This window comes from Nicotiana tabacum, chromosome 21, assembly GCF_000715075.1.
Source record: "Nicotiana tabacum cultivar K326 chromosome 21, ASM71507v2, whole genome shotgun sequence".
NCBI lineage: Eukaryota > Viridiplantae > Streptophyta > Magnoliopsida > Solanales > Solanaceae > Nicotiana > Nicotiana tabacum.
The window spans coordinates 51399554-51471642 of NC_134100.1; the positions used below are offsets into that span (position 1 = coordinate 51399554).

Genomic DNA, 72089 nt, shown 5'->3' on the forward strand with positions numbered 1-72089 from the left:
TTGTGAAGGCCATTCTATTGTGTTGTTGTGTTGTTGGCACGTGATGTTGTTGGGGTATTTTTTTCGGGTGTTTGCACGACGTTTCTGCCGTGCTATCATTACTGTTGATTATGCACATGCGGCATGACAAGGCGGGCTATATCTGTGTGTTTGCGCATGTGGAGAGACAAGGTGAGAATGTTATTATACACGTGTGGCGAGACAAGGCGGGCATTTATGTAAGGCCCCGTGAATGTTTTCCTAAAAACTGGGGTTCCATGATGCCGGGGCAGGCGTAAAGGTTAATAATAGTAGAAATTCTTCGCGGAAGCTTGCGAGCCGCGGTTCGAACTTTTTGGATTGAACAGTGCGCTGGGGAGTTAAGGAAAATATTGGGCAGAAGTAGGCATTTCTGCGGCACGTTCTGCGGCCGCAGAACCACTCTGCGGACCGCAGACTGGTCGCAGAGTGGGGTAGTTTTCTGAGTCATCTTGATGTCAATTTCGAGGCCATTATGTGACCGCATAACTATTTTGCGGGTCGCACTATAGTCGCATATCCAGCCTTGTGATTTTTTGGAGGGAGTTTCTGCGGTGCACTATGTGACCGCAGAACCGTCCTACGGTGCATTATGCGACAGCAGAACAGGTCTGCGGGCCGCATAGTGACCGCAGACCAGGTCAGTTTCCTTCCAGTTCTAGCACCCCAATTTCGCGGTCGGTTCGCGGACCGCATAACCATTATGCGGTCACATATGCGACCGCAGAACCTGTTCCGGAGCTTCATTTTTGGGATTTTTAAACCCGACCCAATTTCGTTAAAACATATCCCATAGACCATTTCTGAGCAAAATCTGATACTTTAGAGTGAGAGAGAGAGAGTCCTAGAGGGAGAAAGTAATCTTCATCAAGTTACTCTTCAATTCTTGCATAAACCCTTGAAGATTATCAAGAGAAGCACCCTAGGTCTTCATCCTAAGAGGTAAGATTCTATCACCAAACTCTTAATTTCGAAAGGTAACTAGAATGGGCAATTAGTAAGGTAGTTCATGGGGATAGGGGTGCTTACCTTGCATGCATGTATTCTTGAAGTATGTGGGAAGGTTGTGAGCTAAAAATGGTAGAGAATGGGTTGGGAAATGATGAAAGCTTCCACAAAAGGGCCCTAGAACCTTAATGCACACCTAATATTTGATAAAATGCTCAAATGAGCTAGAACCATGATCATCTTCCTAAATTTGATTCAATTTGTTATATTTTCAAAATAGATTGAAGTTGCTAAGATTTTTGGAATATTTTACAGTGTAAGGAAGCTCAATTGAGGTATGTTGGCTAAACTTTCTCTCTCAGAATCGAGTTCCATATTATTTCTGTAAGATCAAGTATGATTGGCTTAAGATTCCTAACTTCTATATTCCGGGTTATTCCCTATAAATTTGTTCATTCTGAATGAGCCTTATGTCAAAAGATAGATGTTCAAAGTATGGTTTGCGTATTAAAATGTTGTGGCTTTGAGCCGTGTGTTAAATGAAAACTAGTATACCAATTGGGTGAGAAAAACTCGATATGGCTAAGACTCATAATTGCTTATATGTGTACCTAAAGTCTTGATTGGAAGTGCCATGTTGTTGCTACTCTTTAATGATGCTTGAAAATGAAATAAATGAATTGAAGAAATAGAGTATGGCCAACGTGCCAAGAATTTAAGTTATGACTGTGGCTAGTAGTGCAAATGATTTGAGAGAATGCGATAAAAAATATGAAATAAGTCTCGACTCGATTGTTTAAAAACGATTTCGAAAATAGAATTGTCTAAAGGCTTTTATACTCAATTCATGCTTATAGAATTGCAGAAATATTTCATATGTTGATATTTAATGGTGACCTTTGAAATTGAAAGAGGTGAAAGTGTGAAATATGAAATACGGCCACTGTGCCAGGAATAAAGAATCTTGTGAATGGCCAAATGAGCCAAGAAAATATTGTTGTTGTGAGTGACTGAAAATACTAATAAGAATTTATACAATGTGAAAGATGTTGAGGTGACTACAATTGTAGTTATGTTAGCTTTGTGTGCAAATCAAATCAAAAAAAAATATTTTTTGGAGCATCATTAGCAAAACCGAGGAAGGGTGGGTCATAAGGCCCACACCTGAAACTACACGTGCCGGTGTAGGGGTGGATTGTGATTATTCCCCTTATTTGGAATGAAATTAAAATATTGGAGAAATTATGATATTATTCCCCTTAATTGGGATGAAATTGGTAACAATTGCGGATTGGAAAAGTCAACCCACACGGCATATGTGGGAAGGCGGCCTAGCTGATCGGGTGGAGATCGGACGCCATGTTGCGCACATGGTGGTACTACTCTTGGTAACAACTCTCTTTCGCATCACTCGTCAAACCACATTGTTCGTGGGGAGATGGCCTAGCCAATCGGGCGTGATCAGACTCCGTGCTAATAAAAACGATGGTATATCGGTGCTAATGATCTCCCAACCAAAATATTGTATATGAAGTTCGTATTTTGAAATTTTTATATGTTTTAACTAGACATTTGGATATTGTGGATTGTGACTTGTTGTTTCTATGTGTTGCCTTTTCTTATATGGGCATTCTATTTTGAAAGAGGATTTTTAGATATATATATACTAGTGGTATTTGACAGTACTAACGTCCCTTTTGCTGGGGGCGCTGCATTTTTAATGGATGCAGGTGGTTCTATAACAGGCGATATTGATCAGCGATAGCAGTACACTCTTTTCAGCTGATTTGGTGAGCCCCACTTCATTTCGGGGTCATTTATCTTTTGTTTCTCATGTACTGTGTTTTGAGGTATAGCCGGGGCCTTGTTGCCGGCATTTCCATATTACTCTTCTATTGTACTTAGAGGCTCCGTAGACAGGTTGTGGGTTGTGGTTGATGTTGGAAATTGAATTAGAAATGTTGGTATTTGGAAATTATGTTTTATATTAATTCTATAAACTCATAATATTTTGGAAATTATGAATGAAGCTGCTAATGTGAATAAAAAGGTAGTTGTTAATAGAATCTTTTCAGTGTTAGAGTAAGTGAGTATATCTCCTCTTTATTCATAGATGAGTTTGGGTAGAAGGTAATCTAACATGCTTGCTCGGCCGGGTTCTCTCGGTTGAGCGCCGGTCGTGCTTCCCGAGTTTGGGGCGTGACAATTTACTTTATTATTGTGCACGTGGCGAGACAATGTGGGCTATGTCATGGATTGATCTGTGATGACTTGTGATGGCCTGGGGGCATCCATGTTGTTGTTATTTGTGTAGTGGCGTACCTACCTGTGTGAGTTTATCTTGTGAAAAATTGTGGGGAACATTCTTACGTGCTGTTCATTTTCTCTACACTTGCTAGTTGACCTGAACTGTGTTAGAACACTTGCACAAGCATGCACGTAGTTAATCACTCCTATCGCTTTAAGAAGATGGATCCTGATATTATTGAGTATTTATACACACCCCCGTCTACTTGCCTTCTAGGTGAGAATGGTTCTATTGGCACGTGCGTCGTCCGTGCGGTTACTAGTTAAAATGAGGGCACAAGATGCCAAGTGTTTAGGGTTCACAAAGTGGGATCCATGACTTGTGGATATTCTGAGGTTTGGTACCTCGTGGTGATTATTGGATAAAACCTGATGTGAAAGTGGTTATGCTCATCTAGTTGTTACCTGTCTTTCTTTTAATTGTGTTCACCAGATTTAGACTGTGTTCAACTTACTCTACTGTGCTATAACTTGTTGTGTTCCGCTACTAATTGTTGTTTCTATTTCTTATTGCGAGTTGGTATATTATCGTGTCATTACGCGTAGTATTATAGAGATATCGTATTATATTACTTCTATACTTATACTTTCTCAGGTTATTTAGTCCAGTAGGTGTCTTGACTGTTCCTCGTCACTACTCCACTGAGGTTAGTCTTAATCCTTACTGGGTACCGCTGTGGTGTACTCATACTACGCTTCTGCACAATTTTTGTGTAGATCCAGGTATTTCAGAGTCAGTCGATCGTTAGCCAGTTGTATGGATTTTGCTGTGGAAACTCAAGGTAAATCTGCTGCTGCCTTCGCAAGCTTTGGAGTCACCTTCTGAAGTTGTATTTACACTGTTTATCCTTATTTCGAAACAGATGTATTTAGAGGTTGTCTAGCAAACTCAGTAGAGCTTATGACTTGTACTACTCGTTTTGGGATTATAACATGTATAGAGATTTCTATTTCGAAATTTGTCAGATGTTAGTTCAATATTGTTGTTATTTCAGTTAATGTTAGGCTTACTTAATTCCTAAAACTAGGTTCCATCACGACACCCAATAGAGGGAAATTTGGGTTGTGACATAACAACTTCAGTTAATGCATATAAGAGTTTAATCGGCAATAAGGGTAGAACATGAAGCGATTAATTCCAAATAAGACACGTAAGGGTGAATTTAGTAAATGGGGGATTAAACATGACAAAACAACTTCATATCTAATGAACATAAGAACCTAAGAGCCCTAAACGGTCACATTTCCACATATAAGCCCGAGCACATACTCGTCACCTCGCGTACACGGCCGTCACATGACACAATTAGCACAAATGACTCAAATCCTAAGGGGTAATTCCCCCACATAAAGTTAGGCAAGATACTTGCCTCAAAGAAGCTAGACCGTTACTCTAAAATGACTTTCTTAAGTGAAACAACCTCCGGACGGCTCAAATCTAGCCAAAATAACTTCAAATCATAAATAAAACCCATAGGAAACAATTGCGGATAATAAAGCTTCAATCTTTAACAAAAACTAAAAACTAAACCCAAAGGTCAACCCCCAGGCCTGTACCTCGGAACCAGATAAAATTCACAAAACCCGTACACCCATTCTGATACGAGTTCAACCATACCAAAAGTATCAAATTCCGATATCGAATCGCCCTTCAAATCCTCATTTTACATTTTGAAGGTTTTTTTACAAATTTCCCCCAAATTTCCAACTTAGTTCACTAATTAAATGATGCAGATAACAATGGATTCATGAAATTTAATAAGATTAGGGTAAAGAACACTTACCCCAATGAATTGCTTGAAAACCCACGAACAATCTCCCAAAGTCGAGGTCTTCAACTCCAAAAATGAATAAATCCTCAAAAACCCTCGACAATATAGAGTCTGCCCAGCCATGATCGCTCTTGCGACATAATTAGCCACTTCTGCGGCGTTGCTTTTCCGACAAAAGAACTGCACCTGCGAAGCCCATTGACCAGCTGCCCTCTTGCACCTACGGACTCTGTCCTCTTCTGTGGCATTCGCAGGTGCGAGGCCAAAATCCGCCTCTGCGAAAGGCTTCTCTTCTGCGCTCCAAGTCTCCGCACCTGCAATGCCGCAGGTGAGCAAAATCCCCTGCTTCTGTGACCTCACACCAGTCTTCCAAATTCCACTTCTGTGGTATCACACCTGCGCCCCAAAGTCCCGCAAGTGCGACCAAACCAAAACTTTCCCAAAACCAGCCTTAACCAACATGCCCCAAACGATCCGAAACCCATCCGAGCCACTCGAGACCCCGTCCGAATATACGAATAAGTATTATAACATAATGCGGACCTACTCGAGGCCTCAAATAAAATCAAATAACGTTGAAATTATAAATCGCACCACGAATCGAACTTATGAATTTCCAAATCCTCCAACTTCCAAAACTCCTACCGAAACATATCAAATCAACCGGGAATGATGTCAAATTTTGCATGCAAGTCTCAAATGACATCACGGAGCTAATCCAACTCTCGGAATAGGAATTCGAGCCCTATATCAACAAAGTCAACTCCCGATAAAATCACCCAACCTTCCAAAACTTCAACTTCCCAATTTTTGCCAAAATGCTTTAATCAACCTACAGACCTCCAAATCCAAATCCGGATGCACAGCTAAGTCCAAAATCACCATACGAAACTATTGGAATTATCAAAATACCATTTGTAATAATCTGACCGATCGTTTTGAGATCTAGCGCGTCGTTCGGTAATTTGAGGCTATGAGTAGCTTCACTTCAGGTATTATGACTTATACGTGTGGTCGAAATTAAATTTCGGGAAGTCCGGAATTGATTTTGAAAGGAAATTTTCATTTTAGAAGCTTTAAGTTGGATGAATATACTAAGGTGTGATTTCGAGTAAACAACCTCAGAATCTGGATTTGAAGGTCCCAACAGGTTCGTATGATTATTCTGGACTTAGAGGCGCATCCGAAAGTGGATTTGGAGGTCCGTAGGTCATTTCGGGTCACTTGGTAAAAAATGGAAATTTGAAGTTTTTGGAAAGTTTGACCAAGGGTGAACTTTTTGATATCGGGGTCGGATTAGATTTATGGAAGTTGGAGTAGGTTCGTGGTGCCATTTATGACTTGTGTGCAAAATTTGAGGTCAATCGGACGTGATTTGATAGGTTTCGGCATCGTTTGTAGAATTTGGAAATTTCGAAGTTCATTAGGCTTGAATCCGTGTGTAATTTGCATTTTTGATGTTGTTTGAGGTGGTTTGAGGATTCAACTAAGTTCGTATGATTTTATAAGACTGATCAAGGTTAACGGATCAAGGTTCGAAGTTAACGGATCAAGATTCGAAGTTGAAGAATTGCTGAAGGTTTGAAACTGCTGGTGTAATCGCATCTGCGGATTGGGAACTGCAGATGCGAGAAAGGGACCGTAGAAGTGGCTAGGAAGGCTTTGAGTAGGGGCCGCAGATGCGGACTTTAGGGTGCAGAAGCGCTTGCGAAGAAGCGGGCGGACGTGCGCAGGTGCGATGGAAGTTTCCGCACCTGCGATCGCGCAGATGTGGTCCAAGACTCGCAGAATTAGTGGCAGCTGGGCTAAGCGACTTTCGTAGATGCGGAGTCTTCACCGCAGAAGCAGAACCGCGGATGCGGAAAAATAGTCGCAAGTGCGAAAAGGGTCTGGGCAGAATGTTTAAAAATGAGAGTTTCGTGATTTTGGCTTCATTTCATCATTTTGAGCTTGAATTTTGGAGATTTTGAGAGGGCTTTTCTAGTGAAATTCTTGAGGTAAGATCCTTGTATCCATTTATCTTCAATAATGATGTTTCTCCACTGATTTTACACCTAGTTGGTGAGTTTTTGAGGTGAAATTTGGGGGTTTAGCGCTAGAGAATTGGAAAGTGAATTTTGGGGGTTCGGATGACCAAATAGTGTCGGATTTTGATAAATTTGGTATGGTTAGACTCGTGAGTGAATGGGCTTTCGGGTTTTGGAACTTTTGTCAGATTTTGAGACGTAGGCACAGGGCCGGTTTGAGCCAATTTCGGATTGTGGCTTATAATTTCGTGTTTTTCTTATGGAATTGATTCTTTTAGCCTATATTAATTTTATTGTACTGCTTGTGGCTAGATTCGGGGCATTTGGAGACTGATTCGAGAGGCAAAGGCACTTTGGAGTTGAGTTTTGCGCGGTTTGAGATAAGTAACAGTTTTAAATCTGGTCCTGAGGGTATGAAACCCCTGATTATTATATTATGTGAGTATTTTGGAGGTGACGCACATGCTAGGTGACGGGCGTGTGGGCGTGCACCGTGGGAATTGGGACTTGATCTATTCCGTGAAACTGGAAAGTTGAATAAGCTTGTTGTTAGCTATGTGCCTTTTCTGTGCTATAGAAATTTGACAGTGAATCATGTTAGAAATCATGCTTAGGCTATGTGTTGGCACTGTAAAGACCCCCAACGGTCGTGATACCTATTGAACCTTCATGCTTATTATTACTTGTACCCAGTCACAGTTTACTTGTTTATTTTATCTCAATCTCTATTGTTCATTATTGATGCATCATATCATTGTTGTTTGGGCTGATTTCATGATTAGTGAGAGCCCGAGAGACTGGAGATATTTATGACTGAGTGAGGCCGAGGGCCTGATTGTGAGATATTATATTATAGCATGTTAGTTGTCCGTGCAACACGTGAGTTATCCGTGCAGCACGTGAGTTGTCCGTATGGATCCATATATTATCCTATAGCACGTGAGTTGTCCGTGCAGCACGTGAATTGTCTGTGCGGATCCAGATATTAATACTATAGCACGTGAGTCGTCTGTGCAGCACGTGAGTTGTCCGTGCGGATTATAGCGCTTGGGCTATAGGAGCCCCTCCAGAGTCTGTACACCCCCAGTGAGCACAGGTACTTATTGAGTGTGAGTATTGAGGGCTGAGAGCCGAGTGTTGAGCTATTGAGAGAGCTTGAGGGACTGTTGCCCTGAGAGGTTGCACTTGTTTCATTTGTTGTTACACTTAGATGATTTATGTCATTGTTTTGAAACTTCTGGAAAATATTGTATCCGATTTTACCTGAACTTGGTAATGTGTAACTGACAAGACTTAAATTGCCGGAATTGAAACATGTCCACTTTCATTGCTGAAATTACTAAAATAAATTGTATTTGTATAGTTCGTCACTACTTTCAGTTACTTAATTACTATTGTTACTTACTGAGTTGGTTTTATTCACGCTACACCCTGCACTTTATGTGCAGATCCAGGTGTTTTCGGTCATGGAGGGCATTGATCTCGTGCGTGGTTGAGTTTCGGAGATTCACGAGGTAGTTGCCGGTGTTTGCGGCCAATTGTGCGACCGTATAACCGTTTAGCGGGCCACACTTCGGTCGCATAGTCATCCTTGGACTTTTGCGGAGGGAGGTTCTGCGGCGCATTATGCGATCGCAAAACAGGTTTGCGGGCCGCATAACGGCTGCAGAGTGAAGCAGGCCAGCCCAGTTCCCAGGGCCACCTTTCACGGTCATTTCGTGGACCACATAATCATTATGCGGTCACATATGCGGCCGCAGAACCTGTTCCGGAGCTTCATTTTTGGGATTTTTAAACCCGACCCTATTCCGTTAAAACACATCCCATAGACCATTTTGAGCTTATTTCTGATATCTTTAGAGTGAGAGAGAGAGTCCTAGAGGGAGAAAGTGATCTTCATAAAAATATTTCTCTTCAATTCTTGCTTAAACCTTTGAATATTATCAAGAGAAGCACCCTAGGTCTTTATCCTAAGAGGTAAGATTCTATCACTAAGCTCTTAATTTCGAAATATAACTAGAATGGGCAATTACTAAGGTAGTTCATGGGGATGGGACTTGTTATCTTGCATGCATGTGTTATCAAAGAATGTGGGAAGGTTGTGAGCTAAAAATGGTAGAGAATGGGTTGGGGAATGATGGAATCTTTCGCAAAAGGGCCTTAAGAACTTTAATGCACACCTAGTATTTTATAAAATGATAAAATGAGCTAGAACCATGATCATACTCCTAATATTGATTCAATTTGTTACATTTTCAAAATAGATAGAAGTTGCTAAGATTTCCGGAATACTTTAGAGTGTAAGGAAGCTCAATTGAGGTATGTTGGCTAAACTTTCTCTATTTGAATCGAATTCCATAATGTTCCCATGAGTTTCAAGGTATGGGTTGCGCATTAAAATATTATGGCTTTGAATCGTATTTTACATGAAAGCTAGTATGCCAAATTGTATGAGAAAATCTCAATATTCTTAAGACTCTTAATTGCTCATATGTATACCTAAAGTCTTGATTGGAAATGTATTATTGTTGGTAATCTATAAAGATGGTTGGAAATGAAATAATTGAATTGGGGGTATAGCGTGTGGCCAACGTGCCAAGAATTTAAGTTATGACTGTGGCTAGTAGTGAAAACGATTTGAGAGAATGTGATAAAGAATATGAAATGAGCCTCGACTCAATTGTTTAAAAATAATTTCGAAAATAGAATTTTCTAAAAGCTTTTGTACTCAATTCATGTCCATAAGTGGCTGCTTTAACTAATGCTTTGCTTTACAAATATATCCAGTGTGATTCGAGTTCTTACATACTCAGGTGTTGAAATTGTATATTGTCATTTCTAGGAAGGAGTATTGCAAGAATAAATGGTGTATTGATTGCTTATGATCTTGATGTGTGCTTGTATTGCTGGTCGGTATGCCTCATTATTTGGGAAGAAACCTTTTGTGTTTAAAGTTCCCATTACTAATAAATTTGAGTTATATGATTTCGGAAATATTCAATATGTTGATATTTAATGGTGATCATTGAAATTGAAAGAGGTGGAAGTGTGGAATATGAAATACGGTCACCGTTCCAGGAATAAAGAATCTTGTGAATGGCCAAATGAGCCAAGAATATATTGTTGTTGTGAGTGTCTGGAAATACTAATAAGAATTTATACAATGTGAAAGATGTTGAGGTGACTACAATTGTAGTTATGTTACCTTTGTGTGCAAATCAAATCAAAAAAAAAATATTTTTGGGAGCATCATTAGAAAAATCGAGGAAGGGTGCGTCATAAGGCCAACACCCGAAACTACACGTGCCGGTGTAGGGATGGATTGTGATTGTTCCCCTTATTTGGGATGAAATTAAAATATTGGAGAAATTGTGATATTATTCCCCTTAATTGGGATGAAATTGGTAACAATTGCGGATTGAAAAAGTCAACCCACACGGCATAAGTGGGAAGGCGGCCTAGCTGATCAGGTGGAGATCGGATGCCATGTTGCGCACATGGTGGTACTACTCTTGGTAACAACTCTCTTTCGCATCACTCGTCAAACCACATTATTCGTGGGGAGATGGCCTAGCCGATCGGGCGTGATCAGACTCCATGCTAACAAAGACGATGGCATATCGGTGCTAATGATCTCCCAACCAAAAAGTGTATATGAAGTTCGTATTTTGAAAATTATTATGTTTTAACTGGACATTTGGATATTGTTGATAGTGACTTGTCGTATCTATGTATTGTCTTTTCTTATATGGTCATTCTATTTTGAAAGAGGACTTTTAGCTTTACATACTAGTACTATTCGACAATACTAACGTCCCTTTTGCCGGGGGCGGTGCATCTTTAATGAATGCAGGTGGATCCACAACAGGCGGCATTGATCTGTGATAGCGGTACACTTTCTTCAGCTGACTTGGTGAGCCCCCTTAATTTCGGGGGTCATGTATGTTGTATCGTTTGTTTCTCACGCATTGTGTTTTGAGGTATAGCCGGGGCTTTGTTGCCGGCATTTCCCTATTACTCTTCTATTGTACTTAGAGGCTTGATTTTGGGAATTGAACTAGAAATGTTGGTATTTGGAAATCATATTTTTCATTAATTCTATAAACTCGTAATATTTTGGAAGTTATGAATGAAGATGCTAATGGGAATGAAAAGGAAGTTGTTAATAAAAATTTTTCAGTGTTTGATTAATGGAGTACATCTCCTTTTTATTCATAGATGAGTTCTAGTAGAAGGAATTCTAACAGGCTGGCTTGGCCGGGTTCTCTCGGTTGAGCACCGGTTGCGCTCCCCGATTTTGGGGCGTGACATTTGCACACTATATTTTGAGTTTAACTCCTGTTTTTACGAAAACTTTATCATGTAAAAGCTTTTGACTTATCTTTTATGAAACATTGGAAGTATTTTTGAGAATCGGCTTGCCTAGTACCATCGATAGGCGCCATCACGACAGTTTAGGATTTTGGGTCGTGACACCATTTCGGAGTCGTCTACACAAAATTTAAATTCTGGTCAACTGTTACCGCTCAAGATTCTAAAACAAGAATCCTTCTTCCAAATTGACTCCGAATCATCCTAAAACTGAACTCGGCCTCACACGCAAGTCATAACACATAATACGAAGCTGCTCGAGACCTTAAGCTGCCGAACGGGACACTAATTCTCAATACGACTGGTCGGGTCGTTACATTACCCTAATTCAAGCATATTGAAACTAATGAACTTCAGACTTCTAATACTAATGTCGAACCATATCAAATCAACTCTGAAAAACCTCAAAATTTTCACACTAGTCCCAAATGACACGAAGGGCCTATTCTAACTCCCGAAACCAAAATCCGAACCCGATATCAATGAAGTCAACTCTCGGTCAAACCTTCAAAACCTTCAACTTTTTACCTTTCGCCAAAAAGCCTCAAAATAACCTACGAACCTCCAAATCAACATCCGGACATATGCTTAAGTCCAAAACCACCATACGAAGCTATCAGAACCATATAAACTCCATTCCAGACTCGTCTATATAAAAGTCAAACTCCGATCAACTCTTTCAACTCAAGCTTCCAACCTTATGACTAATTATTCTAATTCACTCCAAAATATTCCTGAAACCAATCTGACCACCCCGACAAGTCACATAACCACAAATGAACATAGAAGAAGTGATAAATAGGGAATGAGGTTATAATATACAAAATGACCTGCCGGGTCATCACAAAAAGTCGCAAAAGCGAGGTGGGTGATTCTCTTTTGCGATGGGGTGGTCGTAAATGCGATTGGCTGCTAGGCTGGACAACTTTCCCAATTGCAATGCCTATCTCGCTTTTGCAAAGTTAGTATTATCGCAAATGCGATGCTTTGTGTCAAAAATGCGACGCTTTGTGTCGCAAATGCAACGTTAGTAGACTGTTGCACAGTTCGCTTTTATGAAAAAATGTTCGTATTTGAGGGCATCACAATTACGAATAAGAGTTCGAAATTTCAATACCTACAGTTGGGCAAAAAAGAGAAAAATCGGGACTTAGGTAATTTTACTCTATTTTTCAACTCCAAACACTCAAGAGGCGATTTTTGAAGAATTTTATCTTCCCAAATTCATTGATAAGAAACTCTAATATATTTTCTATCAATTCCCCATTACTTTTTATGAGTTATTAACATCAAATCTAGGAATTTCGTGATAGAAATTAGGGGTTTTGTGTAGAATTTAGGAATTTTGTAAAATTAAAATTTAGACCTCAAATTGAGGCCAGATTTTGAAACGAATCACATAACCGAGCTCGGGGGTGAATGGGTAACCAAATTTTGGTCCGGATCTCGAATTTTGACCAAGCGAGTCTGGGGTTAAATTTTGTTGACTTTTTCAATTTCATCAATGATTGAACCTTTTTTATTCTTGGGTAGTTTCTAAAGCGTATTTTGAATTGTTTGAATTATATTTGGCTAGATTTTGTTGGTTTGGAGGCTTGTTCAAAAGGAAAAGCCATAGTTGAGTATTGATTTGATTGCGAAAAGAGGTAAGTATTGTGTCTAAGTTTGACTTGAGACAATTAGGACTTGTTGGTCTATTTGTTATGTGAATTATGTAGGAAAATAGTGTATATGCGAGGTGACGAGTGTATATATGCTTTCACGGGTTAAATCATGCGGGTTGGACTATTTACCTTTATGTCATCACTTATTCCATGTTACCTCTTGCTATATGCTTTGATTACTATATTGTAATGACCCGACCGGTCATTTTATACTCTAGCATATCATTTGATGGTTTGAGACCTTGAGTAGCTTCATTTCATGTATTATAACTTACACGCGTAGTTGGTTTATATTTTCGAGAAATTTGGAGTTGATTTGGTAGGATAATTCTCAATTCGGAAGTTTAGTAGAGCTAATGGAACTAGTGCATATGTCTTTTTGTATCATTTATCACTGCTTGGACCACTTGACTAAAACTCTCTGAAACCTGAGCTGACTAGAAGTAATACTTATCTGCTGATAATGTGCATTTAACTTACTGTATCTTAGTAATGATCTTTCTAAGCGTTCTGACATATGTGTTAAGATCAACCTTAAGGTCACTAATGTTACTAGACACTATCAGTCCATTTGCCATGATATACCCTTATGTTAGTATCCTGGTAATAGATTCTAGGGTTAGTATGGTTGTTGCTTATGAGTTTTTTATGTCTTGGTATTTTGATAATAATGCAACATCTTCTGCAGCTGTTTATACCAGTGTATTTGACTTTTGTGCATATGAGTTTTTGGGAAGCTTATCATGAACCTTGTGTTTATTTTTGCAATGCATGAAATTGCTAAAACTTTACTTGTGTTTAAACATTTGAGGAAGAGTAAAAGTAGATGGCTAAGGGTATTTAGGTGTGAACCTGAATTGTCGCTAAAGTACCCCTCCCTGGCACATGGGAATTTTATCCATGAATAAGGTCTCATTCTAAGCCTTTGGTTATTAATTCCTATTAATCCTCACCGGGGTTAATACAAGTAAAATTAGCTTCACTATATTTCTCCCCCTCATGTTATTATTGTTACTTGATATAATTTTATCTCTTATTGATTTTTTCACTAATTATTTCCCCTGTTCTTTTATGCATGTACGATCTAGGCCTACTGAGTAGCTTTGGAATTCAAACCCAAGTTCCAGACTTGAGCCGCATTCCCATCTTCCTTCTTGTTGAGTCTGCCGCTTATGTGAACATTGTTGGGACTGATTATTCGTTGGCCCCATACTAAGAGTCCAACTCTCTTTCTCTTTTATTTTAAATAATCATTAGCCATTTATCTATTGCTCATGTATATAGACATATATATATTGAAACTGACATTGTTGTGGGTTATTATTTGAGGTTCTGTAGGAAACCTAGGAAAGCCAAAAGTTGTAGGTAAAAGACGGTCGATTAGGATTATAAAAACATGCTTACTCTTCATTACTTGAACTTTTATAGTTTGGAACTAACCTAAAATAAACAGTTTACTCACATTTATCACTAATGATTTTTAGCTTTTAATAATTAACAGATTTGGAAACCAAAACTAATGCTTCTTGGAACTTCAAAGTAGATCATATATGATAACGGGCTATTTTCAAAATTAAAGGCAGACACACATTCAAGTTTGCAATAACAAACATCGACAAGTTTTAAGCACAAAACTTTCTTGCTAAAACAGTCTTCAAAGACAAAGGTATTCCAATTAGAGACACATTTCCACCGGGTAAATCTTTCGCTTTACAAGTTAAACAACCTCATAAATAATATCTCTCTTTTCAAATAGAATTCACAGCTTTCCCAAAATAATGTGTTTTTCTAACAAGGTTTCAAAACATTCTTTACAAATCTTATTTAGCCATTTTAGACATTAAACTGAGCAGAATATAGATATTCCTTTCCCCCAAACCTAACCTTTGTTTAAGGAGCCACCTCAGGTAAATTTTAAGGGATGTCTAACACCTTCCCCTTAGAATAACTAGAACCCTTACACAAAGCCCAATTGTTAGCAGACTATTAGGATAATAAACTTACGGACTTATAGGTACCCTAATATACCTACAAATATTGGGTGGCAACTCTCTTTTATCAACCTTAGATGAACCATTAGTTATATTTTATTTTGACTAGTGCAAAATAGGATGCAACAACATGGCAACGGGTCAACTGACATAACATCTTGCAGTTATTCAGTCTAACTCTAAAATTAGGAAATACTCTACTCTAGTAAACATAGGTCATGCTGCATAAACCTTAGGTAAGTCAGTCCTTGGTGTGGACTCACAATTAGAAAATATGCCTTAATGTCAACGGGTCATGCACCCGATGATATGCCTTTTGTGGAACGACGAACCAATCAAAATAAGACTCTAAAGATCCAGGAGCAAACACTTACCAAACTTTTCACCTCTTTAGATGGAAATCAACATCAACATCCCCGAGATTAACATCGTCATGGGTGCACCGCACGAGCTGAAGCAATGGTGGAGAAAAATCTGACAGGAGCATGGAGATCATAATACACTTGGGAACACTGACCGCCTTGATGAACATCCGAGCCGACAATGTCCTTACTAGGCTGTTGATAGAGTTTTGGGACCCAGCTAAGGTGGTCTTCAAGTTTGTCCATTGTAAATTGATACCAATACTGGATGAGATTACCAGCTTCATGGAGTTACCATTTGCCGGATGGAAATCGACACTGCCAGTTGTCATGCCTGACCATAGGTTCCTTCATGCATTGGTTATGACAAGCAACAGAAATTTGAGAAACATCGAAGATGGATGGGTTAGTTTGGACCAGCTGTTCGACAAATTCGGACACCGGGAAAGTTACGAGTGGCACCTTGAATATTTCCAATACGATCAAACAACATGGGAGAGTCTTTGTCCCCTAACCATTTCTCCGGCATTGTTGGGATTATTAGTTTTCCCGCAAAGAAAGGGACGAATCAACATCAACCTGCTGCCTCTGGTCTTGGCAACCTTTTGAGGGAATCTGCAAGTGACCCTTGTTCCCATGATATTGGCAGAGACATTCCGGGCACTGTTAGCATGCTCTAAAGGATATGGTTTTTCAATGGCTGCAACTTATTACTCCAGATATGGGCCGCATAACATCTCTTTCACAAGTAGGAAACCATTGACTATTTTGCTGGCATCGGTAACATGACCAGGAGCCATAACGAAAGAATGAGACATTGGGTTATGCTGCATGGGCAAGAGGAGTGACGAGACATGATGACCCATTTGAGCGGAGAATTCGTGAACTTGAAACTTTCGTGGCTAAGTGGCATGGCAATTTTGAGAAGCCCGGAAAAGTACTACATCGAGTTAGTGAGATTGGAAGGAATTCAGCCGTACACACCTCAGAGGGTTCTAAGGTAATTTGCACTACAAGAAAAAGGTTTATTAGCGAGCAACACTGCGGAAATCTGGTCCATAAAAGTGTGCCCATAGGGACAAGTTTTTTGACCGGTCCCTAATTCTCTTTTTATTTTCTAAATTAATTGAAAAGATAAATTGCCCGTCCCTAATAAGCTAAGTTAAGCGGCGAGTAAAAGCGCCACCGCGCCAATATAAAAATTACTCCTATTCATTAGATGAAATAAGAATACGCATATTAATTAACCCCCCACCAACCCCATCCCCCTATCTCTCGTATTTTTTCCAAAACGAAACCCTATCCTCTCAATGTGTTTTTTAATCTGAAAGCATATGAAGTCCTTAACAATCAACTATTTCAAATTTTTCTCTCAAAGGCTGAAGACTCACGTGATGTCTATTTGAACTGGGTGAAGACTCAGAAACTGATAATAACATGGTTATCAATTTGAACAGGTTTGTCACTTTTCTTCTCTTTTTGGTTGAAGACTAGAAATTTCATTTTAGTGAATATTGATTATAGAGAATGATAATATTTTGTACGGATTCTGTTCAATATTTATTGTTGCGGTGTAGGGTTTAAAGTGGGAGTATTGAGATGTGAGGATGGCGGCTATGATTAGGTTTAAAGATTGGGTGTAGAGCAAGGAGGATGAGGGAATAAAAAAAATCTCCCTTTAGTTGTTTTGTTCGCGAGAAGAAAGAAATGTAGGTAACAGAAGTCTTTCTCTGCTGAGATGTCCCTTTGAATGCAACTGTAAACACTTGTATTTTTGGGATTGTGAACGCGCTTCCTGAAAACGAAAATAAATACTGAAAGTTGATTAAATTAGATGTTATATAGTCAAAAAAGTTTGTTTTTTTTATTATTCCGTAGTTAAAAAGAAAAAAAAAACTTTTTGACCCAAATATGATGTGTTGTGTTAGGAAAGGAAAGGAAAGGAAATTGTAGATATGTAATGTTGTGGTGTCACTTGCGAAATTTTCTCACTTTGTTCCTAGATTTTTCCTGTTAAGATAGGTGGGATTAAAATTCATTTGGTATCAAAATATTACTAGGTTGTTTGGATTGGCTATACTTATAAGAAATATTATTTGCTTGAATGCATGAAACCTCATTAAATAGCGTCAAAATCCATCTCTTATGAATAAAATGCCTTTGATGAAGCCTCATCTATTTAAATTGTCCTCTCTAATGTGGAATTTGTTACAAAGAAAGCTGCCTACAGATGATAAGATCAAATCCTTTGGATTTTGTTTTGTCTTCTAATGATGTGGTGTTAGACCTTGTGAAGAAATTATGGATCATATATTTTGTGGTTGTACTATTAGTGCTTCAATATTGCTGAATTTTTCACAGTAGTTAGGTCTTAAAAATGTACAGTAGGGTATTAGAATGATTATAAAACAGTCTAATTAACAACTCACGCTGGCTAATTATATTAAAACTAGTTCTCTCATAAAAAGAGCTAATTTTTTTCTATAATATTTGAGTATTTAAAAAAATTTAGTCCTTAAGTCCAAATATGGAATATATTTCAAGTTTTAATTCTTTTTATAACTTGGTTCTCTAATTTTAATCACTTGAGATTATTTTACTTTTTCCAATTCTTCCTTTTCTTTCTTCCTTTGTAACTTCCCAGTAATGAAAGTAACTAAAGAGACTTAAAAGCACAAAAATAGTATGCAAGTAAAGAGACTAAAAGTACTAATGAGCAGATACAGGGAATTGATTGGCGATATAATTTAATTTATTCATTTTTCAATGCAAAAAAATTTGAATGAATCGTCTTGTCATGTATGTAGGATTGCATTATATATCATGAGCTGAAGAAATGTTCAGATGCAAAAACTTAACCACCTTTTCTCTCAGCACCCAACTATATATGTATTCCAGCAATTACCATAAATTGGAGGATCAACACAGGCATGAGAAATTAATGTGCCAGAAGAATAAGGCTTTGATGGCTTGCTTCCCAGTTATAGTGAATACAAGACAATTTCATAAAGATAACTGTTGAAGATGAATACACTTGGCGAACATGTAGTATCTCTCTTCGTTCGATTATCTAATCATGAACGAAAAAGAAATGGAATTCTTATAACGTAAAACATACCTTAACTCCTAATTCTAATCAACTCAAGACTTTTGTCACACTACACATGAGTCCAAAAGTCTCGCGAAGTAGGCCAAAAGCGGTATGATTAATTCATTCCATACAAAAAAAAATTAGATCAAATATAATTCCCCGAAGTAGGCCATAAGTTAAGCTACTGTCGTTCCTGAATCCCAATAGATGTGTTCAAACAGCAAAATCCTTTAGATGTTTGGCTCACCATAACTAATACATTACCTAAGTATTATTTTGTACTTGAAAGTATACAACATTAAACGGTTAAATAAAGAGTAGAAAGATGAAAAAGGTTAACAATTATTCAATTCAAATTGAGAAAAAGAAGAAGAAAATTTTAATGAAGCAAAAAGAATTTCACCAACATATCTCATATTCCGAGCTCTCCAACTGTCACTCTGCCAGTCACTTTGTGAATGCACCAATGACAAAAGAGCAAACTCAGTTTGCTATAACCCTTACCCAAGAAACAGCAAAATAAGAGAGAGAGAGATCTTCTTTTGAATCCTATTGCCAAGTGAATTTCATATCTGCATATATAGCATTAACTTCTTTTTACTTCAACTTCTAATACTTCCTTTTTATCAAATTTTCCAACAGAATGAGGCGGACAATTATCATTCTGGATAACTTATCTAGCCTTTTAAAACAGAATTTTCTCCAAATAACACTTCAATTTATAATATTTTTAAGGCAACATGAATTCTCAAGTGGGAGAGTATGCATACATGATCGTTGTCTATTTATTGACGTCAAAACAATCATGAGCATCTGGAACCTGAGGGGGCCTGTGCCGCGAAATTTATGTCCGGTGGTGGTCAAATCTCTTCATTTCTTCAAAAGTAAAACTGCGCAACAAAGAATAATATCAATACTTAAATTTAAGCAATCATATCATTGTTAATAATTCTAGGAATTGAAGAAGAAGGATATTGCAACACAGAATAAGCTGGAGGCATACCCATAGGGCGGTCTGTTTAGAATATAATTGTTGCACTTTGCATGGGTAGATATTAGAGGAGGACAAAAGACAGTGAACGACCGGAAACGGAAGCGTAAATGGAATTGATTATAACGCGACTTTTCAGAAGCAAACGGTTAGTGTTTTACGTTACTAATGTGACCCTTCAGAAGCAAAACTATAGTCTTTTCCCAAATTGGTTTGTTTGTTATGTAGTAGAATGAATAAGAAATTGTAGAAAAGGGAGAAAATAGATAAATACCAATGCTGGTCATAGGAAGTGCCACATCACATTTCTCATCCCCAACTTTATATATATATATATATATATATATATATATATATATATATAGAGAGAGAGAGAGAGAGAGAGAGAGAGAGAGAGAGAGAGAGAGAGAGAGAGAGAGAGAGAGAGAGAGAGAGAGAGAGAGAGAGAGAGAGAAATTGAACATTAATGGAAACCAACTGATAGAGAGAACATAAAAGGAGATGAAACAGAGTCAGATGAGAGAATATAAAGCTCAACATAACAATAGCTTACTCTACTACACTTTCTATTAGCTATTTATAATATATTGCAATCTTCACACACTACGCATTTATAATATATTTTTTCACAACGGGTGGTTTGAAGTATTCAAAAATCCTCTTCAAAAATTGATTATACAATGCTTACCCGTAGTCATTTGTCGGAACTTGTGGAAGATGAGATGTAGTAGTTGATATCGACAAGAGAAACCTTCTTTAAGATTGCAACATCAGATTACACATGAGGTCAATCTCTTAGCTCACAAACATCGTATTTTGTCAATCTCAATATCTTTTAGCTTATTTTAATTGAATTAGAAGACAATGTTAAACCCAAATTTAATTCAATAAAGTTGTTTGGCAATACCTTCATTGGGTGATTGATTTATGAAATTTAACTCTAATGCTTCATCAATCTTAATATTTATGTTTGTTCTATGTTTTGAGAATATGTTGGTTGTTTTGGGCATTATAAATTGTTTGTGTCACTTCATTTAAGCTTGTCACAGTAAAAAACACAACAAGGAGCAAATATTACCAAAATTTAAAAATTTCAAGGCAATTGCATCTTACTTCAACCTCACGAAGTAAATAATAGGAAGGAAAGAGGCTGAGTGGTGCAGTTTAAAATATTTCAAGAAGGACAATTGCATCTTACTTTAACTAAAAGTTGTTATTATCGCCAGATATTTGTTCACATTGGCCATTGAAAATGGATCTCTGTCTTTACATTGGAGGAACATAATTATTCTTATCATTTTGTTGCAGTTCTGTTATGGGTATAATTTATTTATTGGTTAATTCGATTCTCGTGATTCATCATTGTCAGAGCTAATAGCCCCGGTATAATTATCTCACACAGTTAGTCTAGTCCCTGTGTCTAATTTGATAAGGTATCTATTATGACCCTGAGATGGGTTGTGAATGGAACTTTCATGACGTCCTTTTTTTTGGTCAAGCTTTGGAGGAAATATCAATATGTATGGCAGGTAAATAAAAGTTTCTTACTGTAATTCTCAGCATCTACTTTGATAGTTTCAAATAAATAGTTCTTAAGGAACATCTTCATTGGAGTTCTTAGGTTATGACTAATGATAGCTATAGACTAATTATTTTATTTGAACAAAGACATGTATGGAGAATGGTCAGTGGTTTCAGCTTCATCCTCCATATTGTATAATGCCTTTTGTCTTGGGCTCTTAGTTATGTAATTTGCTCAATATCTAGCTCTCAAAATTATTGATTACATGGTTAACAATAGTTTTACTCTTTCCTTTATTCATATTCTTGAAATGGCACATGAAGAAGTCTTTCCTCCTTGAATTGCTTGAGTGTGTTAGTCACTATCATTGGCCATGAAGTTGTGCTAAGTAAACGTTTTTATACAATATATATCGGTTTATAATTTATGTGTTGAGCACAAACTGATTTTCAAGATCTAAACTATATTTAATTACTTCCAGATTGTCTCACCGGAGGAAATACGATTCACTGCATATTGGTTAAAGGTATGTACATTATTAAAACTTGTGAAAGTATTGTTACTCGGATAATGTGTTTCGTAAATATTGATAGGCTATTTTACACTAATCTATATTTGAAAAAGTGCAATTGGATTATATATGTAAATGACATGCTTTTAAGGAGAAGAAAGTGTGCAATATTCAGGTGTTCCTCTCATTGTTGTTATCTTTCAAATACATAATATGATCTTCATAATTTTCTACTTTTTATTTTTTACAGGGTTTGAAGAGTTGAACTTATAAGTCAAGATGCAAGTTTTGAAGACTTCATGTAGTATTCTTTATCACTTGCAAGGATAGTTATATCACGACCCAAAACTTAACCCGTCGTGATGGCGCCTATCGTGATATTAGGCAAGCCGACATTTCTAAAATACATTCAACATTTAACAGAAATGAATTAAGACATTTAAAATAACCGAAATTTTTCATAAAAACGGAGTAAAACCCAAAATATAAGTGCGGAAAAATAGCCCGATATCGGGGTGTCACTGAGTCATGAGCATCTAGATATCCAGTCTAATACAAATAGTATCTAAGTATCAATACAATAAAAAAAAGAAAACATAAAAGGAGAGACAAGGTCTGCGGACGCCGGCAGCTACCTCGTAATCTCCGATACTCGATCGCGCACGAACTCAATGACCTCCGTGATCAAACATACCTGGATCTGCACATGAAGTGCAAGGTGTAGCATGAGTACAACCAACCCAGCAAGTAACAGAAATAAATAAGGAACTGAGAAGGTAGTGACGAGCTATACAATTACAGTTCATTTTCAATAATTCCAGCAAAGAGTAGACATGCTTTCAAATCCGACAGTTCAAGTCAAATCAGTTTACATAGTTACAGTGCAGGTAATCCGGATATAGAATCTTTCAGAAATTTCACAACAATGATAGATAGCAACTAAGTGCATTAACAAATGAAAAACAAGTACCACCTCTCAAGACAACAGACACTCAACTCGTCACAATAACTCAATCACTCGACTCTCAGCCCTCAATACTCACACTCAATAGGTACCTGCGCTGACTGGGGGTGTGCAGACTCCGGAGGGGCTCCTTTCAACCCAAGCGCTATATCGTTGTGGCGTGCAGCTTGACCCAATCATATAATTAGCAATAAGGCTCGTTGCGGCGTGCAACTCGATCCATAATCCATAAATAGCCATAAGGCTCGTTGCGGCGTGCAACCCGATCCATATACCATCACATAGCTCACAACTCGACACTCGGGCTCTACCTCAGTCACTAACCTCTCCAGCCCCTCGGGCTCACAGAATATCATAATAATCAACCCAAACAGAGAATACAACAAGTATCAACAAGAAATGAGAGGGAATAGAGATATAACACACAAAGATTGTGACTGAGTACAAGATAGAAATTAGCAGTCAATCCAATAAGTACTCGACCGCTACGGGTCCCAACAATGATAACATATGGCCTAAGCATGGTTTCTAACATGAATGGCAGTCAAATTTCTAGAAGACAGAGGGAACATGAAATTAACAATGAGTTATTCGACTTTACAGTCTCGCGGGACGGACCAAGTCACAATCTCCCACGATGCACGCCCACACGCCCGTCACTTAGCATGTGCGTCACCTCCAAAACAGTCACATCATACCAAAATCCAGGGTTTCATACCCTCAGGATCAGATTTAAAACTATTACTTACCTCAAACCGAGCAAATCTCTACTCCGAAATGTCTTTGCCTTTCAAATCGGTTTCCAAACGTCCCGAATCTAGCCAAAAGTGGAACAGTACAATCAGTATAGGCTAAAGGGATCAATTCCACAAGAAAAGTACTAAATTAAGCCAAAATTCCAAAATCGGCCCGAACCCGGCCCCTAGGCCCACATCTCGAAACCAGACAAAAGTCACAAAACCCGAAAGCCCATTCACTCACGAGTCTAACCATACCAAATTTACTCAAATCCGATAACAAAATCCCATTCAAAACCTCAAAATCCCAACTCAAGAGTTCTTCCTCTTTTCCCAATTTCTCAGCCCAAATCACAAATTGGATTATAAAATTAAAGATGAAATCATGGGATTTAACCAAAACCAAGTAAGAATCACTTAACCCAATCTACTCCATGAAAATCCCTTCAAGAATCGCGCAATTCCGTGTACTCTATCTCAAAATGTGTAAAATGGGTTCAAACCCTCATTTTTGAAATTAATACTGCCTGCCCAGATATCCTTTATCGCGATTGCGGAACATTCCTCGCGATCGCGAAACACAACTATGCTACCCCATATTTTACCCTATGCGAATGCGGAATCACCCACGCGATCGCGGATCACTACCTCTCATACCTACGCGATCGCATCCTTCCTCACGCGATCGCATAGAGCATTGGCCACACCTCCCCTTCTGCTCAAATCCTTCTACGCGAACGTGACCTTAGCCACGCGTTTGCGAAGCACATCTTCGCACACATACGCGATCATGTTCCTAACCCTGCGGTCGCATATAACAAACTCACCTCTGCCCCAAATAAGCTTACGCGATCGCGAATGAATCCCTGGGATCGCGTATAAGGAATCCAGAACCTGCTAAAACCAGAACTTCAGCTATCAAGCTAAGTCCAAAAATGATCCGTTAAGCATCCGAAACTCACCCGAGGTCCCTAGGACCTCAACCAAATATACCACCCAATCCTAAAACACCATACGAACTTAGTCGAGCCTTCGAATCATTCAAAACAACATCAAAACACCAATTACACCCGGATTTAAGCCTAAAGAACTTCTAAACTTTCAAATTCCACAAATGACGCCGAAACCTACCAAACCATGACTTATTGACCTCAAATTTTGCACACAAGTCTTATTCAACATTATGGACCTATTCCAACTTTCAGAATCGGAATATGACCCCGATATCAAAAAGTCAACCCTCCGGTTAAACTTTCTAAAATTCGACTTTTGCCATTTAGAGCCTAAATTAGCTGCAGACCTCAAATTCATAGTCCGGACATGCTCCTAAGTCCAAAATCACCCAACGGAGCTAACGAAACTGACAGAACTTCATTCCAGAGTCATCTTCACATACTTCCGACTACGGTCAAAATCCTGAGACTTAAACTTCGGTTTTAGGGACTAAGTGTCCCAAAACACTCCGAAACCAAAAACAAGACATCCCGGCAAGTCACTTAAGCAAAAACAGATACGGAAAAAATAATAAATAGGGGATCGGGGCTAATACACTCAAAACGACTGGTCGGGTCGTTACATCCTCCCCCCTTAAAATAATCATTCATCCTCGAACGAGCATAGAGACATACCTGAAGTAGTGAAAAGATGAGGATAACGGCTGCGCATATCGTGCTCGGTCTCACAAGTCGCCTCCTCGACCGGCTGACCCCTCTACTGAACCTTCACAGAAACAGTACTCTTCGACCTCAGCTTTCGAACCTGCCTATCTAAGATCGCCATCGGCTCCTCAACATAACATAAATCCTTGTCCAAATGGACTGAGCTGAAATCCAACACGTGAGACAGATCGTTGTGATACTTCCGGAGCATAGAACATGGAATACTGGATGAACTCCTGCTAGACTGGGAGGTAAGGCCAGCTCGTAAGCAACCTCCCCAACACGTCGCAATACCTCAAATGGACCAGTAAACCTCGGGCTCAGCTTGTCCTTCTTTCCGAACCTCATAACACCCTTCATGGGTGACACCCGGAGAAAGACCCGCTCTCCAACCATGAATGCAACATCGCGAACCTTCCGATCCGTATAACTCTTCTGTCTGGACTGGGCTATGCGTAGTCTATCCTGAATTACCCTAACCTTCTCCAGAGCATCCTGAACCAAGTCTGTACCCAATAATCTAGCCTCGCCCGGCTTGAACCAACCCACTGGAGACCTACACCTCCTACCATACAGAGCCTCATACGGTGCCATCTGGATGCTCGACTGATAACTGTTGTTGTAAGAAAACTTCGCTAGAGGCAAGAACTGATTCCATGAACCCCCCAAACTCCATCACACATGCACGGAGCATATCCTCTAATATCTAAATAGTGCGCTCGGACTGTGCATTTGTCTGAGGGTGAAATGATTCGCTCAACTCCACCCGAGTACCCAACTCATGTTGTACGATCCTCCAGAACCTTGATGTAAATTGCGTACCCCGGTCAGAGATGATAGATACCGGTATGCCATAAAGCCTGACGATCTCGCGGATATACACTCGAGCCAGCTGCTTGGAAGAATAGGTAGTCATCACAGGAATGAAATGAGATGACTTGGTCAGCCGGTCCATAATCACCCAAATTGCATCAAACTTCTGCTGAGTCCGCGGAAGCCCAACAACGAAATCCATAGTGACCCGCTCCCATTTTCATTCTGGAATCTCTAACTTCTGAAGCAACCCACCTGGTCACTAATACTCATACTTCACCTGCTGGCAATTTAGGCACCGAGCTACATACTCCACTATGTCCTTCTTCATTCTCCTCCACCAGTAATGCTATCTCAAGTCCTGATACATCTTCGCGGCACCCGGATGAATAGAATACCACGAACTTTGAGCCTCCTGAAGAATCAACTCACGCAAACCATTTACATTGGGCACACATAGCCTGCCTTTGTATCCTCAATGCACCATACTCCCCAATAGTGAGCTCATTAGCATCACCGTGTCCTTAAGGACAAGCAGATGGGAGTCCTCATACTGATGCTCCGTGATACGATCAGAAAGAGAAGTTCGAGAGACCACACAAGCCAATACTCGACTCGGCTCAAAAATATCCAATCTAAGAAACTGACTAGCTAAGGCCTGAACATTCAATGCCAATGGCCTCTCTACTGCTGGAAGATATGCTAAGCTCCCCAAACTCTCCGTCTGGCAACTCAAGGCATCCACCACTACATTGGCCTTCCCGGGATGGTACAAAATGGTGATATCATAGTCCTTAAGAAGCTCCAACCACCTCCGCTGATGCAAGTTAAGATCCTTCTGTTTGAACAGATGTTGCAAACTCCGATGATCACAATGGACACCGTACAAATAATGCCGCCAAATCTTCAAGGCCTGAACAATAGCTGCTAACTCAAGGTCGTGGACATGATAGTTCTTCTCATGGGGCTTCAACTGGCGCGAGGCATAAGCAATCACTCTACCTCTATGTATAAGAACATACCCAATGCCGATCCTCGAGGCATCATAATACAATGTGTAAGAGCCAGAAACTAATAGTAGGACTAGAACTGGAGCCGTGGTCAAAGTAGTCTTGAGCTTCCAAAAGCTCTCCTTGCACTCCTTCGACCACCTGAAAGGAGCACCCTTTTGGGTTAATTTGGTCAAGGGCGATGCAATAGATGAGAAACCCTCCACAAAACGACGGTAATAGACTGCCAACCCAAGAAAGCTCCGAATCTCTGTGGCTGAGGAAGGTCTGGGCCAACTCTGCACCGCCTCTATCTTCTTCGGATCCACCTGAATACCCTCACTGGACACCACGTGCCCCAAGAACGCCACTGAACCGAGCTAAAACTCACACTTGGAGAACTTTGGATAAAGCTTCTCCTCCCTCAATCGCTGTAACACAATCCTCAAATGATGGGCATGCTCCTCCTGGCTACGAGAGTACACCAGGATATCATCAATGAGTACAATGAGGAACGAGTCAAAATATGGCTGAAACACACTGTTCATCAGATGCATGAACGCTGCTAGGGTGTTGGTCAACCCAAAAGACATCACAAGGAACTTATAATGGTCATATCGGGTCTTGAAAGTTATCTTAAGAATATCTGAGTCCCGAATCTTCAGCTGGTGATATCCTAACCTCAAATCAATCTTGGAGAACACCATCGCTCCATGAAGCTGGTCAAACAAATCATCAATACGCGGCAAAGGATACTTGTTCTTGATTGTGACCTTGTTCAACTGTCTGTAATCAATGCATATTCTCATAGTACCACCTTCTTCTTCACAAATAGAACTGGTACACCCCAAGGTGACACGCTAGGCCGAATAAACCCTTTATCAAGGAGTTCCTGAATTTTCTCCTTCAACTCCGCCGGTGCCAAACGATACGGTGGAATATAAATAGGCTGAGTGCCCGACACCAAATCAATACCGAAATCAATATCCCTGTCGGGCGGCATGCCCGACAGGTCTGCAGGAAACACATTCGAAAAATCTCACACCACAGGAATAAAATCAATAGTAGGGACCTCTGCACTAACATCCATCACAAAGGACAGATAAGATAGACAACCTTTCTCAATCATCCGCTGAGATTTCAAGTATGAAATCACTCTACTGGGAACATAGTCTATAGAGCCACTCCATTTAACCCTCGGCAACCCCGGCATTGCTAACGTCACGGTCTTAGCATGACAATCTAGAACAGCATGACATGGAGACAGCCAATCCATACCCAAAATCACCTCAAAATCGACCATACTAAGCAATAAGAGATCTACTAAAGTCTCCAGGCTCCCAATAGTCACCACACATGACCGATATACACGGTCCACAATGATAGTATCGCCTACTGGAGTGGACACATGAACAAATAAAACTTAGAAACTCGAGGAGCATATCCAGATAATGAGCGAAATACGAGGACAAATATGAATAAGTGGAACCAGGGTCAAATAATACTGAGGCATCACTATAGCAAACTGAGACAATACCTGTAATCACAGCATCCGAAGCAATGGCATATGGTCTGGCAGGAAGAGCATATAAATGGGCCTGGCCGCCCCCTGATCGGGTGACCCCTAGCTGATTGGGCTCCACCCTAAGCTGGCTGAGCGGGTGGTAAAGAAACTGGTGCTGATGTCAGAGACTGGCTCCTCTATTGAGCCGGACCTCCTGTAAGACGGGGACAATGCCTCCTGATGTGGCCAAACTCTCCACACTCATAACAATTCCTCGATGCTGGTGCTGGAGACTGAAGGGAGCCTCGAGCACTGGGATAATAGGCAGAAGGACCTGGCATAGATAAACCCTGACCCGATGGAGCACGGGACAAACTCTGAGCTGGGAGGGCACTGAGAGATGAATGGCCCTGCTGATAACTGTGTGAACCATGGCCAGATGATGCACCACGGTGAACTAGGCGAGCCGTCTGAGCATGTCTGAAAGGACGACCCTACTATGGTGGAACTGCCCCCAGAAGGAACACCCCTAAATCCACCCTGACCACGAGGCCTCTTGGCCTCCCTCTCAACCCGCTCCTGGATGCGAACCATCTCAATCTGATGAACAATGTCAACAACCTCGTTGAAAGTAGCACCAGACACTCTCTCTCTCTAGTCATAAGCAATCGTAGATGAAAGGTGAGGCCATCTTTGAATCTCTTGATCCTCTCCCTGTCTGTGGGAACCCACCAGATAACATGACGGGCCAACTCTTAAAATCTCGTCTCATACTACGTCACGGACATATCACCCTGACGAAGTTGCTCGAACTGCTTACGCAGCTCCTCTCTACGGGACTGAGGCACAAACTTCTCCAGCAATAGACCGGAGAACTGCTGCCAGGTAAGGGGTGCTGCGCCGACCGGCCTACGCCTCTCGTAAGCCTCCCACCAACTGAAGGCAGCCCCAGAGAATTAAAAAGTAGTGAACGAGACCCCACTGGTCTCTAGAATACCTGATGTACGGAGTATCCTCTGACACCTGTCCAAGAAGCCCTGTGCATCCTCTCCCTCGGTACCACTGAAAGATAGAGGCTGGAGTCTAAAAAATCTCTCCAATCGACGCTCCTCATCATCAGGCATGACAGGAACCACATAGTCTTGAGCAGCTGCAATCGGCTGGGCTGGTGGTGCCCCCGGTGTCTGGATCCCTGTACCACCTGCTCTGGTGTGCGGGCGGCGGGAGTCTGAGCACCTCCCCCTGCTTGAGAAGTGGCTGCTGCTACCGGAACAGAGGCCGCCTGAGCAAGACTTGTACACGTGGTCAGAATCTGAGCTAAGGCCTCCTGAAGGCCTGGAATCACAATAGGCACAGGTGGTTCATGAGCTGGTCCCACTGACTCATCCATAACTGGAGCCTACTCCTGAAATGGGGCAACTAGTGGATCTGCAGGTGCTGCCTTAGCTACGGTGCGAGCTGCACCTCTGCCCCTACCACGGCCTCTACTGCGACCTCGGCCTCTCACGGCCCTGACTGGTGATACTGGTGGATGTCCATCCTGCCCTGTAGTATGTGTCCTCGCCATCTGTGAGAGAATTAGAATAACAGAAATTTAGTTACCAGAATCAAAAGATTCGCACGACAAGAATTCAAGAATGTGAAGTTTCCTAAGGGTTCGACAGACTCTCGTAGATAAGTACAGACGTCTCCGTATAGATCCGCAAGACTCTACTAAACCTGCACATGACTCGTGAGACCTATGTAACCTAGGCTCTGATACCAAATTGTCACGACCCAAAACCTAACCCATAGTGATGGCGCCTATCGTGTAACTAGGCAAGCCGACATTTCCAAAACACTTTCAACATTTAACAGAAATGAATTAAGACATTTAAAATAACCAGAGTTTTTCATAAAAATGAAGTAAAACCCAAAAAACATAAGTGCAGAAAAATAGCCCGACATCGGGGTGTCACTGAGTTATGAGCATCTAGATATCCAGTCTAATACAAGGTCTGCGGATGCCGATAGCTACCTCGTAGTCTCCGATACTCGATCGCACACGAATTCAACGACCTCCGTGATCAAACGCACTTGGATCTGAACATGAAGTGTAGGGTGTAGCATGAATACAACCAACTTAGCAAGTAACAGAAATAAATAAGGAACTGAGAAGGTAGTGACAAGCTATACAATTACAGTTCATTTTCAATAATTCCAGCAAAGAGTAGACATGCTTTCAAATCTGACAGTTCAAGTCAAATCAGTTTACATAGTTACAGTGCAGGTAATCAGGATATTGAATCTTTCAGAAATTTCACAACAATGACAGATAGTAACTAAGTGCATCAACAAATGAAAAACAAGTACCACCTCTCAAGGCAATAGACACTCAACTCGTCACAACAGCTTAATCACTCGGCTCTCAGCCCTCAGTATTCACACTCAATAGGTACCTGTACTCACTGGGGGTGTGTAGACTCCGGAGGGGCTCCTTTCAGCCCAAGCGCTATATTGCTGCTTCGTGCAGCCCGACCCAATCATATAAGTAGCCATAAGGCTCGTTGCGGCGTGCAACCCGATCCACAATCCATAAATAACCATAAGACTCGTTGCGGCGTAAAACCCTATCCATATGCCCTCACATAGCTCACAGCTCGACACGCATGCCCTACCTCAGTCACTGACCTCTCCAGCCCCTCGGGCTCACAGAATATCATAATAATCAGCCCAAACAGAGAAAACAACAAGTATCAACTAGAAATGAGAGGGAACAGAGATATAACACACAAGTAAGACTTGAACTGAGTACAAGACAAAAGTTAGCAGTCAATCCAATAAGTACTCGACCGCTACGGGTCCTAACAGTGATAACAATATGGCCTAAGCATGGTTTCCAACATGAATGGCAGTCAAATTTCTAGAAGACAGAGGGAACATGAAATTAACAATGAGCTATTCGACTTTACAGTCTCGCGGGATGGACCAAGTCACAATCCCCCCACGGTGCACGCCCACACGCCCATCACCTAGCATGTGCGTTACCTCTAAAACAATCATATCATACCAAAATGTGAGGTTTCATACCCTCAGGACCAGATTTAAAACTATTATTTACCTCAAATCGAGCAAATCTATACTCTGAAATGTCTTTGCCTCTCAAAACGGTCTCCAAACGTCCCGAATCTAGCCAAAAGTAGAACAATATAATCAATATAAGCTAAAGGGATCAATTCCACAAGAAAAGTACTAAATTAAGCCAAAAATCCGAAATCGACCCGAACTCGGCCCACGTCTCGAAACCCAACAAAAGTCACAAAACCCGAAAGTCCATTTAACCATATCAAATTTACTTAAATCCGATTAAAAAAATCCATTCAAAATCTAAAAATTCCAACTCAAGAGTTCTTCCTCTTTTTTCCCAATTTCTCACCCAAAATCACAAATTAGATGATAAAACTAAAGATGAAATCATGGGATTTAACCAAAACCAAGTAAGAATCACTTACACCAATCAACTCCACGAAAATCCCTTCAAGAATTGCCCAATTCCGTGTTCTCTAGCTCAAAATGTGTAAAATGGGTTCAAACCCCCGTTTTTGAAATTAATACTACCTGCCCAGATATCATTCATCATGATCGCGGAACATTCCTCGCGATCGAGAAGCACAACTATGCTACCCCACATTTTTACACTACGCAAATGTGGAATCATCCATGAGATCGCAGATCACTGCCTCTCATACCTACGGGATTGCATCCTTCCTCACGCGATCGCATAGAGCATTGGCCACACCTCCCCTCCTGCTCAAATCCTTCTACGCAAACGCGACCTTAGCCACGCGTTCGCAAAGCACATCTTCGCACACATACGCGATCGTGTTCCTAGCCTTGCGATCACATAGAACAAACTCACCTCTTCCCCAAATAAGCTTACGTGATCGCGAATGAATCCCTGCGATCGCGTACAAGAAAACCAGAACCTGCTGAAACCAGAACTTCAACTATCAAGCCAAGTCCAAAAATGATCCGTTAAGCATCCGAAACTCACCCGAGGTTCCCGAGACCTCAACCAAGTATACCACCCAATCCTAAAATACCATACGAACTTAGTTGAGCCTTCGAATCACTCAAAACAACATCAAAACACCAATTACACCCGGATTCAAGCCTAAAGAACTTCTAAACTTTCTAATTACACAAACGACGCCGAAACCTACCAAACCACGTCCGATTGACCTCCAATTTTGCACACAAGTCTTATTCAATATTACGCACCTATTTCAACTTTCGGAATCGGAATCCGACCCCGATATAAAAAATTCGACCCCCCGGTCAGACTTCCCAAAATTCGACTTTCGCCATTTCAAGCCTAAATTAGCTACAGACCTCAAATTCACAGTCCGGACACGCTCCTAAGTCCAAAATCACCTAACGGAGATAACGGAACCGACAAAACTCCATTCCAGAGTCGTCTTCACACACTTCCGACTACAATCAAAATCCTGAGACTTAAGCTTCGGTTTTAGGGACTAAGTATCCCAAAACACTCCGAAACCAAAAATAAGACCTCCCAGCAAGTCACTTAAGCAAAAACAGATACGGAAAAAATAGTAAATAGGGAATCGGGGCTCATACACTCAAAACGACCGACCGGGTCATTACAAATTAGAAAAAAAGTTATTTTTACTAAAATATTGTGTAAACAACACGGTGACATGACTCATGGTTATACAATTACCAATGGGATGTAATACACTTTTTTGTAATTCATATCCAATTTTATACATGTACATTTGTATATTTGTATATGAAAGCATGATTTTGTTGAAATTTTTGTTATGTGCATGTGATTTTCTACTCTAAAAATAATATAATTTATAAAAAATAATTACTGGGGCCAGTAGAACTGGTTACTAAATATGGTATACAGCAACTGGTCTACGCTTAAGGACCAAAATAAAAGTACTTAAGGACCAGATTTGTGGTCCCTAAAACTATTTTAGGGACTAGAACTTTTCTACTCGTTACAACTCCTTAAGGACCAGCTCCTCAAACTCGTCGTTATTGGCCTTTAGCGGCGGAGCCTCTAGCGACGAGCGGCGACCAGATTTTACTGGTCGTTATTGTACTTCAAGGACCAGAATCACACTTTTAGGGACTAGTTTTCCTGTCGCAAATGACTGTTTTTCTTATAGTGTTGGTCTGATTCAACACGTGCCCCTCTTGTCAAGAACAACTTTGTACGAAGATGATTACAATGGACAAATTCTAATCTCGAGGGTGAGGATGATCCAAGATGAATGGCACGACTTGATCATGATGCCAATGGGAAAAAATCCTTGGTGCACGCCCGAGTACTTCGTGTGGATCAACGAGGAGGACGAGTTGGCCAGACCTAGTAGAGAAGGATTGACCGGACTAGAGGACTCAGCAACAGCTCTGCAAATATATCACAAGATTTTGCCTCACTATCTCATCACCACCGCCATTGCATCAACAGGTAGGGTTCCAGGATCGGTCGACCACATGTAGCCGCTATAGGACGACAACCAGGTGATTAAATAAACTATTTACTCACGTTTATCACTAATGATTTTCAGCGTTTAATGATTAACAGATTTGAGAACCAAAACTAACGCTCCTTGAAACTTCAAAGAAGATCATAAACGATAACAGACTATTTTCAAAATTAAAAGCAGTCGCACATTCAAGTTTGCTATAACAAACATCGACAAGTTTTAAGCACAAAACTTTCTCGCTAAAATTATCTTCAAAGACAAAGTTATTCCAATTAGAGACACATTTCCACCGGATAAAACTTTTGCTTTACAACTTACACAACCTCACAAATAATATCTCTCTTTTCAAATAGAATTCACAACTTTTCCAAAACAACGAGTTTTCGAACAAGGTTTCAAAACATTCTTTACAAATCTTATTTAGCCATTTTAGACATTAAACTGAGCAGAATATAGATTTTCCTTTTCCCAAATCTACCCTAAGTTTAAGGAGCCACCTCAGATGGATTTTAAGAGATGCATAACACCTTCCCCTTAGAATAACTAGAACCCTTATCCAAATCTCAATGGTTAGAAGACTATTAAGATAATAAACTTACAGACTTATAGGTACCCTAATATACCTTTAAATATTAGGTAGCGACTCTCTTTTATCAACCTCAGATTAACAATAAGATACTTACCTCAAGCAAGCCAAATCAAATACCGAGCAAGCCCAACAATACTCTAGAAACGCCATCCTATGCGAATCGACCTTCGAACGGCTCGAAAGTAGCCAAAAACAACTCAAAATCATCAAATAATGCAAAAGGAAGTAAACCCAAATAATAAAAGTCGAATATTTAACCAAATACTCAAAGTCAACTCGGGCCCACATCTCGAATCTGATAAAACTCAAAAATTCCGACAATTTATTCAATTAAGAGCCCAACCATAGTAATTTCATTTAAATCCGACTTCGAATCGATGTTCAAAACCCAATTATTCACTTTAGGAAAATTTAGACAAAATCCCCCCAATTTGTCTTTTACAATCATCAATCAAATGCACAAATCGAAGATGGAATCATGTAATATAATAAAACCCGAGTAGAAAATCCTCTAACAAATCTCCCAAATCAGAGTTCCCCAACTCAAAATGTGATAAAATGAGCTCAAGGTCCGAAATAGAGTACTTTATAATCAGTATCCAGTTATATGCATCGTGATCGCGGCATGACCCTCGCGATAGCGAAGAAGAAAAAATCACACTAGCCTGAAATACTCTACGCGTTTGCGAAACAGACCATGCAAACGCAATGCGCACAGATGCCAACGCTCCGCGAACGCGACCTACGACACGCTAACGCGAAGAAGAGTTCTCCAGCTCCCAGCTGCCCAACGCAAATGTGATCCCACTGTGCCAACGCTCCGCGAACGCGACCTACGACACGAACGCGATGAAGAAAATCACCAAGCGCTAGACTTAACTTATGCGATCGCGGATACATCTTCGCGATCGCGAAGAACAATTGAGGCATCAAAAACCAGCAAAAGCCAGCAATGAAATCATCCTCCAAGATGATCTGAAATCATCCCGAAACTCACCCGAGCTCCTCGAGACCCCATCCGAACGTATCAACAAGTCCCAAAATATAACACGGATCATTCGAGGCCTCAAATTGTACATAACAACATCAAAATCATGAATCGCACCTCAAATCAAACTTAATGAACTTTTGTACTTTCAACTTCTAAAATTCATGTCGAACCATATCAAATTAACTCGGAATGGCCTCAAATTTTGCACACAAGTTCAAAAGGACATAACAAACCTAGTCCAATTTTCAGAACAACAATCCAAAACCGATATCATCAAAGTCAACTCCCGGTCAAACCTATGAACTTTTCAATCCTTCAAATTGCCAACTTACGCTAATTAGTACCAAACATTCTAAAAACATCCAAATGCAAATCCAGGCATACATCCAAGTCCAAAATCACCATTCGGACCTAATGAAACCTCAAAATTTCGATCTGAGGTCAAATACACGAAAGCCAAACTTGGTAAACTCTTCCAACTTAAAACTTCCTAGTTGAGAATCATTCTTCTAAATCAATCCCGAACCACTAAAAAACTCCGATGATACACATAAGTCATAATATATCATATGAAGCTACGGATGCCCTTGAACCACCAAACGAAATACAATTGCTCAGAACAACCGGTCTGGTCGTTACAAATTTACACTATTATGGTCTGCGAAACCGTTAAGATTCCAAGTAAGAGTTCAAATTATCTAGAGGGAAAGGGGTTAGGCATCCCTCAAGATCAACAAAAATGTATGTCCCGCAGACTTAATCAAATATATGAGGGAAGGTTCAAAAGAATGATTAACTACCTCACATAGAATTCCTATCAAGAGTAGCCAATGTAATTGTCATGCAACGAATAAATATTTAAACCGGGACTATTTTATTTGTAGAAAAATATATACAATAGGATATGCAAAGTAAATTAATAAACAAAAATCTTTGGGGTTTGATTGAAAGAATTGGATTCGAACTAAAGTATAAAGAAAACTTTGATTTATAATTAAAGCCAAGTGAATATAGAAGGTTAGTCTTATGTAAATAAAGGTAAAGAGTTACCTTTGAATAATTAGCTATCAATTAAATTAAAGAAACAATCAAATAAAATAATTTTTTTTATCATAAATTGTGGGGGGCATAAGAAAGAATTATCTAAATAAATCTTATATGATAGGATGTCTAAGGTTCTATCCTAAAGGGTTAGTTGAGTAAAGAATAAATAGGGAACATGAAAGGTTTGTCAATGATATACAAGAAAAGAATTATTTTTTAATGAAAAAGTACGTTTAAAAATAAATAAATTAAATACCTATGATTAAAACTTTACCTAAGGCTATTACTTTAAATCACATTGTTAGCCAAAGAAATATTCACAGACATGAATCTAAGTGTCACAGTATAAGATATGGTAAGAGTAGAGAAAAATATAATGATAATTAAATATTTTAAAATTTGTACTAAACACAACTAAATTATTCACAATCTCAAATTTACTCGAGTTAAACTAACTAGTTGGATTAACTACGTGAACACAAATCAAGTAATCAAACCAATTACAAGAACATGTCTAAGGCCTAAGTATTTGATGTGAACTATTGTTAGCTAAGGCTAGACGGCTAAAATTATTTTTTATCTACACATGATTTTCTATGTGTGATAGATAGAGCAGATAAATACCTAAAAGGATAAGTAAAGCAATATTCTAAGTAGATTTCGACTATACTTGTATTTGAGTACATCTGAGAACGGAAAGTACGAATCGGGAAATCGGGAAATGTGACGGGAATTTATCTTTATATCTCCGAGTTTACTCCTCAAAGCTCTACAAGTAAAGTACCTCGCAAAGAAAGAAGAGAAACATGTTAGTAAATAACATGATAAAAAAACAAACTAACAAAATGATATGTTTTTTGAAAATGACTTTTTGAAATCTTTTTGGAATTTTTTTTTGAAAATAGTTTGAAATATATTTTTGGGAGGTTCGTATTGTATATTCGATTTTCGTCTAGAAATGAAAACGAGAACCCCCTGGTTGCGACTACGGTAGCCAACCGTGTCGCTGTCCAAAGTGTTAGTTCATCACGTTCTCGTCTTTCTCTTTTCGATAAGTTATCGTCATCGCCTCTTTATTTTCGGGCCCGATTCAGAGGGTCAATCGGAGGTTCATGGCCTCAATATTTTTGCAATTTACAAAACAACTTACAAACGGAGAAACAATGAGAAAACAAAATCGAACGAGATAACAATAAAGGCAAATGAGCAACCACTGTCGATAAAATGGTAGAGACAAAGTTACAACAACATTATCAGTGGAACGAACGCCCATCATTTGGGATTAGGCAGCAAAGGCTCAATAAGGATGTAAATAAGAAATTAAACTTTTAACACCAAGTAATCTTTACAGAGGCTAAAAGCAGTTAGGGGTCGCCGGAATTTAAAACTTTCCGATTAGGTCGCCGGAATATTAAGGGCACAAGATTTATTAGATAATAAAATAGTAATAGTCCACATCCCACAAATAGGGATACATCAACAATGAGAGGCAATGATATCGCCGACGTTTGGTCTTAACTTTTGGTCTTTATTTTCTGATGGAGGAAGCAAATGCAAAACGTCACCGGAAACAATAAGCTACGGCTAGATCTGATGATTACCAGCTTAACAGTAAAATCAACCAACGTCATCAAGGTTGGAGGCGTTTCTTCGATGGCCACAGCACCGGAACAACGGCCAAAAGAGAAGATACGTTCAATATTATGCCGAAAAATAAATTTCGACTAGATCTAAAAGTTATCCATGACTTCTGGCGCGTTGTGGTAGTGATTCAAACGACGCAGTGATGGCGTGCGGTTGAAGTAGCAGTCACTAGCCAGCCGGTGATGAAATCTAGTGGCAGTGTGCGCAGGAGATAGGAAAGATGGCGGATAGCCATGAGAGAAGGGGTAGAGAGATTCGGGGGTGCCACTGCCTGGTAAAACAATGAGAGGAGGGATAAGGTTTTCCCTTATAAAAAATGTTGATGGAATCCTCCCCCACCCCAAATGTGTAGTGTCTAGATATTTTATGTAATATGGTGTTAAAACACGTGGCCTTCATTTAATCAAAAATAAAATGACAATGTAAAAATGAAAGATGTGGTAAAAAAATAAAACCACTACTTCAAACCATGAGCAAAACTGTGTGCCCCTAATACTATGTGCTATAATACAGTGTATGCTCTTTTATTTATCCGTGTATTTATACATATCAGTGTAGAATGACTAGCTTACTAGTTAAGATTTATAATGGCGTAAGAAATAATGGTCTTTATTCAAAGTAGAAAATAAAAGACAATGTAAGAATAAAATATGTGATCACGAATAAAATCACAGATTCAAAACGATGGACAAAACCATGGGTATACTGTGTATTTTATTTGTGTATATATGCATATCAGTGTAGGATATTTAGCTTACTAGCTAAGCTTTAGGAGAAGATAAAACTGTATATTATTTATTGCCCACTAGGTAGAAGATTATACCCGTTGGATAAGATGGTGTCAAGTCACATCCAAATGTCAAGTCACATCAAGTGCGTTGTCATATCGAGTGTGTTGTCATATTAGATGTTGATGGAACGTTGGGTTTAATTGTATTTGATCTGTATTTTGAGATAAATTTTATCGACTTCCAAGTAATTAATAAACTGTGATATGAATTAAAAGATGACCATTTAATTTTAAAATATGACTTGTAATATTTATTAAAAATGACATCTACTACAATAATATTTGTAGTAATTATTTTATTATTTTTGATATTGTAATAAATTGATAGAAAAATTCTAATATTTTGAAAATATCAATAAATTTTTTTGAAATTTAGAAAAATGCACAAAAATTAAGGTGTTTGACTAATTGCAATAAAATGATAAAAATTTCTATATTTTGTAAAAATAGGAATAATTATCAATACAGTGCATTAAAGCTAAAAATGTGCAAAATACTACATTTTATCATTATTTTGACTAGGAAGCATGCATAAGTTAGTTCTTAAATATGAAGGGTCAAAATTGAGTGTCAACAACTGCCCTTGTTTGATCAAAGATGATGTAAAAGTTTTCGGGCAAACAAAGTGACACTATACTCAATTTTGTCCCGACTTGATAAAGTGGAGAATGAAGAGGTTTTGAAGATTGCGACCGAACTCTGGTTTTTGAGTTGCCTACATATCTCGAGTTGTACGAGAATCAGGTCGCCAGTAGTTGTGGAATGCTTGCGTACTACTTGTGGATTGTAGCCTCATGGAGTGGAAGATAAATATTCGAGGACGAACATGATTCGTGTGATCTCGACATTGTTTTCAAGATTTTCCAGTGTCGGACAGTGGTAGCACTGGGGCGTGGATGTTGGATGATAGGTGGATTGGTTTGAATAAACTTTGACGTGGGTACAACCGAGCTCTATGTTGAGTTTCCTACATATCTCGAATGCAACGAGAATCAGGCCGATTATAGTTTGAGAAAGCGATGGGATGATTTGATTTTAATTTTTGAGTTTTTAAAATTGCCCCAACATCAAGTTGTGATTACACTAGTTTTTATTCTGACTATGGGGTTTGAATTTCCTACACACTCAATGTCAATGGGACGTAAATATGATGCTTGGGGACATGTCACTGATTGAAGTTGGAAAGCTCGATGTCCGTCCTCAAAATCTGCCCTAGTTTGATGTTAGAAGATAATTTCACGTTGTGTCGCATTTTTGATCAGTAGATTTGATGAAGTGTGGACTATGCTTCTTTTTGAATTGAGGAAGATGGATTGTAGTGGCTGTAATGATGCTCGAGAATGATATGATTTTTTTCTCACTTTTTTGGAATGTAGTGGGGGCCCAGGTTGGTGTGCCGGGACCCTGATGCCTACCCTTTTTTATTGGAATTCGAGCTGGGTACGGGTTCAAAGTGACCAGAGCACTTTTATTTTACTTTGACTTTGAAATGTCCATTATTCTGGAGGGCTCTTATGGACTTTGAACTTGATTCTGAATGTTAGACGTACTGGTAGTTACCGTTCATATACTATCGGAGCAATTGATTGTTAGACGAGCTCTGATTTTTCGGACGTTGTTAGGGCTTTGAATCTCCATGCATTGGGATTATTTGGGTGGAATTTAAATTCAAATCTCTGCGTGATGAGAGAATTCGATTGGAATTGAAATCTCCATGCGATGGGAGCATTGTACTAGAATCTAAATTCGAATCTCCACGCGATGAGAGTACTCGACTAGTGGCGGGATGCATGGCGCGCGGAGTTTGAGCAGCTGTGCTAGGGTACTATGTTAGTGTCATAGTATGCCATTAGATTCAGTGATTTGTTCAGACAAGCACATGCTTTGGTTTCCACAGTTAGAGAGCAAGTCCGTAGGTTCATTGAGGGGCTTAGCTATGGTATCCGATTCAGCATGGCTCTGGTGTTGGAGACAGATGTTCCATATCAGCAAGTGGTAGAGATCACTCATAGATTAGATGGTATGCAAGGTTAAGAGAGAGAGGACAGGGAGGCTAAGAGGCATAGTGGATTGAGAGGGTCTACTGATCCATATTTGGGAGGCAGGGTACGTCATGGTAGAGGTTTTGTGGGTCAGTCAGTTTAGTTTGCACTTCAGGCTTCACACGGTGTTTCAGATATCCATGAGTCCTAGAGTGCCCGTACCGGACAGCTTCCACAACCACATCAGTGGAGAGGTTGCTTTGAGTGTGGACATACCAGCCACATGGTGAGAGATTGTCCCAGACTTTGGACAAATATGTCACAGCGGGGTATTCAGTTTATGAGTTCTACTTCACTTGCTGCTATGCCTGAATTTCTAGATAGGGGTGGAGGTCAGGCAGGTAGAGGTCGCCCTAGAGGGGGAGGCCGGGCCCATTGTTATGCTCTTCTTGGTTGGGCAGAGACCGATGCACCAGATGATATTCTTACAGGTATGGTTTAAGTTGAGTATACAGATGCATTTATGTTACTTTGATCCGGTCCCATTTATTGGTAAGATTCATCCTACCTTGCTTCAGATATGGTTGTGTTTTGTGATTTTTGTACTGTGTTCATGTGTTCACGCTAGTTGAGAATTTTATTGTGATAGTCCGTGTCTATCATTCTGGTTTGGTTTCTTTCGTAGTTTATGAGACTTAAGTGGAGTTTCTGTTAGTTAAATACGGTTGGATTTGATCTGATCTCCGGATGGTTCGGCCCAACTTGTGGTTTAGGTGTTCTACATGTATGCGAAGTATGTTTCATGTTGTGGTTTTGGTTCTACGGGGTTAGTTGGTAGAGTGTCTTAGTTGATGAGATGTTTATTTTACTTGTGATTCTGAGTTAAGGATGGGGACCTGGTGTTCTTAATGGATAGGTGTGTTTGTGCTGGGCTATGTGCCACGGAGAGGTCATATTAAGGTAAGATTTATTATGGTTGTTGCGTGTATCTCGCTTCTTCCTTATAGATTGAATCCGCAATGTGGTATTGGTAGGGAGTTATGCCTGCTTGGCTTGTTTGATGGTTCTCTCATGTGTTCTTCTTTTCATATTCAGTCATATTTGAGTTGTGCTTGTTTGGTTTGGATTGCGATGTATGTGCCAAGGTGGTGTTTGAGGTGGCTTATTGATTAGATGAGTAGTTATGAGTTTCGCATGTTTCTTGTATTTATTTTCACCGTTGTGAAGGTTTGGAACAATGTTCCAGTCGATATGAGTCTGTTTGCCGGTACCGGGCTTGGTGATTGGTAGCTATTGCGGTCAAAGTTGTTACTATGGGCATATGGATGCTGTGTTATGTCATGTGGTTATACCTTTTGGGAGTACGCATGGGCTGTTGTTGCTGGTTGATGATTTTACGGTGTGTTTGTGTGGTAATAGGGCACTTGGTAGTTGTGGAAATTTGATTCTAAGGCTTATCGGCATGAATGGAAGGAATAATCTGCTGTTGAGATGGTGTTGTCGGGCTTGTATGGATTGGGGTGACGTAGGATCACCCATGTGTGTATGCATGATGAGTTTATAGAGTGATTTGATGTCTTGGGAAAGACTCTTGGCACGTTCGAGGACGAACTTGTTTAAGAGGAGGAGAATGTAACGACCCGACCAGTTGTTTTGAGCTTTAAGGTTTGGTTTAGTGGATCGAGGTCTTGATTGGCTTCATATTGTGTATTACTACTTGTGTGCATGGTTGGATTTGATTTTCAGATGATTCGGAATGAATTCAAATGCGTAATTCTCGCTTTAGAAGCTTACGTGGAAAATGTTGACCGATGTTTGACTTTTGTGAAAATGACCCCGTAGCGGTGTTTTATGGCTCCGATAGGTTCATATCATGATTTTGGACTTGGGAGTATGCCCTGAATCGATTTTGGAGGTCCGTAGGTTGGTTTGTGTTGTTTTACCGAAAGTTGGGAATTTAAAGGATTAGAATTTTTATAAGTTTGACCGTAGGTTGAGTTCATAGCTATCATGTATGGATTTTTGTTTTGCGACTTGGAATATCTCTGTTTTGTCATTTGGAACCTGTCTGCAAAGTTTGGCGTCATTCCGATTTGTTTTGATAGGAATCAAACGCGGTTGTGTTTTTAGAAGTTCTAGTGTTTCATGTGTTTTGGAGGTCCAATTCATGGTATCGTATGGTATTTTGATGATTTGATCGCGCGAGCGAGTTTGTGTTATGTTTTTAGACGCGTTTTAGAATGTTTGGAAGAGTTTGGAGATTTGCTGGGGTGATCAAATGCCTCAGGTCTTGCATTTGCGAGTTTTGGATCGAATTTGCGATATTAGGCAAGGTCTGCTAGGTGCGCATTTGCGATCCAAGTAATCGCATTTGCGATGGGGTGGCCTGGGTAGCTGGTTGGCATTCACGATCTTCTTGGTCGCATTTGCGATGTGTCCAAGTTCACAATTGCGGACTTTTCATCGCAACTGCGATGACAACAAGAATGGGAGGGCTTCGCTTTTGTGATTGTTCCTTCGCATTTTCAAATCCCAGGTCTCATTTGCGATAACTGCGACTGGACAAAAAGCTTAGGGATGAGATTTTTAGTCTCATTTTCATATTTTAGAACCCTAGACTCGGTAGGAGGCGATTTTGAAGAGGGATTTTAATCTACAAACTTTGGATTTGAGCCGAGCGGAGGTGAATCGTAAAGGAAAAGCTATTGTAGAGTGTTGATTGAGGGATTTTGAGGTAAGTATCTTGCCTAATATTGTGTGGGGGAACTACCCCATAGGAATTGGTTTTGTTTGCACTATTTGAACTACGTGAAAGATGTGCACATGAGGTGACGAGTGTGTACATGGCTTATATGTGGAAATGTAACCGGCTTAGACTCTTAAGTTCTTAGGTACATTAAAATGAAGTTGACTTATCATGTTAAATCCTCCATTGCTAAATTTACCCTTACGTGTCTTATTTGAAGTTGATTGGTTCATGTTCTACCCTTTATTGCCAAATATACTCTTATATGCCTAAATTGAAGTTGTTGCCTCTTTTATTGCCATGTTATCTTTTCCATAGTTGATTATCCGTAATTGATGTTATTGTTATCTTCTCCATTGTTGACTTGTCCTTATTGAAGTCATTGTTACACGTATCTCTCTTATCGCTGAGTTATATTTGTTTGGAATCATTGTTACATGTTATCTCTCTTATCGTTGGGTCATTCTTATTTGGAATCATTGTTACATGTTATCTCTCCTATTGTTGAGTTACTCTTGGTTGATATCCTTGTTACACACTATCTCCCTCATCGTTGAGAAAAACCGGAACCATGACAGGTTGTCCACGTATTGTGGCACAAGGTTAAGAATCAGATACGCGTAGTTCGTGAAGATTAGAAATAAAGGGAAGATGTTTTGGATTTTTTTTTAATTTCCTCAAGGAAGAATTATAAAGAGGAAAATATTTTTTGATTTTGACGTCTTCAGGAAAGAATTCTAGAGAAGCAATAGAGGAACATATATATATATATACATGTTTAATTTTGGTTTTTAAAAATGATCTTTTCGTAAAGATCTTCGGTCAACTGTGACCCAAGCAGCCAGATTTGACCGACTCGTGCAACTTAGGACGAGAAAAACTGGACCCATGACAGGTTGACTACGTATCTTGACACAAGATCAAGAATCAGGTACGCGTAGTTCGTTAAGGGTAGAGAGTATAAGGTTTACGGTTCGAAGATCTTTTTACTCTCCTATTTCCAAAAAATCGCAATTAACAATATTAATTGCATTAGAGATGTATAAAATGCAAGGGTATAGACAAACTCGGAGCGATTCCTCGTAGCGTCCATGGTTGGATGTCATATCCTTTGAAGTTGAAGAATGACTCCAATCAGAAAGCGCGCCCCAGTTGTCCCTTTTGTGTCCTCCTAATTGTTTGCAGGATAATTGTTGTGGTTGTCCCCAGATTGATCGCAGGGATATTTTGTTGTGACCTTCTAACTGTCCAGGAGAACCATTTGGTGATCATCCTCGCTTATTAACTGGGGAGATTATCCTATCAAGATATAGAAATATAGCGAGAGTAGTGCGATTGTTTGATTGATGTTCCATAATATTCGATGTAGGCTGTTATTTCCCATGTAGTCCCAGGATGATGCACCTTTTGGCTGTCCACGGGAAATATTTGATGATCATCCCTGGTTGATTACTGGGAAAGAAATTCCTATCAAAATATAGAAAAGTGGTGAGAGCAGCGAAGTCATGAAAAATGATGGAGTTGAGAAATGCGATTGCAAAACTAATACTCCCCTGATTGTTTGACTGATGCTCCACAAAGTCCAAGGCCATATGATATCTCCCGTGAACTGCCCAGGATGATATTCCTACAAAACTCAGAGGAGAAAATGTTAGAGTCCCTCTCAGGTGAAGGTATAAATTTAAGAGGGTGTAGAGTTAGGCCATGCAACCAATGGTATATCTGATTGTGATCGGGAACGCAATGTCGGCATTCAATGATGGTTCCAGAGATGATGTTGTTCCTCTTGCGTCCAAAGAAAAATTCTTAGCTCGAGGGAGGGAAATTGATTCGTGTTGACTTGAGGCTTTTCTTGTTCTTATTTGTTTGTTCGAGTCGTGCGAGCTTGATACTTCTCGAAGGCTTACTAACATTACCTGTCCCTATAACAAAAGTGGGTTTACTTGTATCGAATATCTGAATTTGGAAAGTAGGAGTTAACACCATGACTACATAGCATATGTTTGAAGAAAGGACATACGCCCCTTATGTTGGGATTTAAGTTAAGTGAGTGTCAGAGTAAGGTTGGGATGGTACTTTTATGTTTGAATTTTGGGTGAAATTTGGTTGACGCTCTCGGAGATTTCTGGATGGAGAGCATCATCGCACCGTTCCAAAAGAACTGTCTTAGCTTTTAGCACTGATGAATTTTTTTTTTTGAAATAGTGGGGAGACAATCCTTATGTAGGGTTTCCTGCATTTCTTTCCAAGGCAAGAATCAGGTCAAAGCGTAGTTCAGGCCAACTATTGAAATAATATGAAATTTGTGTGGTTGTCATGAACGAGTGATTGTTCCTTGAGAAGAATTATGACTGTGAGTGAGAGTTCTTAGGTGGGTGGACGAAGACTGGTAGCTTTTTAATAAGAGACAGATGATAGCATAGCCGCATGGATCTGTTTCAAATGACGAAAACCAGTGAGAATGTGGAGTTTGATTAAGAAGAATACGTCAAATCAGTGGAGGATCTACAAAGTTGGATTGACGTATCTTTGAAAATGATGGTAGGGTGCAAATGGTGGTATGTGTAAAGGATGGTCATAAAGATCGGAATGGGTATGCGTATTTGAGAGAGTTAAGGTTCAACACAAGTCAACCAAAATAGTCGGACAAAGAGAACCTAGCGATGGACAACAAGTAGAAAGTATACGTAGTAGATAAAGGATACATAACAAATAAAGGATATGCAATATGCAAAGAATTGTAACAATTAATCCATCCAAAATAGGCTAAAAGATCGCATGTACAATGACCTAAAGATTCTAAGATAAGATTTACCAAAATTCAAGCTCGAGTTACGGACAACTGCGAGATGGTACATAAATTACCTCGTATGCCAATATCTGAAACTAAAGAGTTTTGAAAGAAGGTTCAGAGGGGCTAAAATACAACCCTCGCGTGACTTGTGTGTGATTCTGTACGACCAAGACTTGATAGAAAAGTGGTGACAATTCGATAAAGAAGCAACATAGTCATTTAACGACCTGGTTGGTCGTTTTGGGTATTATAGCTCTGTTTCCCCATTTATCACTTCATCTATGTTCATTTGTGATTATGTGACTTTCCGGGAAGGTTGGTTTGGTTCCAGGGATGTTTCAGAGTGAACTCGGACACTTAGTCCCAAAGTTGGAAGCTTAAGTTGATAGAGTTGACCGAAGTTTGACTTTTGTGTAGACAACTCCAGAATGAAGTTTTGAGGGTTTCGATTTCTTCATATGGTTTTTTGGAATTAGGAGTATATTCGGATATTGATTTGGAGGTCCGTAGGTTATTTTGGTTTGAATTAGCGAAAGTCAGAAAGTTGAAGCTTTAGAAGGTTGAGAGGTTCAGCGAGAGTTGACTTTGTTGATAACAGGCTTGGATTTTGGTTCTGGGAGTTGGAATAGGTCTGTTTTGTCATTTAGGACTTGTGTGAAAATTTTGAGGTCAATCAGAGTTGGTTTGATATGATTCAGCATTAGTTTTAGAAATTGAAAGTTCATTAGTTTCATTATGCTTGAATTGGGGTGCGATTCTTGATTTCGATGTTGTTTGATATTATTTGAGGCTTTGACTAAGTTCGTATCATGTTATAGGACCTGTTGGTATGTTTGGGTGGGGTCCTCAAGGCCTCAGGTGTGATTCAAATTGAAATTGGATTGAGACTAGACTTAGAGAAATGTTGTTGGCTACAGTTATGGTGTAACCGCACCTGCGAGGTTAAGGCCGCAGGTGCAGAGCCGCAGAAGTGGCCAATTAAGCACAGATGCGAGATTTGGGAAGGAATCCAGGGAGCATAGGTGCGAAGGTTATACTGCAAAAGCGGATGCATTTCTGCGCAAGAAGGTTCGCAGAAGCGAAAATGGGCAGGATGAGGTGGAGTCATAGAAGCGAAAGGTCTCCGCAGGTACGAAAGCGCAGGAGTGATAGAGCGACTGTAGAAGCGGTCCCGTAGGTAAGAAGAGGGGACTGCAGGTGCGCTAGGTCGGGAGCTTAAGTGAATTCTGCATATGCGGAAATTCACCGCAAAAGCGGTGTCGTAGGTGCAACGTTTTGGACCGCAGGTTCTATTTAGCTGGCAGATTTTATGAACAAAGGGGTTTGTGTTTTTCTCCCATTTTGGCCTTGTAGAGCTCGGCTAGGGGCGCTTTTTGAGATGATATTGACTACAATTGAAGAGGTAACTGAAGATTCATCACATTTATTGATAAATAGTATTTACCCATTGATTTTTACACCTAAATTATGTGTGTTTGAGGTGTAATTTGGGGATTTTGGACTATGTATTGGAGAGTGAGATTTGGGGATTTGAGTCGTTCTGAGGCCGATTCATGTGGCAAGGGTTTGTTGGTGAATTGAGTTGCATGCTTTGAGGTAAGTAACACATATAAACTTGGATTTGATGGTATTTAACCTTGAGAACTCTGTTAAACGAAAGATTTTGGGGTGACGTACGTGCTAGGTGATGGGAATGTGTGTGTGCACCGTTGTGTTCATGGTTTGCGAAGGCCTCTAGGCTATAACCAGGCTTGTTTTTCTATTTTTATCCCTGTGTTCCCTCTACATGTTTGATTATTTAAAATGTGAATCATATTAGACCGCATGTCTAGGCTATGTGCTAACTGTTTGAGACTTGATAGGGCTAGTCTTGTTATTTATGAGTTATATACCTTATTTTCACACATGTTCTCAGTCATGATACTATATTCGTTTATCTACACATGATATTCTAGGTGTGATCGATAGAGCAGATAAATACCTAAAAGGATAAGTAAAGATATATTCTAACTAGAGTTCTACTATACTTGTATTTGAGTACATCCGAGAATGGGAAGTACGAAGCGGGGGATTTAATAGGGATTTGTCTTTTCATTTCTGAGTTTACTCCTCAAAGCGCTTAAAATAAATTACCTCGCAAATAAAGAAGAGAAACATGTTAGTAAATAACATGATATAAAAACAAACTAACAAAATGATATTGTTTACGCCCCATGTTTTCATACACAAAAGTACGTCGTAAGTCAATTGATGTAAGCTAAAAAATGAGATCATATTTGAAAGTACATAAAGTAAGTTAGTAATATTACCTTGGAGGTTACTAATATAAGATCATGAAATGCAAGTACCAAGAAGGTTGGAAGGTTTAGAAGCTAAACAAATTGAATAAAATAAGTTTCGTCGAAAGTTGACAAGTTGGGAATGTTATAACCTATACTTTTGGGGTGAGACTAGGATACTTAACATGATAAGAAGGTGATATGATATGTTATTGTAGTCGTATGATAGTCGTGTGTTAAGTTTTGAAGTCAAGCCAGTTTTGAAACAAAAGTTGACGAAAGTCGTCACAAGTTACGTTTATAAATTTTACTGAAATTTGGGTCCAATGTCACTGCATTTTTCTACCTGTATACTTAGAGTTATGGGGTTAAACACCCAAAATATTGAGTATCTATGAGCTAGTTTCCAATGCAATAAACCATTTATCGATACGATATTGGAGTGGAGAGATATTCGCATTTTTGCGAGAGTACACAAGAAGCTCCCATTGGGACCCACAAGATTGGTTGAGAATTGTCTTGCTATATAAAGTTGTGGCCTTCGTCTACAAGCCTTGTATTCGACCCAAATCGGACCTAAAACTCTCTCTAGACCTCCTAAACATATCCTTACGATTTGGAAGCCAAATCAAAGGCGGAGAAGGTGAAACACGTGGATTCAAGCGTTAGGAATCCGAACTAGTCGATATTTCGCCTCTTTCTCTCTTTGTGGCTGATTGAGGAAGAAATAAAGCTCTGATAATTGGGGATTTGTGTTCTATAAGGTATGTTCTTCACCCATCTCTTTGGGTGAGTCGGTTTTAGGCCATAACAAGCCTAGATGTTGAAGGAAAATATGTTAAACTTGAAGTTAGAAGTATGTTTGAGGTGTTGTGCTTATGGGACTATAGTAGGTTGGATGTGTTGTTGTTGGTGTTGTTCATGTCATTTTTGGTATTGCTTTGAATTTAAAGGATGTGATATAGGTGCTGCCCAATTTTTTGAAAATTGTTGGTGTGTTATAGTTGATTGTTGGACTGTTTGGGAGGCATAATATGATTATTGTTGATGTTTTTTGGGATGTTTGGTGATTGTTGTAACTTGTGGGAAGTCATATAAATAGGGGAGGTGCTGCCCAATTGCTCCAGCTGAGGATTAGGCACCAGATATTGTTGAGCCAGTGGGACTAGCCCAGGCACACGGTTCAGCACGGTGATGCAAAGGAGGTCACTACTGGAGATGATGGTGTATGATAGATGCAGGGCAGGCTATGTGTGCCTAATGTAGATGGTTTGCGCGAGCTGATTCTCTAGGAGGTTCACAGTTAACGGTACTACATTCATCCAGGTGCCGTGAAGATGTATAAGGACTTGAGGCAACAATATTGGTGGAGACGGATGAAGAAGGACATAGTGGAATATGTAGCCCAGTGCTTAAATTGTCAGCAGGTGAAGTATGAACATCAATGACTGGGTGGATTGCTTTAGAAGTTAGAGATTCCAGAGTGGAAATGGGAGCGGATCACTATGGATTTCGTTGTTGGGATCCCACGGACTCAGAGGAAGTTCGATGTAGTTTGGGTGATAGTAGATTGATTGACCAAGTTAGCTCATTTCATTCCTGTGGTTACTACTTACTCTTCGGAGCAACTCGCTCAGGTTTACATTCGCGAGATTGTCAGACTTCATGGCGTACCGGTATCTATCATCTCTGACCGGGGTACACAGTTTACATTGCGGTTCTGGAGATCCGTACAACGTGAGTTAGGTACTTGGGTGGAGTTGAGTACATCATTTAACCCTCAGACGGACGGACAGTCCGAGCACACTATTCAGATATTCGAGGATATGCTTTGTGCGTGTGTGATGGATTTTGGGGGTGCTTGGGATCAATTCTTGCCACTCGCGGAGTTTGCCTACAACAACAATTATCATGCGAGCATTCAGATGGCCCCGTATGAGGCTTTGTATGATAGACGGTGCCGTTCTCCAATGGGTTGGTTCCAGCCGGGCAAGGCTAGGTTATTGGGTACGGACTTGGTTCAGGATGCTTTGGAAAAGGTTAAATTGATTCAGGATCAACTTCGTACAGCCCAGTCTAGGCATAAGAGTTATGCAGATCGGAAGGTTTGCGATGTTGCATTCATTATCTGAGAGTGGGTCTTGCTCCGTGTTTCGTCCATGAAGGGTGTTATGAGGTTCGGAAAGAAGAGCAAGTTGAGCCCTAGGTATAGCAGACCTTTTGAGATTCTTGAGAGGGTTGGAGAGGTGGCCTACAGACTTGCACTGCTACCTAGTCTCTCTGCAGTTCATCCAGTATTCCGTGTTTCCATGCTCCGGAAGTATCACGGTGATCCGTCTCATGTGTTAGATTTTAGCTTAGTCCAATTGGACAAGGATCTATCTTATGTTGAGGAGCCGGTGGCCATTTTGGACAGGCAGGTTCGAAAACTTAGGTCGAAGAACATCGCTTTAGTGAAGGTTCAGTGGAGGGGTCATCCGCTCAAGGAGGCGACTTGGGAGACCGAGCATGATGTGCAAAACCGTTAACCTCATCTTTTCACCACTTCAGGTATGTCTCTATACTCGTTCGAGGATGAATGTTTGTTTTAAGAGGGGGAGGATGTAACGACCCGGCTGGTTATTTTGAGAGTATTAGTCCCGAACCCCTAATTATTACTCCCTCTATCTCATTTTGTGGTTATGTGACTTGCCGGGAGGATTTTTTTTGGTTTCGGAGTGACATGGGGCTTATTGTCCCTAAATTAGGAGTTTATGTTTTAGGAATTGAACATAGTTTAAATTGTGTGAAGACGAATTTGGAATGGAGTTTCGACGGTTCCAATAGCTCCGTAGGGTGATTTTGCCTTAGGAGCATGTCCAGATGTTTTATTGGAGGTCCGTAGGTCATTTTAGCATCAATCGGCGAAAGTTGGAAAATTGGTTGATTTTTGGAAAGTTTGATAGGGGGTGAACTTTTTGATATCGGGGTCATATTCCGATTCAGGAAGTTGGAGTAGGTCCGTAATGTCAATTATTACTTATGTGAGAAATTTGAGGTCAATCGGATTTGATTTGATAGGTTTCGACGTCAGATGTAGAAGTTTGAAGTTTTAAAGTTCATTAGGCTTGAATCAATGCACAATTCATATTTTTACCGTTGTTTTGACATGATTTAAAGGCTCGACTAAGTTCGTATGATGTTTTAGGACTGGTGGGTATATTTGGTCGAGGTCCCGAGGGCCTCGGGTGGTTTCTGGATGGCTAACAGATTAAATTTGGACTTGTGTGAATGGCTAAAGTGCACCAGTTCTAGTGCAATCGCACTTGCGCAAGATTGACCGCAGGTGCGAGCTCGCAGAAGCGAGCATTTGGGCGCAGATGCGGGGCTGGAGGAAATGGCCTATGGTCGTAGGTATGGCATGAAGGCCGCAGAAGCGGAATCGCTTCTGCGGAAGAGTTAACACAGAAGCGGACGAGTGCTTGGGAGGCCTATCTGCAGAAGCGGTCGTGTTTGCGCAGACGTACACCCGCAGAAGCGGGCTTTGGACCACATAAGCGGAATTAGGCAAGGGACTGGGTTCTGTAGAAGCGGATAAGAGGCACGCAGAAGCGAGTACGCAATAGCGGATGAAGGGACCACAGAAGCAAGGGAGGCCGCATAAGCGGGTATGTTGTCGCTTCTACGACGCCGCATATGCGGCTAAGTTTTCGCAGAAGCGGAAGTGCTGGACAGAACACTTAAATACAAGGGTTCGCGATTTTGCTTCATTTTAAACATTTTGAGTTCGGGTTTTGGCGATTCTTGAGAGGAGTTTTGAGGGATTTCTTGAGGTAAGTCACTTGTGATCATTCTTATTCAATAATATTTGTTTTCCATTGAATTTCCCACCTAGTTTGTGTCTATTTAAGGTGGAATTTGGGAGTTTGAGGCTAGGGATTTGGAGAGTTTAATTTGGGGATTTGAGTGACGATTTGGTGTCGGATTTGAGTAATTTTGGTATGGGTGAACTTGATATCGAATGGGTGTTCGTATTTTGTGACTTTTGCCCGATTCCGAGATGTGGGCCTGGGTCGACGTTTTGGGGCGATTGTTTCGATTCTTTGCTAAAGTCATAGTTTCATTATTTAAATTAGTTTCTTGTAGTTGTATTTATAGTGTGTAATTGCTTTTGGCTAGATTTGGGCCGTTCGGAGTCGGAAAGTCGCGGGAAAGGCATTCTTATCGATTGATTGAGCGAGATTTGAGGTAAGTGACTTGTCTAACCTTGTGTGGGAGAAACTCCCCTTAGGTTTTGGTATTGTTATGATATCTGCAATACGTGAAAGCCGTGTATGTGAGGTGACGAGTGCGTACTAGGGTTAAATGTTGAAAAATACGATTCTTGCTAAGTAGTTTTCTTTTAATTCCTTAACTGAGTTGCTCTAGCCCGTGTAGTCATCATGTTTAGCCTAATGTCGCATACCTACGTGTCTTAACTGTTACTTGCAACTTGTGCAACATGCTTAGTTGAATTACCTGTTACCTTGATCTTGTATTCAGTCTTTAACTATATGATTCCTTGCTATAAATTCATTGTCCATACGTTATGAGTTGTGTATTTACTTTTGGGACTACGAGGCGGTAACTCGGGAGCTTCCCCTGTTGTGTATTTACTTTTGGGACTATGAAACGGTACATCGGGAGCTCCCCCTATTGTGTATTTACTTTTGGGACTACGAGGCGGTACCTTGGGAGCTCCCCTTGTTGTGTATTTATATTTGGGACTACGAGGCGGTACCTTGAAAGTGCCCCTATTTTTTACCTATATTTGCTGTGTTGTTACCTCTCCGTAATTTCTCATTGTTCAATTCTCAATCATCTTAATATATTATTATGTCTTCTATTTTGTTTCCTTTTTATTCCAGTAGGGCCCTGATCTGACCATGTCACTACTCTACCGAGGTTAGGCTTGACACTTACTGGGTATCGTTGTGGTGAACTCATGCTACTCTACTGCACATCTTTTTGAGCAGATTCAGGTACTTCCTACCAGGCCAGATACCAGTGAGATAGTCGTACGTGGAGACTTCAAGGTACATCTGCCCGCGTCCGCAGATCTCAGAGTCCCCCTCTATCCTTATTATGTTGTTTTCTTCCTTATTTTCCTTAGACTCTAATGCATAGAGACACTTAGTATTTCTCTTTAGAGCTTGTGACTTATTTCTACCAGGTTTTGGGAGTTGTAAATATTTTAATTGCAATTCTTATTTATTGCATATGTTGAGGTTGAGTTTTACCTTTATTTTAAGTTATTTCACAAATTATTAGGCTTACCTAGTCTTAGAGACTAGGTGTCGTCACGACATCCTACAGAGGGAAATTGGGGTCGTGACAAGTTAGGATCCACCCCTCCGGAGTCTGACATACCAGCATTGAGCGCAGACACAGTGATTTATATACATGTGCTTTGGTGAGGGGGGCATTGATATAGGCACTCATACAGTACTGAGTGATTGTGTGTGTGTGTGTGTGTATGAGATGAGGTAGGCATTTGAGATAGACAGCTTGAGTATGTTGAGAGTGAGAGCATCTGGAGATATCACCGTGAAATCAATCATTTGACATGCATACTTTACATATAGGCAAAGAGATGTATCATTCCTCATGCTAGCTGTAACTGGCATATTCTTATCAGTGTTGGGCTCTATTTATTATACTTGAAAGCATGTCTAAATATCTGTATTATGAACGAGCTGATTATGATCATTTCTTTGGGTTACTTATTGCTATTGTCATCATTGTATCTATGTTGTCGTTTATATTGGATTCTGACTGTTTTCTTCTGAGCTCGTCACTACTTTTGTTACTTATTGAATACATGGGGTCAGTTGTACTTGCACTTCATGTGCAGATCCAGATATATCCAGATGTGGAGATTGCTAGAGCCATGTTGGATATCAGTATCTGGAAACTTCGAGGTAGCTGCTATGACGTCCGAATACCATGAATCTCTTTCCTTTATTTTCCTTATTACTTTTCTATTGTGCAGATAGTTGTGTCAAGGATTTGGTTTATATTTTGACATTCAGTAGTGCTCATGTACTCGTTGACACCAGATTTTGGGTATGGTTGTGTTCACCCCAAAATTGGTTAAAAATTAAATTTGTACGCAGTTTAAAGGATACGTGATTTATTTCAACATAAATAATTAAGAATAACAGGTAAATGAATTAAAGACAAAATAAGTGATCAAACCAATAGCAGTGTTATGACCAAGTTTGGTCTGAGGCTGAACGATGACCTCGTCCTCAATTGGACCCTTGATTCGAGCCCAGTCATTAATGAAGAACAAAACAAAATATGCGAAGTTTTTAACAGTAGCTAAAAAGTAGAAAAAAAACTTGTATTTCTTTGATTTTCATGTTACAAAAGAAAAACTTCCTCTTTATATAGTAGGAGAGTTTAAATCCTATTATAAGTCTAAAAGAGGTAAAAATCTTCTTTTTTCGATAATTGTTGATCCATAATCAACATCGAGCGAGCTTTTCACCATGATATCCTATTGAGGGCGAGTATTACAGCCCTCTATCCATCATGCATAATCGTTCATCATGCCTCCCGAGGTCTAGAACTTACACTCGGCCCGGGGCGCATTGCTTTACCATGTTCAATGTTGGATATGCCGTTCGCTCTTCCAGGGTCTCAATACGAAGGGTATCTGGCCTCGATCGCAATTTCCCGACTCTGCGCTCCCCCTTCGTTATCTCATCGGGGAATCAGGGTAGGCATTTCCCCCGATTTTACTGAACACGATTGTAAAGATATCTAAATATGGCCTAAATACTCGATTCATCAGATCCATAAATGTCGTTGGTGCGTTGGTTAGGGCAAATGACATAACAAGAAATTCGTAGTGGCCATATCTGATCCGAAAGGCTATCTTTGGAATGTATTCTTCCTTGATTCTTAATTGATGATACCCAGATCTGAGGTCAATCTTCGAAAAATACTTAGCGCCTTGCAATGGATCAAATAAATCATCGATCCTCGGGAGTGGATACTTGTTCTTAATGGTTACCTTATTCAGTTGTTGATAATCGATGAACATCCTCAACGAAGGGTCTTTCTTTCGAACAAATAGTACTGGAGCTCTCCACGGGGAAGTACTGGGTCGAATGAAGCCCTTATATAAAAGATCTTTCAATTGACCTTTTAATTCCTTCAACTCGATAGGAGCCATCCTATACGGAGGAATAGTTATTGGTTGCGTATCATGTGACACATCAATGGAATACTCGATCCCTCTATCGGGAGGGATACCCGGGAGCTCATCGGGAAGCACATCTGGAAATTTATTAAAAACTGGGATCGATCGGAGGGTAGGAGGCCTTGCCTCCTGTTGATACTCAATTTTGCCCTCATGTTTGTCACTTAGCCAGTATATTTTATAATGTATTTTTGCGTTATTTGAAATAATATTTGTAGAATATTTCCTTGCACTACCATTCCATGATATCTTCTAAATATCAATCTTTTATACTTTTATCAAAATTATTATCATGGAAGTTTCATACAAATAATTTTTATTTCATTTTATAAGCATTTTTAAAATTGATTCCAACATTTTAATTGGTAAATATTTTTTAATTACGCCCTTAAAATTATTTTTGACTAATTAATTATCTGCATTTTCATACATTTTATAGTATTTTACATAATTTTATACAATTATATTTGCATTTTTACATTATTTACATATTATTTGAAATAATAGCTTATGTTCTACAAATAATTACATTTATTAAGCTATTTAGGCCAAAATGAAAATTTTATACTTTTTCAATTATAATTTATTATTTGAAAAGTATTAATTTTAAAAATAATATTTTTTTTATTATTTTATAACAATTTGTTTTTAAATTAATTTTGTGTTTTAAGTCGTGGCCCAATGCATGCTCAAAATCTGGGCCAAAATTGGCCCAAATCATATGCCCAATTACCACACCCAATACCAGACTACCCCTTAGCCCAAATACCCGGTCAGGTAATTTGTATCCGCCCTATCTCCCCTTCTGAAATTACAGTCGATGATCTCTGAAGGTCAACGGTTCACAACAGTCCCCTCTATCTCCTTATATCCCCCCCATCAAACCCTAATCCCCATTGTTCTTCGCCCATGTCACGACCCAAACTAGCCCCTGTCGTGATGGCGCCTATCGTGGAACTAGGCAAGCCGACTCATTTCCAAAACAAACCGATGTTTTCATTTCAAAGATAATTTCAATGATATTTAACAAAAAACCTCGTAAAGGAGTTCAAATCAAAATAAAAGTGCGGAAGGAAAAGCCCGACATCAGGGTGTCAGTAGTCATGAGCATCTACTACAATCTGTCTAACAATATCAAGGCTAACTCGACCTGAAAATAGCTAAATACAACTAGAGGAAGATAAGAGGGAGAAGAGCAGGCGCTGCGATCGCCAACAGCTACCTTGTTATCTCCAAGAAAATCTACAACCAGAACAATCAATAACCGCTACCGTGTCTAGCTACACCTGAATCTGCACACAAGGTGCAGGGAGTAACGTGAGTACGCCAACTCAGTAAGCAACTAAAATAAATAAAGACTGAGCAGTAGTGACTAATAATAAAGCATATAACATTCATTTAGGGAAATCTCAGTAAAATACCACATGCTTTTAAAATTAGGATTTGAATCAAAACATCTCGTTTAACCCAGTTCCAGTAAAACTCATTTAAAGGTATTTTCCAACAGTTTTCAGACAGAGGAAAAATGCAAAGGTGAGCAAAATGATGAAATCATAAACAACCCCTCGGGCAAAACATTACTCATATATAGCCCCTCGGGCAAACCTCACAGTCACTCATGCCACTCGGGCATACCTCACAATCACTCTTGCCACTCGGGCATACCTCACAATCACTCATGCCTCCCAGTCACTCAGCACTCGGAACTCGCACTCAGTAGGTACCTGCGCTCACTGGGGGCGAGTACAGACTCCGAAGGGGCTCCTTCAGCCCAAGCGCTATAATCTGCACGGACAACTCACGTGCTGCACGGACAACTCACGTGCTATAATAATAAAGTATGCTGCAGGCGGGCAGCATCGATCCACACTCATCCTCACAAATCAGCCCCTCGGCCTCTCTCAATCATAAACCTCTCAAGCCACTTGGGCATTTCAGTAAAATAGGGCATTCGGCCCAAAATATTTATATGCATCAAAATAGAGTCATAAAACTGAGTTACGCGGTAAACAAGTATAAACATGACTGAGTATGGATTTTCAGTCGAAAACAATGAGAGGATGGTAAGAAAAAGCCCCTAAGGGTCCAAACAGCACTGGCGCAAGGCCCGAACATGGCATTAGCCCAATTTACAAAAACTCTTCCTAAAACATATAAATATTATATAGTTTTAACAAAATATGCAAATTTACAGTTGCTACGGGATAGACCATGTCACAATCCCCAATAGTGCACGCTCACACGCCTGTCACCTAGCATGTGCGTCACTAAAAATAGTAGAATGATCAAACATTCGGGGTTTCATACCCTCGGGACTAGATTTACAATCGTTACTTACCTCAAACCGGTCAAATCTCTACCCCGCAATGCTCTTGCCTCTGGACTCGGCCTCCAAATGCTCCGAATGTATTCACAATCAGTACAATACCATCAATACGCGCTAATGGAATCAATTCCACAAGAAAAGCTATAAAATTAGACCAAAACCCGAAATTGGCTCAAACCCGCGCCCCGGGCCCACGTCTCAAAATCTGACAAAATTTACAAAACTAGAAAGTTCATTCACTCACGAGTCTAACCATACCAAATTCATCAAAATCTGACATCGTTCGGTCCTTCAAATCCTTAAATTACTCTCCAAACATTCCAAGCCCTAGCCCCTCATTTTCACTAATTACAATGATTAAATAACGGAAAATCACCATAAATACAAGTATTAGGGATCAAGTAACTTACCTCAACGAAATCCCCTTGATTCCCTCTTCAAATCTCTCCCAAAAGCTCCAAAAACTGAATAGAAATGGTGAAGAATGCACCAAAATTCGCGAAGTGTGCAATATGTATCCTCTGCTCAGGCTCCTCGCACCTGCGGCCATTTTCTCGCACCCGTGCGACCGCACCTGCGGTCCAAGGAGCCGCACCTGCGCAACTCACTTAAGCGCACAGTCTGCGGCAAACCCATCACACCTGCGAAGGCGCACCTGCGCGTTTCCTCCGCTTATGCGAGGCCTGCCCAGCATTTCCCTTTATGCATCTGCACCCCAGGTTTCACACCTGCGGGCTTGCAGATGCGACCTCCAACTCGCACCTGCGCATCTTGCCTAGCCCAGCGTTGCCCGTACTTGCGCACTCCCGACGCGCACCAGTGGCCTCGCACCTGTGAGGCTTTCTTCCGCAGGTGCAAAAATAGCAGTAGCAGCAGCTTCAACTGCATTTTCCAACTTCGACAAATCCGTTAACCACCCAGAATCACCCCGAGGCCCTCGAGTCATCGACAAAAATGCCAACAAGTCATATATCAACATACCAACTTAGTCGAACCTTCGAATCAATCAAAACAACATCAAATCATCAAATTACCCTCAGATTCAAGCCTGAGAACCAAATTTCCAAATTCGGCAACCGATGCCGAAACCAACCAAACCACGTCCGAATGACCTCAAAATTTGCACACACATCACAAATGACACTATGAAGATACTTCAACTTTCGGAATTCTATTCCGACCCCGATATCAAATTTTCCACTGCCGACAGAAATCGCCAAATTTCCAATTTCGCCAATTCAAGCCTAATTCTACCACGGACCACCAAATCACATCAAGGACACATTCCTAAGTCCAAAATCACCTAACGGAGCTAACGAAACCATCCGAATTCAAATCCAAGATCGTTTACACATAGGTCAACATCTGGTTGACTTTTCCAACTTAATGTTTTACTTAAGAGACTAAGTGTCTCAATTCACTCTGAAACCACTCCGGTCCCGAACCAACTAACTCGATATAACATAATATAGTGGAATTACACAAAAAGAAGTAGAAATGGGGAAAATGGGGCTATAACTCTCAAAACGACCGGCCGGGTCGTTACATCTTCTCCCTCTTAAATATCCGTTCGTCATCGAACGGGTCTAGAAACATACCTGGAGTATCGAATAGGCGTGGATATCTGCTCCGCATCTCCCGTTCGGTCTCCCAGGTGGCCTTCTCCACAAGCTGACCTCTCCATTGCACCTTCACTGAAGCTATATCCTTTGACCTCAACCTTCGAACCTGCCGATCCAAAATAGCAACCGGCTCCACATCATAAGTCATATCACCCTCCAACTGAACGGTGCTAAAATCCAAAACATGGGACGGATCTCCAATATACTTTCGGAGCATGGAAACATGAAACACTGGATGCACACACGACAAGCTGGGTGGCAAGGCAAGCTTATAAGCCACCTCCCCTATCCTCTGAAGTACCTCGAAAGGCCCAATGAACCGGGGGCTCAACTTGACCCTCTTCCCAAATCTCATAACACCCTTCATAGGTGATACCTTCAGCAAAACCTTCTCCCCAACCATAAAAGACACATCACGGACCTTCCTATCCGCGTAGCTCTTCTGCTTAGACTGCGCCGTGCGAAACCGCTCCTGAATCAATTTCACGTTATCTAATGCATCTTGGACCAAGTCTGTACCTAAGAGCCTAGCCGCACCCGGCTCAAACCATCCAGCCGGAGATCTACACCTCCTCCCATATAAAGCCTCATACGGAACCATCTGACTACTCGACTGATAACTGTTATTATATGCAAAGTCCACAAGTGGCAGAAACTTGTCCCATTAACCCCCAAAGTCAATGACACAAGCACGCAACATGTCCTCCAATATCTGAATAGTGCGCTCGGACTGCCCGTCCGTCTGAGGGTGAAAAGCTGTGCTCAACTCAACCTGAGTACCCAACTCTCGCTGCACGACCCTCCAAAACTACGATGTGAACTGAGTACCCCTATCTAAAATAATGGAAACTGGGACACCATGCAGGGGAACGATCTCTCAGATGTAAATCTCAGCCAACCGCTCTGAAGAGTCAGTAGTACCAACTGGAATGAAGTGTGCGAACTTGGTCAGCCGATCCACAATAACCCAAATAGCATCAAACTTCCACTCAAGGATCTCTAATCTCTAAAGCAAGCCACCCGGTCTCTGATGCTCATACTTAACCTACTGATAGTGGAGGCATCGAGCCACAAACCCAACTATATCCTTCTTCATCCGCCTCCACCAATAGTGCTGCCTCAAATCCTGATACATCTTCGCGGCACCCAGATGGATGGAATATCGCGACTTGTGGGACTCCTCAAGAATCAACTCTCGAAGCCCATCTACATTAGGCACACATATCCGGCCCTGCATTCTCGGCACGCCATCATCACCAATAGTCACATCCCTAGCATCACCTCTCCAAACCCTGTCCTGAAGAATGAGCAAGTGGGGGTCATCATACTGACGCTCCCTGATACGGTCATAAAGAGAAGACCTGGAGACCATACAAGCCAATACCCGACTAGGCTCCGAAATATCCAATCTGACAAGCTGGCCCGCTAAGGCCTGAACATCCAATGCCAAAGGTCTCTCTGCTGCTAGAAGATATGCTAAACTCCCCAAACTCTCTTCCCGGCGACTCAAAGCATCGGCCACCACATTGGCCTTCCCCGGATGGTACAAAATAGTGATATCATAGTCCTTAAGAAGCTCCAACCATCTCCGCTGATGCAAATTAAGATCCTTCTTCTTTAACAGATACTGCAGACTCCGGTGATCAGTATAGATCTCACAATGAACCCCATACAAATAATGACGCCAAATCTTCAAGGCGTGAACAATGGCTGCTAACTCAAGAGCATGGAAAAGATAGTTCTTCTCATGGGTCTTCAACTGGCGTGAGGCATAGGCAATCACCCTACCCTCCTGCATCAAAACACAACCAATGTCTATCCTCGAAGCATCACAATACACAATGTAAGAACCTAAAGCTGATGGCAGAACTAACACTGGAGCTTTGGTCAAAGCAGTCTTGAGCTTCTGAAAGCTCTCCTCACACTCATTCGACCACCTGAATGGAGCACCCTTTTGGGTCAATTTGGTCAAGGGCGATGTAATAGATGGAAATCCCTCCACAAAGCGACTGTAGAAACCCGCCAAGCCAAGAAAGCTCCTAATCTACGTGGCTGAGAACGGTCTGGGCCAACTCTGCACCGCCTCTATCTTCTTCGGATCCACCTGAATACCCTCACTGGACACCACGTGCCCCAAGAATGCTACTGAACTGAGCCAAAACTCACATTTGGAGAACTTTGCATAAAGCTTCTCCTCCCTCAATCTATGTAATACAATCTTCAAATACTGAGCGTGTTCCTACTGGCTATGAGAGTACACCAGGATGTCATCAATAAATACAACAAATGAGTCCAAATAGGGCTGGAATACACTGTTCATCAAATGCATGAACGCTGCTGGGGCATTGGTCAGCCCAAAAGACATCACCAAGAACTCATAATGGCCATATCGGGTCCTGAAAGCTGTCTTAAGAATATCTGAATCCCGAATTCTTAGCTGGTGATAACCGGACCTCAAATCGATCTTGGAGAACACCTTCGCTCCCTGAAGTTGGTCGAATAAATCATCAATACGAGGCAAAAGATACTTGTTCTTGATTGTGACCTTGTTCAACTGCCTATAATCAATACACATTCTCATGGGACCATCCTTCTTCTTCACAAATAGAACCGGTGCTCCCCAAGGAAACACACTAGGCCGAATAAACCCCTTATCAAGGAGTTCCTGAAGTTGTTCTTTCAATTCCTTCAACTCCACCGGTGCCATATGATACGGTGGAATAGAAATGGACTGAGTGCCCGGCACCAAATCAATACCAAAGTCAATATCCCTGTCAGGCGGCATGCCCGACAGGTCTGAAGGAAACACATCCGAAAAATCACGTACCACCGGAACAAAATCAATAACAGGAGTCTCTGCACTAACATCCCTCACAAAAGCCAAATAAGATAGGCAACCCTTCTCAACCATGCGCTGAGCCTTCAAATATGAAATCACCCTACTTGGTACATAATCTACAGAACCGCTCCACTCAACCCTCGGAATTCCCAGCATAGTCAATGTCACCGTCTTAGCGTGACAATTTAGAACAGCATGACATGAAGATAACTAATCCATACTCAATATCACATCAAAGTCGACCATACTAAGAAGTAAAAGGTCTACTTGGGTCTCCAGACCCCCAATAGTCACCACACATGACCGATATACGCATTCTACAATGATAGTATCGCCCACAAGAGTAGATACATGAACAAAAGAAATTAGAGACTTACGGCGCATATCCAGAAAATGGGCAAAATATGAGGAAACATATGAATATGTGGAACCAGGGTCAAATAATACTGAGGCATCTCTGTGACAAACTGAGACAATACCTGTAATCACAGAATCCGAAGCAATAGCATCTGGTCTGGCAGGGAGAGCATAGAAACGAGCCTGACCACCCCCTGATCTGCCTCCCCCTCTAAGGCGACCCCTAGCTGACTGACCTCCACCCCGAGCTGACTGGGCGGGTGGTGAGGTAACTGGTGCTGCAGTCGGAGGATGACTCCTCTGTTGAGATAGACCACCATGACGACGAGGACACTGCCTCCACATATGCCCAAGCTCCCCACACTCAAAATAACTCCCTGGTACTAGCGACAGAAATTGAAGGGAACCCCTAGCATCGGGATAACTAGTAGAAGAACCTGGCATGGAAGAGCCATGAACAGGTGGAGCACGGGATGAACTCTGAACTGGAAGGGCACTAAGTGATGAGTGGCCCTGATGAGAACTGCGAGAACCATGGCCAGATGATGCACCACGGTGAAATGGCTGAGTAGACTGAGCCTGTCTGAAATGACGACCTCTACCGTGCTGGAACTGACCCCCAAAAGGAGCACCGCTGAATCCACCCTGACCACGAGGCCTCTTGGCCTCCCTCTCAACCCTCTCCTGACCGCGAACCATCTCAATCTGCCAAGAAATATTGACAACCTCATCAAAGGTAGCACCCGAAACCCGCTCCCTGGTCATGAGAAATTGTAGCTAATAAGTGAGGCCATCAATAAACCACATGATCCTCTCTCTGTCCATGGGAACCAACCAAATAGCATGATGGTCCAACTTAGAGAATCGCATCTCATACCGTGTCACAGATATATCACCCTGGCGAAGCCACTCAAACTATCTATGTAGCTCCTCTCTGTGGGATCGAGGCACGAACTTCTCCAAAAAGACCACGTAGAACTGCTGCCAAGTAAGGGGTGATGCGCCATCAGGCCTACGCCTCTCGTAAGTCTCCCACCATCTGAGTGCAGCCCCAGAGAACTGAAAGGTAGTGAATGAGACCCCACAAGTCTCCAGAATACCAGCAGTACGGAGTATCCTCTGACACCTGTCCAAAAAGTCCTAAGCATCCTCTCTCTTTGTGCCACTGAAAGGTGGTGGCTGGAGTTTCCCAAACCTATCCAACCTATGCTGATCATCCTCAGGCATAGCAGGAACCACATAATCCTGAGAAACTACAACCGGCTGGGCTGGTGGTGCCTCCGGTGTCTGAAGTTCCTGAACAACCTGCTCGGGTGTGCGAGCGATGGGAGTTTGAGTGCTCCCCTGGCCTGAGAAGTGGCTGCGGCCATCGAAATAGAGACCGCCTGAGCAAGGCAAGTACACGCTGTCAGAATCTGAGCTAGGGCTTCCTGAAGGCCCGGAATCACAATAGGCACAGTTGGTGCCTGAGCTGGTGTATCAACAACTGGAACTTGGTCCTGATCTGGGACAACCGGTGGGTCTGCAGGTACTGCCCCAGCTGCTGTACGGGCTACACCTCTGCCCCTACCACGGCCTCTACCGCGACCTCAGCCTTTCGCGGCCTAGACTGGTGGTACTGGTGGCTGGCCCTCCTGACTGGTAGCACGAGTCCTCACCATCTGTGAGAGAATGAAACAACAGATGTTTAGTTACTACAATCAACAGATTCGCACGACAAGAATTCAAGAAAGTGGAGTTTCCTAAAGGTTCTGCAGCCTCTCGAAGATAAGTACAGATGTCTCCGTACCGATCCGCAAGACTCTAATAAATCTGCTCATGACTCATGATACCTATGTAACCTAGGCTTTAATACCAATCTGTCATGACCCAAACTAACCCCTGTCGTGATGGTGCCTATCGTGGAACTAGGCAAGCCGACTCATTTCCAAAACAAACCGATGTTTTCATTTCAAAGATAATTTCAATGTTATTTAACATAAAAACCTTCGTAAAGGAGTTCGAATCAAAATAAAAGTGCGAAAGAAAAAGCCCGACATCAGGGTGTCACTAGTCAAGAGCATCTACTACAATCTGTCTAACAATATTAAGGCTAACTTGGCCTGAAAATAGCTAAATACAACTAGAGGAAGATAAGAGGGAGAAGATCAGGGGCTGCGATCGCCAAACAGCTACCTTGCTATCTCCAAGAAAATCTGCAACCAGAACAATCAATAACCGCTACCATGTCCAGCTACACCTGAATCTGCACACAAGGTGTAGGGAGTAACGTGAGTATGCCAACTCAGTAAGTAACAAAAAAAAAATAAAGACTGAGCAGTAGTGACGAGCAATAAAGCATATAACATTCATTTCGGGAAATCTCAGTAAAATACCATATGCTTTTAAAATCAGGATTTGAATCAAAACATCTCGTTTAACCCAGTTCCAGTAAAAATCATTTAAAGGTATTTTCCAACAGTTTTCAGACAGAGGAAAAATGCAAAGGTGAGCAAAATAATGAAATCATAAACAGCCCCTAGGGCAAAACATCACTTATATACAGCCCCTCGGGCAAACCTCACAGTCACTCATGCCACTCGGGCATACCTCACAATCACTCTTGCCACTCGGGCATACCTCACAATCACTCATGCCTCCCAGTCACTCAGCACTTGGCACTCGGCACTTGCACTTAGTAGGTACCTGCAATCATTGGGGGTGTGTACAGACTCCGGTGGGGCTCCTTCAGCCCAAGCGTTATAATCTGCACGGACAACTCACGTGCTATAATAATAAAGTATGCTGCAGGCGGGCAACCCCGATCCACACTCATCCTCACAAATCAGGCCCTCAGCTTCACTTAGTCATAAACCTCTCAAGCCACTCGGGCATTTCATTAAAACAGGGCATTCGGCCCAAAACATTTATATGCATCAAAATAGAGTCATAAAATTGAGTTATGCGGTAAACAAGTATAAACATGACTGAGTATGGATTTTCAATCGAAAACAATGAGAGGATGGTAAGAAAAATCCCTTAAGGGTCCAAACAGCATTGGCGCAAGGCCCGAACATGGCATTCAGCCCAATTTACAGAAACCCTTTCTAAAACATATAAATATCATATTGTTTCCACAAAATATGCAACTTTACAGTTGCTATGGGGATGGACCAAGTCACAATCCCCAACAGTCCACGCCTACACGCCCGTCACCTAGCATGTGCGTCACTAAAAATAGTAGAATGATACAAAAATTCAGGGTTTCATACCCTCAGGACTAGATTTATAATCGTTACTTACCTCAAACCGGTCAAATCTCTACCCCGCAATGCTCTTGCCTTTGGACTCGGCCTCCAAATGCTCCGAATCTATTCACAATAAGTACAATACCATCAATACGTGCTAATGGAATGAATTCCACAAGAAAAGCAACAAAATTAGACCAAAACCCGAAATTGGCTCAAACCCGGCCCCTGAGCCCTCGTCTCGAAATCCGATAAAATTTACAAAACTAGAAAGCTCATTCACTCACGAGTCTAACCATACCGAATTCATCAAAATCCGACATCGTTTGGTCCTTCAAATCCTTAAATTACTCTCCAAAAATTCCAAGCCCTAACCCTTCATTTTCACTAATTACAATGATTAAACAACGGAAAATCACCATATATACAAGTATTAGGGCTCAAGTAACTTACCTCAACGAAATCCCCTTGATTCCCTCTTCAAATCTCTCCCAAAAGCTCCAAAAACTGAATAGAAATGGTGAAGAATCCACCAAAATTCACGAAGTGTGCAATATGTACCCTCTGCCCAGGCTCCTCGCACCTGCGGCCATTTTCTCGCACCCGCGCGACTGCACCTGCTGTCCAAGGAGCCACACCTACGCAACTCACTTACGCGCCCAGACTCTGCATCTGCGGCAAACCCATCGCACCTGCGAAGGCACATCTGCGTGTTTCCTCCGCATCTACGAGGCCTGCCCAACATTTCCCTTTTCCGCATCTGCACCCTAGGTTTCGCACCTGCAGGCTCGCAGATGCGACCTCCAACTCGCACCTGCTCATCTTGCCTAGCCCAGCATTGCCCGCACCTGCGCACCAGTGTTGCCCGCACCTACGCACTCCCCATGTGCACCAGCGAGGCTTTCTTCCGCAGGTGCAAAAATAACAGTAGCAGCAGCTTCAGCTGCATTTTCCAACTTCGACAAATCTATTAACCACCCAGAATCACCCCGAGGCCCTCGGGACCTCGACCAAAAATTCCATCAAGTCATATATCAACATACCAACTTAGTCGAACCTTCGAATCACTCAAAACAACATCAAATCATCAAATTACCATTGGATTCAAGCCTAAGAACTTCTAAATTTCCAAATTCGGCAACCGATGCTGAAACTAACCAAACCATGTCCGAATAATCTCAAATTATGCACACACATCTCAAATGATACTACGAACCTACTCCAACTTCCGGAATTCCATTCCGACCCCGATATCAAATTTTTCACTGCCGACCGAAATCGCCAAATTTCCAATTTTGCCAATTCAAGCCTAATTCAACCACGGACTTCTAAATCACATTCCGGATGTACTCCTAAGTCCAAAATCACCTAACGGAGCTAACAGAACCATCAGAATTCAAATCCGAGATCATTTACATATAGGTCGCCATCCGGTTGACTTTTCCAACTTAAGTTTCTACTTAAGAGATTAAGTGTCACAATTTACTCTGAAACCACTCCGGTCCCAAACCAAATAACCCGATATAATATAATATAGTTGAATAACACAAAAATAAGTAGAAATGAGGAAAATGGGGCTATAACTCTTGAAACGACCGGCCGGGTCATTACAGCCTAGTCGCCCTCAAATCCTCCCATCTCTGGAACCCTAACCTTAGCCGCCTACCCCAAAGACTCTAGCCTAAACCTAGAATAATATGGAGATCTTCCATACTTCCTTTCCTCTTCTTGTGCTCACAATGATTCTTTCTCGTTTTCTTCACATTATTTATTTTGTACTGAGTTATTTAAGGAAGTCAATATTCAGGAGATTTGTTTGGCTCTGATTCTGGATAATTATCATGTTCTTGACTTTATACACTTGAAATGAGGTTGTATGGGTTCGATTCGGAGGGATCCTTGGCTATTTTGGACCTCCTGTCAAGCTAGGGTCTGCCCGATTTTACCCTAGTCCGATTTGAAATGAGTTTGCATGTGATTCCTTTCTTATTCTGTGGTTTAATTGATGTTTTTACTTTCTTGATCTGGGTAAATCGAAAACTATATAAACCCCTCCCCAATTCCCCTAAGACAGACTTTGAATCACTCTCTCTTAATCGCATTTGCTCAATTCTTCGCTCTGTTTCTCTAAGACTATTGTGTTCGATTGGTTATTGGTTGGCTAAAAGCCAAGGCCATTGTAGTACTTCTTAATATCCTCCTTCGGTGCAAGCACTGCTCGGATCCCTTTCAAGGCACTGGTGAACTCTTAAGCACCTGAGATTTGAGGTTCTCACTGTTCCCTTTCAATTACTGCTATTGAGCCACTCTTGAAGCTCTAATTTTTCTCATTCTTTGCTTGTTTATCTTGTAACTGGTTAGTTTTCTTGACTCTTCGGCATAACTATTATTCCTCTATTTGTTCATTTTATACGTATTTTGTGTGCCAATATTATCTAAACTACTAGAAGAGCATGACTTAATTTTTCTTTGCAATTTGCTAATCCTGTGTGTTACTTTGTTGAATGTTTCACTGCAATTTCATTGTCAAGATGATGTTTTGAGAATCCATGTCTAGCGGTGTTAAGTTTGATTAATTCTAATACCTTTAAGACAATATTTGATACACATGTTTGTTCTTACTATATGTGATTGACTTGTATGATTTCTGACCTTCACTGAATTAGGTATTTACTTGCTGATTGATTTGTTGTACTGACTTATGACCCTGTTGGCCCTGAATTGTTATGAACAGTCTTTCCTGTGGGTACTTCTATTTGTTATATTCTAAGTATTAAGTTTTTTGTTATGTCTTGTCTTAGATTTCCATGTTGAAATATTCTTGTGGGGACTGTTATTGGTTTTTGCTCAGAATTGCCTCCTGAACATGTTTTACTTTAAGAGTTTTATGCTAAGTCTTTCATATGTAAATTGCTATTTGCTAGTTTTCTCAGAATTAGTTCATAACTATGCTTATCTTAGGTTTTCATGTTAAAAGCTATCCAACTAGAATTCTATTTGGAAAACTTCATAGAATTGTGTGATGACTGTGTCTTGCCTTATATTTTTCATGCTGAATTCTTACTTGTAGGAGTTGTTATTTGTTATCAAAATTGGATCATGACAATATTTGGCTTGAAATTTTATGCCAAATCCTTCCTATGATGAACCCATATTTTTCATGCTCTTTGTGATTAAGTCCTGGCTATTCTAAGAAGTCCACCTATGTGATGTTGTCACTTTGAACCAACTTTATAAACATGAAAAGCCATCGTATGTGTTCTACATATCCTTCATGATGTATATGCCTGTAGGAATCTATATGTCTCTCAAGGGTGTTCTTGCCCTGTTTATTTGTTCTTGGGATGTTATCTAGGCACTCATATTCTTTTCTAGTTGTAACATTAAGGACTAGATGCGCATATGCTTTTTGTCTAGATTTGAAGTCGCTTGAATAATTGGTTTGCATAGGTCGTCACTTGTATTCTTTGTGTTTTTGTTGGTTGTTAATCATGATGGGTATACAAGGTTTACTTCTGCATTATGAGCCTCGTCTGTTGGGCCATGTTTGGTGTTGGGTTGAAGTATATTGTCAGCCTAGCCTCTGCATATGGAGTTTGGGCTTACCGTCTACATGAAGTTCTAGTTATTTGAAGGTCTAGACGTGTTACTGGGTTATTCTGTATTTGTATTTGGGTTTGTGATTATTTTATCTGGTCTGTAATAACTTGTAAAAGTGAATGATGGGGAAAATAATTAAAAGGGGGTGGGGTAGTCTAATTCTCGCATAAATGGGTAGAGAACATGCTTATAGAATCCAAATGATTTACTTGCTACTTGTTCATTATGTTCTATTTATGTGCACTACTTACTAATAGACAACATGCCTACATGACCTTCATCTTTACTTATCCGCTTAAAAATCATGAATTTAGGACTCCAAGCAACTGATGACTACCTACTACCAATGTGATTTATTTAGAAAGCATGCATATGTGACGTACTATATGTTATCTTGTTCGAATAATTTCTACTACTCCTAGCTATCATGACCATAGAACCTTATGTTACATAATGGAAACTATTTGTGCTACCATGTCCTCCAGTTTTGTTCTTAATACTTCACACCTAGGAAATCGTGACTATAAGGTCCATAAACGAGAATTTGCATCAGTGAACTGCTGCGCCGTTTCAAATACTATCTCAAATTCGATCATTTAGAGATCATGCCTACAAGATTTAAAATAATAATCTGTTTGTTAGACTATTCGTAAACCTAGCCGATCATCTATGTATTCATATAGAAACCATGTCTTAGGTCTGATTAATTCAAAACACATTTGTTCATAACTATCTGTCTTAACTTCACAACAAGCAGAGCATGTTCCTAGGGCATTTCGCTTATCATGTGTGTTTCTTTATTGAATGTTTCACTGCAATTTGATTGTCAAGATGATGTTTTGAGAATCCATGTCTGTGGGCGTTAAGTTTGCTTCAGTTTAATACCATTAAGACAATCTTTGATACACATGTTTGTTCTTACTATATGTGATTAACTTATATTATTTTTCACATTCTCAGAATTAGGTACTTACCTGCTGATTGATTTGTTCTACTGAGTTTATGACCCTATTAGCCTTGAATTATTATGATGAGACTTTTTTGTGGGTACTTCTTTTTCTTTTATGTTTTCCGTATTAAGTTCTTGGTTATGTCTTGCCTTAGATTTCCATGTTGAAATCTTCTTGTGGGGACTGTTATTAGTATCTTCTTAGAATTGCCTCTCGAACATGTTTTAGTTTAAGAGTTTCGTGTTAAATATTTCATATGTAAATTGCTATTTGCTAGTTTTCGCAAATTTAGTTCTTAACCACGCCTACCTTAGGTTTTCATGTTAAAAGATATCCAGTTAGAATTTTATTTTGACAACTTCATAGAATTGGGTCATGACTGTGCCTTGCCTTTGACTTTTCATGCTGAATTCTCACCTATAGGAGTTGCTATTAATTATCAGAATTTGATCATGACCATGTTTTCCTTGAATTTTTATGCCAAATCATTCCTGCAAGGAACCCATGTTTGTTATGCTCATTGTGATTAAGTCCTGACTATTCTAGAAAGTCCACCTTTGTGATGTTGTCACTTTGAACTAACTTTTATAAACCTTGAAAGCCATCATCTATGTTCTGCATATCCTTCATGTTATATATGCCTGTAGGAATCTTTATGTTGCTCTCAAGGGTGTTCTTGCCCTGTTTATGTGTTCTAGGGGTATTATCTGGAGACTTCTGTTCTTTGTTAGTTGTAACATTAAGGACGAGATGCACATATGATTTTTGTCTAGATTTGAAGTCGCCTTAATAATTGGTTCGCATAGGCAGTCACTTGTATTCTTTGTGTTCTTGCTGGTTGTTAATCATGACGAGTAAACAAGGTTTGCTTCTGTATTTTGGGCCTAGTCTGTTGGGCCAAGTTTTGTGTTAGGCTGAAGTACACTGTCAACATGGCCTCTACATCTGGAGTTTTGGGCATGCTGTCTGTATTTGTCATTCGGCCTGTGATTATTCTATCTGGTCTGGATTAACTTGTAAAAATGAATAATTTGGGAAATAATTAAAAGGGGGTTGGGGTAATCCAATTCTCGTATAAATGGGTAGAGAATATGCCTATAAGATCCGAATGATTTTACTTGCTACTTGTTCATCATGTTCTATTTCATTGCACTACTTGCTAATAGACAGTATGCCTATAGGACCTTCAGCTTTACTTATCCTCTTAGAAATCCTAAATTTAGAACTCCAAGCAACTGACGACTACTTAGTGCCAATGTGATTTATTTAGAAAGCATGCATATAAGACGTACTTTGTGTGAACTTGTTCGAATATTTTCTAGTCCACCTAGCTATCA

At 40.5% G+C, this 72089-nt stretch overlaps 2 long non-coding RNA genes across 2 annotated transcripts; one reads left to right on the forward strand and one right to left on the reverse strand.

Annotated features, from left to right (window-relative positions):
* The first annotated feature begins 16632 nt into the window (after window positions 1–16632).
* Window positions 16633–22020, forward strand: LOC107786719 (uncharacterized). The gene is made up of 3 exons (XR_001648209.2): window positions 16633–16917; window positions 17038–21590; window positions 21826–22020. It is a non-coding gene; the product is annotated as an uncharacterized LOC107786719 (long non-coding RNA).
* A 9-nt stretch (window positions 22021–22029) lies between these two features.
* On the reverse strand, window positions 22030–38702 carry LOC107786718 (uncharacterized). The gene is made up of 4 exons (XR_001648207.2): window positions 37970–38702; window positions 30258–37137; window positions 28274–29807; window positions 22030–22275 (listed from the first exon to the last, which is right to left on the reverse strand). It is a non-coding gene; the product is annotated as an uncharacterized LOC107786718 (long non-coding RNA).
* Between the last annotated feature and the right edge of the window lie 33387 nt (window positions 38703–72089).